Source organism: Arachis hypogaea, chromosome 5 (assembly GCF_003086295.3).
Source record: "Arachis hypogaea cultivar Tifrunner chromosome 5, arahy.Tifrunner.gnm2.J5K5, whole genome shotgun sequence".
Lineage (NCBI taxonomy): Eukaryota > Viridiplantae > Streptophyta > Magnoliopsida > Fabales > Fabaceae > Arachis > Arachis hypogaea.
This window is the reverse complement of record NC_092040.1, coordinates 7,894,038-7,966,126: the sequence shown is the minus strand read 5'-3', so window position 1 is coordinate 7,966,126 and position 72,089 is coordinate 7,894,038. Positions and strand designations below refer to the sequence as shown.

The following is a 72,089-nucleotide window of genomic DNA, read 5'->3' as shown; positions in this document are numbered from 1 at the left end:
GAAGCTTGAAGAGTTTTGAAGAACATTCAAGAGAATAGCACAATTATAACATTCTACAACATTGAAGAAATTCAAAATCAAATTGAATTGAAATTAGAAGATTATGAAAACTACATGAATACAAGTTGAAAGATAATTCATGAAACCAACTCATGAAATGGTGGTCATTACAAAATTGATTAGTGATTTATAAATTATTATTTTAGTAGGAAGCATTGCCTATATAAAGGTACATATGCCTTGTGTATTGTATGTTCCATGTAATGAAAAAAATATATGATTATGTGAAGTCCTTCTTTGTTCTATTATTTCATATGAGTGTTGGTGAGTTTGAGAGATTGAAAATATGATAGTGTAACTTAAGAAAGTGAGTGATCTTGGGGCCAATTGAAGTGTGGGTATTATACTAATATTTGGTATCAGATCCTGGTTAATCTTATCCATCACCTGGTGTTTGAGAGTTCTCACATATTTATTTATTCATAAAGTCGGTATGGCAAACACTTTCAATATTGTGTGGTCCGGTCCTAAGTTAAATGGGAAACTTGATTATAGTTATTGGAAGACTTTGATGTCTACCCATTTGAAGGCCCAGAACCTATGGAATTTCATTAAACCGAGTTTGCAAGAAGGAGCAGATGCTGCCCAACAAAGGAGAGATCAATTGGCGCTATTTCAAATTCATCAAGGAGTAGATTATACGGTGTTTAGCAAAATAGCAAATGCCAAAAGTGCAAAGGAAGCATGGAACACGTTGAAGCTGTCATACAAAGGCGTAGATAAAGCTCAGAAAGCAAAGCTACAGTCTTTAAGAAGAGAATATGAAAGGTACGAGATGTCAAGCTCAGAAACTGTTGAGTAATATTTTACTCGTGTTACAGATCTTATCAATAAGATGAGAATCTATGGAGAAGATATGCCCGATAGCAAAGTAGTGGAGAAAATTCTTCGCACCATACCAATAAAGTATGACCATGTGGTGACTACGATACTAGAGTCACACAATATGGATACCATGACGATTGCAGAGTTGCAAGGAACCATGGAAAGCCATATCAGTAGAATACTGGAGAAATCAGAAAAATCAACCGAGGAAGCCCTAAAAAGCCGAGTGAATTTTAACAATATTGCATAATCAAGCCGTACACAAGAAAGACAATGTCGTGGTTTCAATTTTCAAAGTAGAGGCAGAGGAAGTTTCAGAGGTAGAGGTCGTGGCAATTACAACCAAGGAAGTTATAACAATTTTACACCACCTAATCAAGGAAGAGGTGGAACGAATTTCAGGCCTGTCAACCGAGGAAGAGGTCGAGGTAATTTTTATCAAGAAAGAACTAATTTCAACTGTTTTCATTGTGGAAAGTATGGACACAAAGTAGCAGATTACAGATTCAAAGTGATGAATAATAATCAAGCACACGTTATAGAAAATCAGCATCAAAATACCGATGACAATCCGGGTACTCAGACTTTATTTTTTATAAGTAATTCATGTGCTGAAGATGAAAATATATGGTACTTGGATAATGCTTGCAGTAATTATATGTCTGGTAGAAAGGAGTTATTTTCTTCATTAGATGATTCAGTTAAACTATTATTGAAGTTTGGTAATAGTACAAAGATCCCTATTGAAGGAAAAGGGTACATACCAATTAGATTGAAAGATAGTTCTCTGAGTTATATTTCTGATGTTTTCTATGCTCCTGAACTTGATTACAATTTACTAAGTATGGGGCTATTATCTAAGAAGGGATATAAGATGATAACTTATTGTGGATATTGCACTGTATTTGACAACAATGAAAGGTTCATTGATAAAGCAAAGATGACTTCAAACAGAATGTTTCCGTTAAAAATTTGACATGTTAATCCCTCTTGCATGAGTTCTATGATACTTGATGATAACTGGTTGTGGCATATGCGGTTTGGGCACTTTCATTTTTCTAGCCTAAACTACCTGTCAAGAAAAGGACTTGTTTCTGGTCTACCACGGATTCATATTCCCAATTGTGTTTGTGAGATTTGTCAACTAGGAAAGAAGCACAGAGATTCATTCCCTACAGGAAAGTCTTGGAGAGCTAGAAGATTACTTGAAATTGTGCATTCAGATCTCTGTTCTGTAGAAGTTCCAAGTAATGGTGGTAGCAGGTACTTTATCACTTTTATTGATGATTTTAGTAGATATATATGGGTATACTTTCTGAAGCAAAAATCAGAAGAATGTGATGTCTTTAAGACATTCAAGGCGTTTGTCAAAAAATAAAGTGGCTGTAAAATCAAAATTCTCAGAACAGACAGAGGAACAGAATATCTTGCATATTCAGAATACTTTAAGCAACACGGAATTCAACACCAACTAACAACTAGATACACTCTTCAACAAAATGGAGTTGCTGAAAGAAAGAATAGAACTATCATGGATATGGTCAGATGCATGCTAAAGTTAAAACAAATGCCTAAAGAGTTTTGGGCAGAAGCAGTCGCAACAGCAGTTCATATTTTAAACAGGTGTCCAACAAAAAGTGTTCGTGATAAAACACCAGAGGAAGTTTGGAGTGGAAAGCGGCCTTCCATCCATCATTTCAGAGTCTTTGGGTGTATCGCTTATGCCCATATCCCAGATCAATTAAGGAAGAAGTTAGATGACAAATGCGAGAAGTGTATCTTTATTGGCTATAGCACAGACTCAAAAGCATACAAGTTATACAATCCAGAAATAAAGAAAATAATCATCAGTAGAGACGTGACGTTTGACGAGAAAGACATGTGGGACTGGAACACAAAGACAGAAAAGCAGCTGACTATAATTCCAAATAAATGTAATGAAGTAGAAGAAAGACAACCTGACACAACTGAACAACCAGAATCATCTAGAAGACCTCAAAGAGTGCGAAGACTACCTGCTAGATTAGCAGATTATGAAGTTGGCAATGACAACGATCCGTCCGATGAAGAAATCATAAATTTTGCTCTATTTTTAGATTGTGAGCCGTTGAACTTTAAAGAAGCCTTTAAAGACAACAATTGGAAGAAAGCAATGGATGAGGAGATTCATGCCATTGAGAAGAATGACACATGGGAGCTGACATATTTACCAGCAGATAAGAAGCCGATTGGAGTAAAGTGGTTTACAGGACTAAGTACAAACCCAGTGGTGAAGTTGATCGTTTCAAAGCAAGATTAGTTGCAAAAGGATACAAATAAAAGCCAGGTATATATCGACTACTTTGAAGTATTTGCTCCTGTTGCTAGATTAGATACTATTCGTATGATTATTTCACTCTCGGCTTAAAATAAGTGGAAGATACATCAAATGGATGTTAAGTCTGCATTACTAAATGGCACTTTAGAAGAAGAAGTGTATGTTGAGCAACCTGCAGGATATAAAGTTCTTGGAAAAGAAGATAAAGTTTACAAGTTGAAGAAAGCTTTGTATGGGTTAAAGCAAGCACCAAGAGCGTGGTACAAGAAGATTGATTCTTATTTCATTGAGAATGGTTTCAGAAGATGTCCATTTGAGCATACTCTTTATATCAAGTTCGTTAAACCTGGAAATATCTTGATCGTGTGTCTTTATGTTGATGGTTTAATCTTTACTAGCAACAATTTGAAGATAACTGCAGAATTTAGGGAGGCTATGATAAAGCACTTTGAAATGACAGATATGGGATTGATGTCTTAATTTCTTAGCATTGAAGTGGTTCAAAGAGATGATGGAATTTTCATTTCTCAGAAGAAATATGCAAATAATATTTTGAAGAAATTTCAAATGGAGCACTCAAAACCAGTTTCTACTCCAGTCGAAGAGAAGTTCAAATTGCTGAGAGAAGATAAAAGAGGAGCAGTAAATCCCACATACTACAAAAGCTTGATTGGAAGTCTAAGGTACTTGACTGCGACTAGACCAGATATTGTGTTTGGAGTTGGTTTACTTAGCAGATTCATGGAGAAACCTTGTACCAACCATTTGCAAGCGGCAAAAAGAATTCTTCGATATATCAAAGGTACTTTAAATGATGGTATTTATTATGAAAATACTATTGAAGTGAATCTTGTCGGTTACACTGATAGTGATTGGGCTGGAGATATAGAAACAAGAAAAAGTACTTCAGGGTTCGTATTTCATCTTGGTTCTGGTGCAATTTCTTGGTCTTCAAAGAAACAACCAGTAGTTGTTCTCTTTACAGCAGAAGCAGAATATATAGCAGCAGCAAGTTGTGCAACACAAGCAGTTTGGCTAAGAAGAATTCTTGAGGAATTGAACGAGAAACAAAGTACTCCAACAACAATATTTTGTGATAACAAGTCAGCTATTGCACTTTGCAAAAATCCAGTATTTCATGGAAGATCGAAGCATATTGATATTCGGGTTCACAAAATCAGAGAGTTAGTGAACGAAAAAGAAGTTGTGGTCGAGTACTGTGCAACTGAAGAACAAGTTGCAGATATATTTACAAAGCCATTAAAAACAGAGTTATTTTACAAATTAAAAAAGATGCTTGGAATGATAAACTCTACAGCTTGATTTAAGGGAGGCAATGTTAGAAAATTAAATCAAGAGGTATGCAAGTAACAAAAGTTTAGAAAAGTCAAAGGCAAAATTCAATTTGAATTCAAAGTGGTTACAAGTTCATGGTTCATCACTAAGATTCTACAAACTTCTTGTGTTATCTATCAACTTGCATGGATTAAAATTTTCATGAAACATGATTAAAGAATTGAAGAAGTAAAGTTTGAGTTGAATACAATAATCATCAATTGGCTAGATATTGCTAGAAGCTAACATATTGGAAGCTTGAAGAGTTTTGAAGAACATTCAAGAGAATAGCACAACTACAACATTCTACAACATTAAAGAAATTCAAAATCAAATTGAATTGAAATTAAAAGATTATGAAAACTACATGAATACAAGTTGAAAGATGATTCATGAAGCTAACTCATAAAATGGTGGTCATTATAAAATTGATTAGTGATTTATAAACTATTATTTTAGTAGGAAGCATTACCTATATAAAAGCACATATACCTTGTGTATTGTAGGTTCCATGTAATGAAAAACTATATGATTATGTGAAATCCTTCTTTGTTCTATTATTTTATATGAGCGTTGGTGAGTTTGAGAAATTGAAAATATGATAGTATTACTTAAGAAAGTAAGTGATCTTGGAACCAATTGAAGTGTGGATATTATACTAACAGTTTTGTAGTTTTTAGCATTATAAATCCAGGAGTTGCAAACAAAGTGGATTTTGAGATTTGCATGGTTTGGAATGTCTTCCAGAGTCAAAGCGAGGAGGAAGATCGAACTCAGTTTGCATGAAATTCTTGATGTAAAATCCTCCTGGAATTCCCATCTCACCATCATCCCATTCAAAATGAATGGTGAATGCGGATTGCCCTGCTCCCAATGTTGGCAAGGAAGATATTATGCCTTCCAAAAACGTGTTCTTTCCAACTTTGCCCTTCCCATTCCCTACAATAATAAAACAAAAATAATCAGAATAACTATTTTTTTTCTAAAATTCCAGCTGACAAAAAAAAAAGGTTATATTTCTTATACTTTTCTTCACGCAATAATTTATGATGATACTTTTAATATATCTTTTTACATAATAGTATTTTTTAAATTTTTATAAAGTTTGGTAGAAATTCAGGTACGATTCATTTTATATAAAATTGATAAATAAAAATAGTTAAATAAATTAATAAATTTGACTAAATTATCATTTAATAATAAAATTAATTGTACCTACCTGAGTTTTCAATACAAAATTTATATAAACTTTTATTTTTCTTTTGATCTCTTTTAAAATAAAAGAGGTATGACCTCTAAACCTTTGAGTAAAATAACATACCTCTATGAAAAGCTTATGCTAAATCTAAAAGAATCGACTATGTTAAGTGCGTATAGAATTAATTATTCGTATAAAATATATATTAAAATATAGATATATATTAAAAATAAATTAAATCATACATATATTTATATATAAATATATTTATTGTTTGTATTAAAAATAAATTAAAAATATATTTTTTTATTAATAATTAGTTAATAATAATAAAAATATGAGTTAAAAATATGTTTAGATTATTGTACTAGAATTAAATTAACTAAAAATACTGATTAAAAACAACAAATACTCTTAAATATTTGGTACAGAACCAAATTCCAAATGATATATATCACGCATTTTTAACAAATTGAATATTGGACCAATATATTTGGGCTGGGTCATAGAAGTGTAATTGGGGCAGAAAAAATAACAAAAAAAAGGGGAATTTCAAAAAGCAAAAGATGCTGATAGACGGTTACAGTTTCGATTAGTTATTGTTGAGTATAGCGCGCGTCTCTTGAGATTCAATCACTCACTTCCTCATACTCATTGTGTGTATATATAGTACTCAAAGACAATATTTCCTTCCTTCATCATTTTCGCGCTCTTTCTTTCAGTAACTTCCTCTTCAATCCTCTGTTATAGGTATGATAATACTTCCTTTTATCATTATATTTTATGCTAAGTTTTACTTGATTTTGTTTACTTGATTTTGTTTATTGTATGTGCTTATAGCTAGTTCTACTCATAGATACTGGAAATTCAAGAATCATCGCTGCGTACTATCCAAATTAGGGTTCTATTCATGATTCCATCTGCTATAATGCAATAATTAAACATGATGAGTTTCCTTTTGTTTTGATTCCTGTGTTCGAATAAAATTTATCCCGAGGCAAAGGGAAGGCACATGAATGTTTTTACTTAGTTCTTGTTTATTTCTTTAATTATATAATCTCTGCTGGTATTGTTCCATTAATTGATTTGGTTAGTGTTACTTGTTCTCACGTGATTTTTTCCGTAGAAGTATTATTATCATGCTTGACATACATGTAACGGAAATTTTTTGCCGCATTAACAATATGTATAGTATATACTGTATACTTTACTTTTTTAGCCTGCGTAACTTTAGAAGCTTGTTTTTCTTGATTATTCCATGTGAATTTCACTACTCTAATCTTTTACATCCCCTAGTTAGGTACAACATTGTTGTAACTTGCAACACAAGGATGGATCCAAATAAGAAACCAGAGGAAGCAGCAGCAACGTCAGAAATGGATAAGGGTAAGAGGCCAGCATCATCATCAGAAGAAGAATCATCAGAAGAAGAACCAACACCAAGACACAGTGATCTGGTGACGGATGCTGCGGAAACCGCGGCCAGATTAATTGTTGAAGCAGAGTTCAAAGAAAAGGTGGCCGAACTAGCAGCCATGCGTATGCACATAGCACGAAATCTTGCTGAAGAATCCCAAATACGCTTAAAAGTTCTCACAGAGTTGCGGGATAAAAGTTAGTTTCTCGAATAATTAACCAACTACTCGTTAATAAAAAAACAAAGTTTAATTTCCATAACCATAACACTTTTTCGAATAGTAATTAACCATTAATTGTTTTCGTCCTCTTTATCATGTTGCAGCTTTGCGTGGGGAAAAAGTCAAACTCAACTGGCTTCCTTTGAAGGATGATCAGGACGGCGACGATAAAGATAAAGATAAATAGATTTGTTTGTACTAATAAGGCTTCTACATACCTGATGAATTTTCTACAATTTTAATACAGTACTTGGTCTACGCAATTTTTCACGAAATATCTCTCAGAAGCCTGAAGGAAAATAACGTGTCACTGAATTACAGTGTTTACCTGTATCTGCTAGCTATGATGATCATGAGATGAACACGATACATAGTAGTTAAGAATAAATAGTTCCATATGCATATTGGATTTCAACATTTCGAGTGTAAATGAAACTTGATGGATGGAATAATGTTGTAATTGTACTCTTTTATAGTTTTAGTTGATAAAACCTACTACATATAGAAGTTTGGATAGTTAAAATACATACCCGAAAAGTTGAATAAAGTTTATGGACTTCATTAGTAAAAATTAAACATGAATGGCCAATGGTGCAAGTATTCAAAGTTGAGGAAAAAAATTGATTCTGTCACTCAGATAATCCGTCCACACCAAAATAAAAAGATGTAAAAAATAAAACGAAATACAAAGAGTAATTATTTCAAGCTCTAGTAATTTTATCCTCAAACTTATTTCGGCAATCTAACTAAAATAACAGTTGAAGCTTCTGATCACTGGTGCGGAATTTATAACCTACACTTACTAACCGGCAAGTGCACCGGCAAGTGTATTAGGTCGTATCAAGTAATACCTTACGTGAGTAAGGGTCGATCCCACGAGGATTGATGGATTAAGCAACAATGATTGATTGATTGGCTTAGTTAGGCAAGCAGAAATTGGTTTTGAGATGTTCAAAAGGTTTAAGTTGAAAATATCATAAGGTAGGTACGCAAGTAATTAAGTTAAAAATAAAATATGAAAAAACAGTTAAGCCTTCAGAGTTATCTATTTTTCTGGATTAACTTTTCTTACTAACTATTTTAATTATGTAGGATTTAATTTATGGCAAACTATATGTGACTAGACCCTAATTCCTTAGACCTTCCTAGTCTCCTCTAAAATTCATTAACGGCCAATTCCTTGGTCAATTAATTCCAATTAAAGGGTACATGATTAAATTCCAGTTTGCATGCCACAAAAACTCTAATTATCCAAAGAATAAAAGGATTATATGTCACGTATCCCGTTAAATCCAAATAATTAGAATTTAGGAGAATATGTTTTCAAACTGTTGGTCAAGTATAGAGCTTTTTCAAGTTATACAAGAACTCAAGTAGAAAGAGGGTCATACTTCCGTTGCACCCAAATTCATAAGATAAAGAACAAAAATAATTCTTAGATATAAATCCAAAATATAAATTAAAATAGAAAAAGTAATAAAATCAATCCATACAAATAGACAAAGCTCCTAACCTTAATAGTGGAGGATTAGTTGCTCATCGAATGTAGAATGTAAATTTGTATAGAATTCCTTAATGGAATTCCTCTCATGTAATGTAATATCCCTGATAGAAGAGAAGTCTCTCCTTTTTATAACTAATCCTAATTATTTAAAATCTAATTATCTAAAAATAAAAATAATATCTTTTCCTAAAAGATAAGATTTGAATTTAAATTCGAATTAATTAACAGATTTTCAATTGATGGGTGGAGACCACTTGCTTTGTCCATTCTGCAGCTTCTAATCTGTGTTTTCTGGGCTAGAAAGTGTGTCAAAACAACCCAGAAATCACCCCAGCATTTTCTGTATTATTGCAGATCATGTATGTGACGCGTCAACGTCGTCCACGCGTTCGTGTCATTTGTGCATATTCCAGTCCACGCGTTCGCATCAAGCACGCGATCGTGTCATTGCGATTTCTCCATTCTGCGCGGTTGCGTGAGCCATGCGTCCGCGTCAGTTTTTGCTGGTCATCTCTTTGGTTTCTTCTTTTTTTCTGCAGAAATTTCATCAAATCCCTCCGAATACTACCTAAAATAAATAAAATTGTACAAAACTCAAAATAGCATCCATAGTGGCTAAAATATAATTAATTCTAAATTAAACTCAACAATTTAGATGCAAATTCACTAAGAAAAGATAGATAAGATGCTCACGCATCAATCACCTGCTCCAGACTTGAGCTAATCGAAAAGTACGTTATTCATTTGAAATGTCCTGGTCCTACCCCCGCCCATGTTGATTTGAATGCATGTATAATAAATTGCAGTGAAACCTTTTAATGTCCTCCCTATTTTTAAGCCTTAAACTACTTTTCTGTGATAAGTTGCTAATTAAAATAAATTATTATTATTGAAATTTGTCCAAGGTAAAATCATAAGGCATTTAACTTTGTTCCCCTGTATTTTGTTCTGGTGAATAATTCTGACCTGCACTTTGTGCATTTAACTTGAACCTTTTATTTTCTTTTAGGGTTCAATTAGATTATAGCTTAGCTTCTATTATGCTATGTGTTGATCTTTTTCTTTCTTGTTATACTGGTTTAATTTGTTGCTTAATATTCTCTTATTTGAGGTTTTACAAAGAAAAATAATAGGTTGATAAACTACCTTATATATGACATTGCAGGTTCTGGAGTTTCTTTAAAAAAGTTGAGTATAGGGTTTAGCTTGTTCTTTAAGGAAGCTTTTGAAAGGGTAAAGTATAAGTACTGTTAATATGATTAATTCTTGCTGATGCTTTGGCTCAATATGCAGTATCTAATTGCATACCGCAATTGGAATGGAATAAATTTTAAAAAGATTTAACAGTGTTGTTGCAACAGGACGTACGTCCCTAGTCTTTAATGGGTTTTCTTTTTTTTTTTTTTCTTTATCGTTTGACATTAAAAAAAATTATATATCATTTCCTTTATTTATAGCTAGAATTGCTCGATCTACTCTTTTAGAAGCATGTTTTCTTAATTAGTCATTATTATTTGTTAGTTGTACTTTTCCTTCTTCATTCAGGACAACATAGGTTTAGTTTAGTAATCAATTTATTGTTATCCATTCTTATGTTGATTATTATAAAATTACTTAACAGATAGCTATATAACATTATTTTTCATATTCAATTTACAGGCTGCTATACATCCATATAACCATGTAACCAAGTTGGCCCAAGCCCAAATAGAATTAGGCGCATTAAATGACGCGTGAAAACATGCGCCAGAGACAAATGAAACCCCTCCTTTTTCATTCACGCTTCATTATGAAAAAGCGTTACATCTTCTTTAACACGAAACCAATACACGAAACGATTCATTCTTTTCGAATCTCTCTCAACATCACTCAAACTTCAATCACGTTCTCTGCGAAAATCACTACTGAAAAAGAATCGAGAGAAGATTTCGCAAGCAACAACTAGAAACAAACGAAAACTGCAACAGAGACTACTAAAGGTATGAGAAAACTACTGTTCATTTAAAATCTTGCAATGTCGCGCTTCTCCTACTTCCATTTTAGGTTTACTAGATTGATTTGCTTCATTTAGTAGATGGAACTATTGTGAATGCATTTTTATAGTATAACTAGGCCTTGGAATGAAATTTGTTGTTATTTTCATTCAATTCAGTGGATAGTATAACTAGGGCTTTGAGATTTGTTCGGTTCGGTAACTTTTGTAACTTTGGTTTACCAAGTGAATGATGTTCGGTTCGGTGGGTTCCTTTTGTGATAGCATACATCAAATCATTTCCTAGTTGTTTCATTATTTATAATGTTTGATTTTGTGCATGAATGAGTTTCGTTAAGGCTGTCCTATATAATGCTAGTAAGAATCTTCAGTTTGGATCCCTTTGAGAAGCAAATAGTGTATTGTCCAAATGTAAATTTTGTTTAGGACAATTGACATTAGAGACAACTCTTTCACTTTGATAAGCCATACTACTGTAAAATTGTCTCATTATATTGGATAGATTTTAGTAAGAGTTTTTAAAGAAGCCAATTTGAAAATGTCATTTTGAAAGAACACCTAATTCATGAAATTTGAAAAACTTTTCTTTTGGAAGATGTTGATTTGATTAAGATATACGTGCTTGTTCTTATCGGCGTGGATAGTTTAACTAGAGCTTTGAAATTGGTAGTTACTATCTTCAGTACTTCTTTTGCATGGAGGAATACTATTCTTGTTGATTGAAAGTTGATCACCATTTATTAACCACATGAACATTGTTCGGTTCGGTGACCTTTGTGATTTTGGTTCACCAAGTGAATGTTGTTCGGTTCGGTGGCCTGTGACATTTTAATTGACTTGATTCAGATATACATGCTTGTAAGACAATGGCAACAATGAAGGAGAAGCTGCACTATAACGTAAGCAGATTAAATATATTTATCCGCTTTCATTCGAATAATATCTATTTTGTATTATAAATATATCCTCACATTCTGTTTTAAAACTTACAGAAAACTCATTATTGCAGATGCCAAACAAAGTCAATAGCAACAGTGTACAGGAATATGAATCAAGAAAAGAAAGATATAGTGGAAGAAATGGGATTTGGTGCCCTGGAAAATGTCCCAGAAATGAATGTCTTTAATACCCTGTTGAAAGAATTGCTTGATTGCTTTGATGAAGAGAAATGATGCTTGAAAACTCTCCAGAGAAAAATATACATAACTCCTCAGAAAGTAGCAGCAGCCCTGGGCATAACCAACGAAGGTAATACACTTTCTACTTATTGCTTATTTTCGGTTCATTGGTGTCCAGAAAATTAAACTGAGCATTTTTTACTTATTTTTTCTATTAAAATATTGTAGGAATCATTTTTCTGATAAGGTTGATTACAACAACCTTAATCTAGCAGACAAGGAATGTCCTGGATATGAGCGTAGAAAGGGAGGAAAACTGAAAAAAAATACAAGAGGACTTTTGTTGTCTTCATACAAAAGTTCTTCTTGCTCCACACAACAGTAAGTGTGGCCTCCCCAATCCATAAGCCACTTATGTTTCATGTAGACAATATTCGGGAATGGGATTGGGCAAATCATGTGCTCAATTTCTTGATGAAAGGAGTTGAAAACAAGAGAAAGCGGAGGAAACAGTCTGTTGATGGTTGTGTTTTTGTGTTGATGTTGATATACTTCCACGAAACAAAGTTTCCTCGCCCGTTCGCACCTAATGCTCTCCCAGCACCGTGGGTGGCCCATTGGACAAAGCAAATGATGCTTGAACAGATTTCTAGCGAAGCAACAAAACCATTGGTAAATATTCTACTAAAATTTCTCATAAAATTTGGTTTTAAATGCTTTTAAAATACTCTATTAACTAAATAAACTTCTATTTTAGGTTATAATTAAGTTTTTTTTATCCTACTTGCAATTGTTAGTTTGTTCATTTGAATATTTCTGCATTAAGAAACATTTTTCTTGAGGATTAAATAGTTGTCATATACTATTCACCATATGAATATTTTTCGGTTCGGTGGGATTGCTTCATTTGGTTCACCGGATTGTTAATGTGTTTTCTTGATGATTAAATAATTGAGTCCTTATTTCTGTTTTAGGGACTTCTGTACAGAAAGGAAAAAAAGAAAGAAAAAACAAAGACAAGTAACTTGGACAAGAAATAAAAAGAAAAGAAAATAAAAAAGAAAATTGTCGAGATGGATTCTTCTTCGGAAGAGGAAATATTTTCTGAATCTGAATTTTCATTTAACTTGTATTTGCTTAAATTTGTTCTTATGCGCTTGTTCTTATGTATTGCAGAGAAGAAGAAATAAAAAAAATTGAAACAAAGAAATTCGGTGGTTAAAAAACAAACCAAAAAAACAAAGCATGTGCTGATAGATTCAGAGAGCACAAGCGAATCTGAAAGCCAGTAAGTATTGCGTAATTTCTGTGAGAAGTTTTGTTGATTGCATATGTATCACGTTTTTTTCAGCAAATGAATTAATTTCGGTTCGGTGAGCTCCTAATTTTCGTTTTAGCACTTTAATTTAGTTCAGTTCGTTGGTGTCTGTCAGTTTGGTTGATTTTATTGTTAGTGTCTTATCTCCGGTAGAAAATGAAATCGAGAAAACACTAGTAATAAAAAGAGAATAACCGCAAAGGGTGGCAAAAATACAAGCCCAATCTGACAAAGAGTAAGTTTCTCAAATCATATTTTCTTTTATTGATACTTACATTTTAGGTTCCTTGATACTCATTTTATGAACTCTCAGAACTGAACAAGCAAAGGACAATGTTGCGGAAAGAAGAAAACGAGCATTGGAGACGATAAGAGAAAAGAGATCAAAGAAAAGAAATGATGAAGCTCAGTCAGCAAACATTGCTCGGGATTAGTTTGACTCTCCAAAGGCACAAAATGAATTCTCTCAGACGTAAGATTCAGTTTATTATTCCCGAGTTCTTTTTCTTTCTTTGCTTACTTTTGCTACAACATTTTCTAATTCCTCTAGATTCAATTACTAATATTCATTTATCTTGCTTCGAGTGCCGACTGTAAATCTGGATAGCGAGAAACTCTTACAGACTCAAGGAAGCTCTACACCTTCTGTAAATACCGCAAGCAATACCAGGTAAATCGGTTCACAACATATTGTACTTTCGGTTCAATGGTTTTCCAAAAATGAATTTAATGTGTTTCTAGACCTCTACTTTTAATCTTGGTTACTAATTTTAATTTGTTATCTTTTTTAGGAAAAATACCCCGGAAAGTCCGGTAAAATATTTTAGAAAAAAGAAAATCTACCTAAGAAAGAGTTTTAAAACTCCACCAGTGTAAGTTAAAAATATTTATGTTACTCTTTTAGATTTAGGTAATAATTTTTGTTTAATTAATCATAATGAAAATGTGTTTAAATGTCACTAGAGCTACACCTGATTCTGAGCTACAAATCATTGAGTTTCGACAAGAAACTCGTTCTCAACCTTTGGAAGTGTGAGTTTTTCAATGTGCAAATTCCTATTTTTTAAAACAAATTCTAATTATTCAACATTAACTTTATCCTTGTTTACATTCCTTAGACCTCATATTGCATTGTCTCTTCCAAGTTCTGTTCAGGAAGAGTTGATCAGAGATGACTTCATCTATGTCCCTCCACAAAATGAAACACAACAAACTTCTAATAATGAGTAAGTTCTTCTTGTTCAATGTTTACTGCTTATACATGGTTTAATTATGGTTCAGTTAAAACCAGAAATTATTTAATGTGTTCTTGTCTTTAGACTCTCTTCAGTTTATTACAACTGCCCTCCAAAACCCGAAAAGCAGGGTGTTACGGTCTCTCTTACAAGTTTTGTAATTGAAGACTTACTAAAAGATGATTATGTCTATGAAGTTTCTGATGAAGAGTAAGTTTCACATAAAAATTATTTTTATTAATTTTAATGGTATAGGATAATAATTCTGGGTTGTTATTGAATTGTTTTCTGTTTAATGCAACAACCCTGCCAAATAACAATAGCAACAATCCCAAGAACCTCTGGTGGCACGACAATCAGAACAAGAAGTACCTGTTAATGTGTAAACATAAAATTCTTTAATATCATTTTTGTTTAATATCATTTTGGTTCACTATAAGTTTGAATTTAGGTTCACTATTAGTTTGGATTTAGGTTCACTATAATGATTAATATCATTTTTGTTAAATATCAATGCTAAATATGATAATAGTTTGGGATAATCATAGAAATGTATACTGTTTAATGCAGCAGACCTCTGGAATAGCAGCAACAGCCCTGCGAAGAACCAACAGCGCAACAATCCGAACAAGAAGCACCTGTTGATGTGTAAGTTTTACTGCTTATATAAATACTGATAATGTTTACTGCTTATACATGGTTTAATTATGGTTCAGTTGAAACCAGAAATGAATTCAATGTGTTCTTATCTTTGGACTCTCTTCTGTTTCTTATAGCTGCCCTCCAGAACCCGAAAAGCAGGGTGTTACGGTGTCTATTACGAGTTCTGTTATTGAAAATTTTTTCAAAGATGACTATGTCTATGAGGTTTCTGATGAAGAACAACAGCAACAATCTCAAGAACCTCTGGTGGCACAGCAATCAGAACAAGAAACTCTAATCTTGTCATCATTTGATAGGTATCTTACTTGCTTTTCTTTAATATCATTTTTGTTTAATATCATTTTGGTTCACTGTAAGTTTGGATTTAGGTTCACTGTTAGTTTGGATTTCGGTTCACTATAATGATTAATATCATTTTTGTTTAATATCTTTGTTAAATATCTATCATCTTGTAGTGCTGCTCAACCTAGACAAAAGGAAGATGAAAGGCCTTCCTTTAACCTTGGGATAAGTCCACCAGCATCTCAACCAAGTCAGCCCTCTCAACCGAGTGTTTCACAGCTTGAAATTCTGAAAGAGGTGGTGGTAGATGCTGGAGTGACGGTAGCATTAAAGTTTGCTGAAGCAACAACTTCAGAGCCAACCTTACCAGCTACTGAAGTTTACAAAATCCCGGAGAAAAAGATAAAAATCACGAACGAGTTGATTGAAAAGTGTTATCATTGGATGACACATGTGAAACAGACAAGAGATGGTAGCAATGATATGAAGCAATATTCGTCTTGGAACATGAGACACTTTACGAGGGGTTAATAGAATATTTTATGTCTCTAATGCCCAAAGAATACATGCATGCCTCGGTAAATTCTTTGCCAATTGCAATAACATTAATGATTTTTCTAAACACTCTTATATAGTATATCTCATAAATTTTCATTCTGTAGATGGTTAGTATACACATCATGATTCTCAACCAAATAAAAGTTCGTTGGTATCAGGAACAAATATACATTGTGCAGCTGGATATTGTGGTAAGCTAAATTTCTTATTCACTGCTAATTGCAGTTCGATTTAGTGGGAATATTAATAATGATTCACTTGATCGCTATGTATTTTGTTGAGTTCTTTTGCATGAAGAAAACTTTTCTCTTGATGATTGAATGTTTTTCAAGTATTATTCAGCACATGAATTGTGTTTGGTTCAGTGCATGAATTGTGTTCGGTTCAGTGCAAATGTGATTTAACTGATATTCTTTTTGCAGAATTTTATGTTAGGAACACATGGCAAGTCCTACACTGATAAAAATACAAATAAGGCCTACTGGTTTGATATTGAACAGTATGCCCACCACCACCAGTTTCTTGACAAAAGAAAACTTGCATCGCATCCATTTGTAAGTTGTAATTTCTAAAAATTCTTCGATAATTCTCTTGTTTGTTATTGTTTTGGCTGAAATATTTTATTATTTTTCCAAACTTCATTTATTTGTGCCAATTTGTAATGGAGCGCATTGGTGGTTGTGGATTGCCGATGTCAACAAAAAGAAATTCTATGTGCTTGACCTTATCAATAAGCTGCCAAAAGATATACCTAATTCGTGGAAGAAACTGAACAAATTTGTTGTAAGTTATTTTCTTCTAAATTATTCAAATTATTCAGTACATGAAATGAGTTCGGTTGAGTGTTGTTGATTTATTTTTTTCAATTTTGCATACCTTTCAGGGATTAATAATTTCTCAGATGAGGGTTTATGCTGGGGCGGAACCCTTAATAGAGGATGGACTGGGAGTAGAAGCAGAGTATATCCTACTAAATGGTCAACGTACAGAGTAAGAATCTTTCTCATTTATAGCTCTTTTTTTAAGATGTTTTATTTTGTATACTATTAATTGTATTATATTCAATTCTTACTTAGCTACGATTGTGGAATATACGTCATGAAATGGCTCGAAACAATTGATCCACAAAAGATCAAAAGCGGGAAGAGATATAAATATAGAGTTTGGACACAAGTTAGTACTTTCTAAATTTATAAACTTCTTTCTTTTCTAATTTCAGTTGGGTTCATTTCTTATGTAACTAATTCCTTTCGATTGAAATGTAGGGAGAGATTGATAGTTTCAGGTACCAATATGGTCCGCACATTCTGTTGCATAAAATGAACAAAATCAAAGACCAAGTGATTTGGGAATATGAAGCAATAAGACTCCCGAAGCCATCTGCTACCCTCTCCAGCCCTTATTGTAAATTCACATTTGGGGATTCAGATAGTAAATAGCATATACTATGATTGGCTTGTTGTAATTAACAATATTTTGTTTAACTTGTTTAAAAAGCAAAAAATGCTTACTTCAAATGTATATATGTTAATATTAATCTAAATGTTAATGTTAATATTTATATTTGATTCAAGATGGATTACTCATCTCAGATTTTAATTTATATATCTGTTGGAACTGTCTGGTTGCTGTTTTATTCTAGGTTCTCAGTGATTGCAGTCACTCTATTTACCAATACATTACGAACTCCAAAAGAACACAGTGAACCAAAATTAATACACTGGGTGAACCGAAAGTTGGAAATACACTGAACCCCTAAACCCTGAACCCTAAACCCTAAACTCTAAACCCTGAACCCTCAACCACTAAATCCTAAACCCTAAACACTAAACCCAGAACCCTGAACCCAAAAATCCTAAACCCCTAAAATCCTAAAATCCTAAAACCCTAAACCCTAAACCCTGAACCCTGAACCCTAAACCCCTAAACCCCTAAAACCCTAAACCCTAACCCCTAAAATCCTAAACCCTAAACCCTGAACACTCAACCCTAAAACCCTAACCCCTAAAACCCTAAACCTTGAACCCCTAAACCCTAAACCCATAACCCTAAACTCTAAATCCTAAACCCTGAATCCTAAACCCTGAACTCTGAACACAGTGAACCAAAATTAATACACTGGGCGAACCAAAAGTTGGAAACACACTGAACCCCTAAACCCTAAACTCTAAACCCTGAACCTGGAACCACTAAATCCTAAACCTTAAACACTAAACCCAGAACAATGAACCCTGAACCCATAAACCCTAAACCCCTAAAACCCTAACCCTAAAATCCTAAACCCTAAACCCTGAACCCTGAACCCCTAAACCCCTAAAACCCTAAATGCTAACCCCTAAAACCCTAAACCATAAACCTTAAACCCTGAACCCTTAAATACCTAAACCCTTAAAACCCTAAAACCCTAACACCTAAAACCCTAAACCCTGAACCCTAAATCCCTAAACCCTAAACCCTCAACCCTCAACCCTCAACCCTTGAACCCTGAACCCTTAATCCTTAACCCTGAACACTGAACCTTAAACCTCTGAAACCCTAAACCCAAAATCCTAAACCCTGAAAATCCATCCAAGAAAGAGTTTTAAAACTCCACCAATGCAAGTTAAAAATAATTATGTTATTCTTTTAGATTTTTTTAATAATTTTTATTTAGTTAATCACATGGAAAATGTAACTAGCATTACACCTGATTCCCGTTTCTCTAAACAAATTCTAATTATTCAACTTAGAGATTAATACACTAGACGAATAGAAAAACTACATATATCAATATAGACTTTCACAAAAAAAAGTGACTATTCATTAAAGACTAACAACAGTCAGAAATTAACCCTACTATAACCATGGTGAACCGAAATTTGCTCATGGGTGAACAAAAATTTACATTAATAAAAACTAAAACTTGTACAATCTTCTCTTGGATAATTCATATCTGGTGCATTGTAAAGAGTGGAGTTTGACTGAATCGATGATCCAGAGTCTAAAAGGTTCAACTACAAAAGACATAATTAATTGTATATTAGCAAAATGAACAATTGAATTTTTAACTAATCAAAAGCAAGTCAATTTTACCTCGCTTGGAGCTGTCTTTTTCTTTTTCTTCATGGCATTTGAGATCTTTTTTTCAAATTTGATCCAAGTCTATTCTTGGGCCGACCTATTGTTTTGACACGTGGTGGGCTTTGAAGGTCATTCACATTGCTTAATGTTGCTTCTTCGTGCGTTAACAAACTTTTTCCTTTGCTTCTCTCTTGATATTCTTCCATCTCTGCCATGACCTTGTCAAATGCTCGGTGTAGAATTACGATCAACTCTTCAGATTCGGGTGTAAATTCACATATATTGGGCGACCAAAACACCAATTCATCAAATCTCTTACTTCTCGGCTCCAGTAGAGATTCATCTTGGCTGCTCTTGATGTGTGTATACCTTCTCTTTATGTTCTTACTCCAGCATTCCAATATGTATTTCGGTGCCACATTATCCACTCGCTCAAAGCTTAGGACGCTTAAGGAATGGCGGCACAATATGCTCCTAGACTCAAACAACAAGCAATGACACTTTACATCTCGTGATACTGTGTCGTAGGTGACGACAAACTTGTTGAATGTGGAGTTGAAAACCTGCTCTATGACTTCATATGTTGTGAAATCTAGGGTGGAATGCATTGATCTTGTGATACAGTTCAGTTTACCTCTGAATTGAGCTTGAACTTCCCTGAATTTCTCATGGGTATATACATGCTAAAACTGTTCCTCTATTGCTGATTTTGTTGTGCACGGTATCACGGTGTGAAATCTGCAACATCAAATTCTCTCTCTGCTTGTTCTCTGCTTGCTAGGCAATTGTCGTCTTGCTTCACGAATTGTCTCAAGGAGCTATTCCGTATGATGAACTTGTTGAAAAATGAATGCATGCTCTCGCTCCTTTGTGTGCTTCTCATCCCGGCTCAGAAGTGGTGATCCAAGTAAACTAGAATCCATATATGCCGATCCTTGTACAGCTCTACAAAACAAACCAAACCCATAAGGTGTGGTGAACCGAAAATAGTGCATGCTTTGGGAAAAAAGGATTTGTGCATGAAAATAATTTGAATTGAAACCTCAATTACCTGAAAGCCACTTGTTGCCTCCGAGGCCATACTTTGTGAGGAAATCGTTCCAGTTTCTGTCAAATGCATCTTTTGTGTACGAGTTCCAAACAATATGGTACATCTCTTGTTCAATATTGATGTGTCCTTTGTATCCTTTTAGTTTGCTTGGGATCTTCTTCATGATATACCAGATACACCAGCGGTGAATTGTTATTGGCATGCATAGCTTAATTTCCCTTTGAATCGATGCGCATTGATCGGTAAGAATGCCTTTTGGTGCCTTCTCTCCCATGCAACGTAGCCAACACTCAAATAGCCATTTGAATTATTGGATGTCCTCATTTTTCATCAGCGCGCATCCGAGAAGTGTCGACTGGCCGTGGTAATTCACGCCCACAAAATAACCTAAAACCAAATTGTACCTGCATCAATAACAAGAAGACCGTGGTGAACCAAAATATATACATGCACTGAACATTAAAATATATTTGAATGAACCGAATACCTATTTGTGTTATAGGTGGTGTCAAATGAAACCACGTCTTCGAAATACTCAAATGCAGCCATGCTTCTTGCATCGGCCCAGAATGCATGTTTAATGCAGTGATCGCCTTCAAGATGGAGCTCAAAGAAGAAATTTTGGTTCTTCTCTTTCATTCTTATTAGGTAGTTCCCAAATTCTTCGGCATCGTCTTCTTTGGAAATATTCTGTACTTCCCTTGTGATATAATTCCTGACGTCTTTTTCTATAAAACCTAGTTCACAATGGTTGCCAGCTGCTACCACAAATGATTGGTAAGTTTTGCTCGTTCTGATTTCGGCTTTCTCGTGGGTTTCGATGGTGCGACGCACGAACATGCTAAGCTCCCTGTGTTGTTTGAGCATCTCAGCCTGGCCTGGACAACAAGGATGTGAGTGATTCAAAACAACTTTGAAAATTTTCCAAAGACCAACATCCTTCATTATGTGTACGTAAATTCTGGCCGGACAATTTAACCCAGCTGAAGGGTTTGTCTTCAAAGTTGGAGATATCTTGGATTTTCACCTCCCCTCTCTGGTGCATACAATTAGTTGATTCTTAATCTTGTCTCCATCCCGAGTCGTGTTCCTTATTTTTGTAGAAAAACTGGCAAGTTTGGAATAATATTTGTAGAACTTTCTAGCTTCTTCTAGTGTCTTGAAAATCATTCCCACCTTTGGAATAAATTTTTCATCCATAACATAGTTGGTCTGCATGATGATTTGAAATCTTAAATACGGTGAACCAAAATCTTAATTACGGTGAAACAATTATATAGTGCTTAGGAAATAAAACATAATATATTTGTCTAATTTTTTTAGACTCCTTTCTGCACACTGAACCGAATACATGGACATGGTGAAACAACTCTATAGTACTTACCAAACCGAAAAGTTACTCACAATAAATGAAACCATTATATATATATTATCAATTTAACTCAATTCAATTCAATTCAGATACATATCGCCTCAGTCCATTCAATTCAATTCAAATAAAATTAGCAATTGCATTCTATTGAATTTGATTCAAAATTCAATAATCCAAACCTCATCAAATTAATGCGTTTCGGAAGAATTATCCAAATTGCACTCATTCAACTGATTTAAAGTTGATTCATTCATTGTTTCAATTCAGAAGTGCAAATCGACAAAGAAAACGAAGAAGAATAAGAAGAACGAAGCTATTATATTGAAGTCAATCCAAATCCATAATACAGAGAAGAAAAATGCGAAGAGAGGAGAACAACGAATTTAATTAGGTTAAAGAAGAAGAAGAAGAAGAAGAAGAAGAAGAAGAAGAAGAAGAAGAAGAAGAAAGAAAACACGAGAATAGAACAAGGTTTAAGTTGAGAAAGGTTGATCACGCAAAAGAAGAATTACGTTATATACGTTATATGAGGCGCGTGTAAAACAAACAAATGTAAAACGCGTATAATAGAAGGTACTTGGATAATATCCATGTAATTTTTACATAGATGTAGAGTTTTTTCGTAAAAAAAATACACACTTAATGATACTTTCACTCGTAACATAGAGTAATTATTAACAATATATTTTAAGTAAGGAATAATAATTAATACCAACATCTCGGTCATTTATTTTTAAGGATATCATTTTAATGTTTTAGAATTTATATATTAAAAGTTAAAAATAATATATTTTGACAGTTTTTTATTAATTTTTTTATTATTAAATATTTTCGTTGAAATATTTAGTAACTAATAGTCTAATACAATTCAGTTCCAATCTTTCCTTCTTGATTCTCCACATTTATTTAGTTGGATAAGTAACATTAGTTTACATCTATATGGTAATGATATTGTTAATTATTTTTAATATGGGTAAAAGTTTTTATTATTTAATGCGAGAAATTTTTCATTTTATATAACTTAATAAAGATATATCTCATAACAATAATTTGTATAGGTCGAGTGAGTGACTAGTTCATTTGGATATGTCTAAAATGAGTATAATAATGATGTGTTTATTAAATGCACCATATTTATATAAATCATTAGATTTGATTAGATGAAAATTAAATATTAATATGAAAAAAGAGTATTAATGAATTCTAATAAATATAGAATATCCTAGTATATAAATAAATACTTTAAATGACAATATTTTAATACGCAATACTTTAAATGGCAACAGAATTTTTTATTTTTAAATAATTAAATATAAAATATATAAATACAAAAATATGAATACTTTTTATTCAATAAGATTAATTATTATACAATAAATTTTTATAATATCAAAAAATTATATTAAAATGAAATTTTAAACTATAACATAAAAATATAAAATATTTAAAATTTTATTTTATATTACTTGATAAATAATTAGATTATTATATTCAAAAATTTATTAATTAACTAATTTTGTTAAAGATATTATTATATAAAATAATTTTTCATCAAAATATTTCAAAAATATAATTTATTTAAAATATTATATATAATACATGAAAATATTAACCTTTTTTATTTTTTTCAATTTTTTAAAATAATAAAATAAAAATAATATAATTCTAAATACATACCTATCACATTATATATTTATTTATATTAGTAAAACCTAAACTAATCAAACTTACGTAATTAAAAATATAAAACATATAAATACAAAAAATAAATATTTTTTATTTATTAAATTAATATTTAAAGTTTCATATATATAATATTTAAAATTATATATTTATAATAAGATCATTTTTTATTTTTATTATTTTCAAGTACTTTTTATTGTTTTATTTAAATTTTTTATTCTCTAACTCGACCAAATATATATATATATGAAAAATTAGTGTAGATGTCATAATATTTTCAAAATATTTTTATTTTATTTTTGTATTTATATGTTTTATAATTTTAATTACGTAAGCTTGATTAGTTTAGGTCTTACTAATATATAAGTAAATATATAATATGGTAGGCATGTTTTTAGAATTATATTATTTATTCTATTTTTTTTAAAAATTGAAAAAAATAAAAAGGTTAATATTTTTATGTATTATATATAATATTTTAAATAAATTATATTTTTAAAATATTTTGATGAAAAATTATATTATATAATAATATCTTTAATACAATTAGTTAGTTAATAAATTTTGAATATAATAATCTAATTATTTGTCAAATAATATAAAATAAAATTTTAATTATTTTATATTTTTATCTTACAGTTTAAAATTTTATTTTAATATAAGTTTTTAATATCATAAAAATTTATTGCGTAATAATTAATCTTATTAAATAAGAAATATTCATATTTTTATATTTATATATTTTATATTTAATTATTTAAAAATAAAAGATTCTGTTATCCTTTAAAGTATTGTGTATTAAAGTAGTGTCAGCATTGATTTATATACTAGGATATTTTGTATTTATTAGAGTCTTTCATATTAGCCTTTGATTTTTATCTAATCAAATCTAATGGTCTATATAAATGGTATGTTTAAAATGAGCACAACAATTATATGCTTATTGAATGTGCCACATTTATATATACAATTAGATTTTATTAGATGAAAATCAAAGGCTAATATAAAAGAAGAACATTGATGGACTCTAATAAATACAGAATATCTTAGTACATAAATAATACTTTAAATGACAACAGAATTTTTTATTCTTAAATAATTAAATATAAAATATATAAATACAAAAATATGAGTGTTCTTTATTCAATAAAATTAATTGTTATGTAAGAAATGTTTATAATATTAAAAAATTATATTAAAATAAAATTTTAAATTATAACATAAAAATATAAAATAATTAAAATTTTATTTTATATTACTTGACAAATAATTAGATTATTATATTCAAAATTTATTAACTAACTTTTATTAAAGATATTATTATATAAAATAATGTTTCATCAAAATATTTCAAAAATATAATTTATTTAAAATATTATATATAATACATGAAAACATTAACCTTTTTATTTTTTCAACTTTTTTTTAGAAAAATAAAATAAATAATATAATTCTAAGTACATGCCTATCACATTATATATTTACTTATATTAGTAAGACTTAAACTAATTAAACTTATGTAATTAAAAATGTAAAATATATAAATACAAAAATAAATATTTTTTATTTATTAAAATTAATTATTATGCAAATTTTTTTATAATATTAAAAATTATATTAAAATAATATTTCAAATTCCAACATAAAAATATAAAATTAATTATATTTTATTTTATATTACTTGATTAATAATTAGATTATTATATTTAATACTTATTAATTAACTACTTTTGTTAAAAATATTATTATATAATATAATTTTTTTATCAAATATTAGTCAAAATATAGTTTATTTAAAATATTATATATAATACATGAAAATATTTTTTATTTTTTTAAGAAAAACTGAATAAATAATATATATCAACTACGTATATGTATCATATGTGTATATAATAATGGCTGATATAGAATTGATATATATTCGTTTATTCTTTAGACTCTTTAATATATATGCCACCTTATGGTTCTTTCTTCTAATATTTTTTATTCATATTTATTTTATAGTAATATTAAATAGATAATAATTTAAAATTATTTTTTAAATTTAACATTTATAATTTCATATATATAATATTTAAAATTACATATTTATAATAAGATCATTTTTATTTTTATTATTTTCAAGTATTTTTTTATTGTTTTAGTTATATATATGAGAAATTAGTGTACAAATGTCATAATATTTCCAAAATAATTTTATCTTTTTGTATTTATATGTTTTATATTTTTAGTTACACGTAATTTTGATTAATTTAGGTCTTACTAATATAAGTAAATATATAATATGATAGATATATTTTTAGAATTATATTATTTATTCTGTTTTTTAAAAAAAATTAAAAAAATAAAAAAGTTAATATTTTTATATATTATATATAATATTTTAAATAAATTATATTTTTAAAATATTTTGATGAAAAATTATATTATATAATAACATCTTTAATAAAATTAATTAGTTAATAAATTTTAAATATAATAATCTAATTATTTGTCAAATAATATAAAATAAAATTTTAGTTATTTTATATTTTTATGTTATAATTTAAAATTTTATTTTAATATAATTTTTTAATATCATAAATTTTTTTTGCATAATAATTAATTTTATTGAATAAAGAATACTTATATTTTTGTATTTATATGTTTTATATTTAATTATTAAAAATAAAAAATTTTGTTGCCATTTAAAATATTGTGTATTAAAATATTACTATTTAAAATATTTATTTATGTATTAGGATATTTTGTATTTATTAAAATCAATCAATACCTTTTTTTATATTAGCCTTTAATTTTTATCTAATAAAATTTAATAATCTATATAAATATAATGCATTTAATAAACATATAATTGTTGTGCTCATTTTAAACATATTCATAATTTAAAATTGATAGTTTTAAAAAATAAGGAACAAAAAAGAGAGAGAAGACATTGGAACCTGTCGGTCATTATGATTTAACTTTCCAGCTAGGAATATAATTTTATTTTTCTTTTAAAAAAATATAATTTTTCCTATATATACAATTAGTCTGTGACGAAACTTTAATTATAAATATATTTAATTTTTGTGACAAATAGCAATTGATCATTGTTGATCACTGCTACCTAGCAGTGCATTATACATTAAGATATGACAAGTGTTAAAGTGATTTCAACAAGCACAATCCATGTAGCAAACAAGGATTCAACGGTGGAGGAGGAGATTCAGTTAACTCCATGGGATCTCCAATTCCTCCTATTTGATCCCATTCAAAAAGGTCTTCTCTTCTGGAACAACCCCATCACTACTCCACCAATCATAATCCAACGCCTCAAACATTCCCTTTCGTCCACCCTTTCTTTCTTCCCACTCCTCGCGGGCCGCCTTTCCGTTACGGAACACGATGACAACACTTCCTCCGTTTCCGTTATTTGCAACAACTCCGGAGCGCTGTTTGTCCATGCCGTTGCGGATAAATACTCCGTTAATGATATCGTTAGTTCCGTTTACACTCCACGCTTTGTGCACTCTTTGTTCCCGCTCAACCGGGTTAGAAACCACGAAGGAATAACCAAGCCGTTGTTGGCGGTTCAAGTCACCGAGCTCAACGACGGTTTCTTCGTTGGGTGCGCCATGAACCACGTTGTTGGAGACGGATCTTCCTTTTGGCATTTCATGAACTCTTGGGCCGAGATCTCACGTGGTTCGGAAGAATTGTCCAAGCCTCCCGTGCTTGAACGCTGGTTCCTTGACAGCTCCGCCTCTGCCATACGCGTTCCTTTGACGAAGGAGAAGATGATCCAAAGTGGTTACGACGGTTTCGTCCCAGAACCTCAATGCGAGAGGGTTTTCCATTTCAGCAAAGACAAGATCGCTGAACTCAAGGCAAAAGCCAACGCAGAAATTGAAGGCGAAAGCAAAAACAAAATATCTTCGCTGCAAGCGCTTTTGACTCACCTGTGGAGATCCGTGGTTGGGAGCCAGGGTCTTGAGCCCGAAGAAGAAGTGAATTACAGCTTGACGATGGGTGGCAGGGGGAGAATGAAGAGTCCGGGAGTGGCGGAAAACTATTTTGGGAATGCGGTGCAGGTTGGAATAGTGGGCATGAAGGTTAAAGAGCTTCTAGAAGGAGGGCTTGGAAAGGGTGCGTTGGAGTTGAACAAGATAGTTGGTTTGCACACGGAGGAGAAGATGAAGAGCTACTATAGGGGTTGGGCGGAGAACCCTAGGCTTCTGACGATGCGAGGTTTGGGGGGAAACAATACTTTAGTGACAAGCAGTTCGCCGAGGTTTGATGTTTATGGGAATGATTTTGGGTGGGGGAAACCGGTGGCAGTGAGGAGCGGAGCCGGGAACAAGATCCATGGCACCATAACGGTTTATGCTGGGGCGGAAGATGGTGTTGACTTTGAAGTTTGTCTTTCATATGAGACATTGGAGGCTATGGGTAATAACCCTGGCTTCATGGACGCCTTCTCCGCCGCCTACTAATAACAAACTTTTTCTATCAAATTAGAGTCCTTGTGTTATGTTTAAGTGTTTAACTTATTAGCTTGTCACTCATCCACCACCTCATTGTTGATGAATAAAGTATAAGGTCGTGAGTAATATCTAGATGTAATTAGTAACAAAATAAGTGTTTTCCTATTCCTTATTGAATATGGTGAATTTTATAGGACGTTTGTAGTGTTTAAATTGTCTAATTTACTTTTATAAATAAAAAATAAAATAAAAATAAAATATTTAAAATTTATTAAATATTTTTGTTTTTTTATTTTTTTAGTAAATTAGACAATATGTCTTAAGTATCATAGTATTTACTATTGAATATTGATCACTGGTGAGTGATGAGACTACATCGGATTGGATTAAAGTAATTGAATTACTTATATATTTTTCATCACTACTCATTACCGATTTCGTTTCTCTCCGTCTAATGATATATTATCCTCTAATATTGTTCCTATGATACAAAGAGATTATTTAAAAAAGTATTTTTTATTTGTAATTACAAAGTTCTTACTAATATATAGATCAAGAGTATGTTTGTTATGGAATAATATTTTAATAAATTATATTGATTTTTTTAATTTTTTTTGATTTTTTTTTATTTTACTTTTTAATTATGATATTTTAATACTTCCCTTTAAGGTAAGTAGTGGGATCACCAATACTTAGCTTGATTAGAACTTTAGTAAAGACTTGTCTTAAAACTGTTTTAGTAAGAATATCAGCCAATTGATCTTCTGATTTCACAAATAGAAGTTAAATAATGTTATTTTCAATTTTTTCTTTGATAAAATGTTCATCTACCTCAACATATTTTGTTCTATCATGTTGTACCAGATTTTCTGAAATACTGATTGCGGCTTTGTTGTCACATTTCAACTGGCTTGGCAATTGTGGTGGAAACCCAATCTCAGTCATCAATTGTCTTATCCACAATACTTCAGTTATGCCTTTAACGATCCCTCGAAATTCTGCCTGCGCTTGAAAGAGCTACAACTTTCTGCTTCTTGCTTTTTCAAGTTACCAGGTTGCCTCCAACAAGTGTAAAGTAACCAGCTTGTTGATCTTCTACCATTTGGGTTGCCCGCCCAATCTGCATCAGTGTATGCCTTCTTGTCGCTTATGCATAAACTGACTTACTATTCCCACAGCATAAGCTATGTCAGGCCGAGTATGTGATAAGTAAATTAGTTTTCCAATTCCTTATCTGCTAGGGTGACACCTTCTACTATCTTCAACTTGTGATTAACTTGCATGGGCGTATCTATTAGTTTCCAATCCACTATTCCTGTTTCTGCCAGAAGGTCCAAAATGTACTTTTTTTGGGAGATAAAGATTCCTTTGCTGGATCGTAGAACCTCTATTCCTAAGAAATATTTTAGTCCTCCCAAATCCTTTATTTCGAAGTCTGTAAATAGATTCCTTCTCAATTGTGCAATTTCTTCAGCATCACTTCCCGTTATGATCATATCATCCACGTAGATTATTAGGCAAGTGATTAAATCTCTCTGTTTTTTTAAAAAAGGGTACGATCAGAGTTGCTTTGCTTGTACACATACCTTTTTATGGCAATTGTAAATCTTCCAAACCATGCACGTGGAGATTGTTTAAACCCATAAAGAGCCTTCTTTAACCGGCAAACTTTATGTTTTCTAAATCCCGCTAAGAAACATGGAGGAGCTTCCATGCACACTTCTTTCAACTCTCCATGCAAAAAAGCATTCTTGATGTCAAATTGATGGAGTGGCCAATCTTCATTTGCTGCTATTGAAAACAACACCCTGATATTATTAATCATTGCAACCGGTGAAAAAGTATCAGTGTAGTCGATACCATAGGTTTGTGTATAAACTTTGGCCACCAACCTTGCCTTGTACCATTTAATAGTGCTATCTGCCTTGTGTTTAATGGTGAAAATCTATTTGCACCCGACTGGCTTTTTTCCTGTCGGTAGGATACACTTCTCCCAAGTTTCGTTCTTCCCTAAAGCTTCTATTTCTGTATTCATGGCTTTTCACCATTCAACTTTTTCATTGACTTCTCGGACAGTTCTTGGAATGTCTTCTGTTAAGAATCTGGTGGAAAAAGCCTTTGCAACATTTTCTATTCCTTCTCTAGCCACTCGTATCGGATATCTTGAGTTACGGAAAACATGTTCTGGTGAGTACCAATTAGGAGGCATCCCTATGTTTCTTTTTGGAGGAAGAATAAAGGTATTGGGCTTTGGTTCTTCATGTTCCAATGCTATACTGTTATTGTTAGTGGCCTCATTAAAAACAGAAAGTAAATTATCAGATTGACAATTACTTACCTCTTGTCTGACATTCTTAAAAGGGCTCTCACTAGTTGTATGTACCGAATTATTTTCTACGTTGAGTGAAGTATGCTCGATGGCTCCATCTACTTGCTCTGTTTGAACAGTTTCTGGGCAACAAAGGTTATATAGCCAACTTGGTGGTTCATTATTGTTCTCTCCCTGAATGTCATGTTGGCGGCTGAAGTAAAATTCGAATTCTAAAAAATCACAATTCATGGTCATATGAATACGACAAGTGATTGGATTGTAGCACCTATACCCCTTTTGGTGTGTAGCATATCCAACGAAAACACATTTTTATGCACAAGGTCAAGTTTGGTTCTATTGACTTTGGGGATGTGGACAAAGACGGAACATCCAAATACTCGAGGTGGTAAGGTTAGAATAGGCAGGATTGCAGTCTAAGTAGCCAAGACTTGTAAGGGTGTTTTGTGGTGGAGAACTTGGGTAGGTAGGTGATTTAGTAAGTAGGCAGAGGTCGCTATAGCTTCAGGCCAAAAAAATTTTGGAACTTGTGCATCAAAAAGCATGGCTCAGGACATCTCAAGTAACTTTCGATTTTGTCGCTCAGCCACACCATTTGTTGGGGGTGTATTTGAGTAGGAAGTCTGATGGATAAGACCATTTTTCATAAAAAAAATCGTGCATTGATTGTTTATAAATTCCTCTTATTGAATTGAGTTTGAATAATTTGGTAGAAAGCAAAGAATTTATCAGGTACTTCAGATTTGTGTTTTAAAAAATATACCCAAGTCATGCGAGAGAAATCGTCCACAAATAACACAAAATATTGAAAATTATTATGGAAAATAGGAGCTGGACCCACACATCAGAGTGTATTAGAGAAAAATTAGAATTGACTCTAATGTTAGTTGGAGGAAAAGAAACTCTATGATTTTTTGCACGAATATAAGTTTCACATTTGAGAGGTTCAATACTACTTATAAAAAGATTAAGAAATAAAAACTTGAGGTACCCAAATGAAGGATGTCCGAGACGCTTGTGCCATAACCAAAGTTGCCTAGTAACCGTTCCGTGAGCAAGCATGGCATGACTCTGGTATCCTACTTCATCAACGTAGTAAATGTCTTCTTGCTCAGTACCACGCCCAATGATCTCCTTCGTAAGAATGTCCGACAAAAGGTAGAGTACATGAGTACAACACAATTTAGTTCCTTTGTTACTTGGCTAACAGACAATAATTTTGATGATAGTGCAGGGCATAGAGGTAATTTTTTAATTTCAATTTTTTTTGAAAAAGTAATGGAACCTCCTCTTTTAACATCAATTAATTCTCCATTAGCTGTTTCAATATGGGCTTTTGAAGGTTAAAATCATGGAGGTCATGAGTTATACTATCGATAGCCCCACAATCGAAAATTCATTCATTTATCTTTTTAATTGGATTCTGATTTTGGGTCTCCCCTTTATATTGAGTCGCGGTCCAAGGAGTTCAGTAGTCCTTACCCTTACCGTCGCTGCTGCCTTGCCATCGACTTGCTTCTTTTGGCCTTGCCACCACTGTTGGTGACCTCTGGGATGCTCACAGTGGTGGCTACCTTACTCTGATTTCTCGATGACTTAGGATTATTTTTCCACCAATTTGGGTAACCCAAAATTTTAAAGCAGTTTTTTTTAGTGTGTTTTTTCTTTTTTCTTCCACCAATAGTTTTTTTCATCAGAGTTGTCCATAATGGATTATCATATTTATTTAGTTTGAAACCAATTGACAAATTGTTAGAATTAGTTTGTGATGATCGCATTCCAAAATTATTGCGTACCATATTTGTAATTTGTAACATCAATTCGTCAGAAATGATTGATTTTGAGTCCCTAGAACCTAACTCTACTTTCCATGGTACAAAGAGTTTAGGAAAGAAACGAAAAATTATTTAAAAAAATATTATTTTTATTATTCATATTTTTCATCTGTGATTACAAGATTTTTACCAATATATAGACCAAGAATACGTTAAGAGTACGTTTATTATGGAATAATATCTTAATAAATTATATTAATTTTTTTTAATCCTCTTTAATATTTTTTTGATTTTGTCCCTAATTATGATATTTTAATATATATATATATATATGGACGAAAATCCACCAAACAAAGAAGAACCCATTATGGACACTACTAGATATGGACGTTTTTTTTCTTTTTCTTCTGTATCTTCCTCTCTTTTCTTCTTAAACCAAAACTTCCAATCTCTAAACCACTTTTTAATGGATTTTAAGCTTAGGTTGTTTTCATATCCCAAAGTGTTTTTAATTTCACATGTCGTATCTCTTACAAGATATTATTGTGTTTATTTGTCTTAGAGAAAAATTCTAAACGTCCTTGGTAATTATTGTAAAAGATAACAAAATTCTCAATATTTTTTTTTTTCGGTTTGTAATTTTTGCTTTTGTGAAATTATATTAGTTAGCCTCACTATTAATAAATTTTTTAGATTAATAAAACATACTTATATAATATGTTAAATTACTAATTTATTTATTAAGTGTCAACTAGAATTAATAGAAATTTTTAGTTAAGAGTCTCGTTTGTCTGCTTTCTTTCGTTTTTCTCATTCCCAAAGTTCATTTCATACAATGCGGACAAAATAATGTTTAATGCTAGCTAGCGAAGCAAAGCCTAACATTAGGTGATAAAACGCACCAAACTTAATAAATAAATAAAAAAAAAGATATGGGACGTGCTGATCTGTCGATCCAATTTAATTTTCTTTTAAAACAATGAGTAATTCTACAGATTATATATACAAGTTAAAAATTAAAATTTTTATCATAAAAAAAGATTTTCAAGCATATTTTCTGCTTTATTTTTGTTATTTTCGTCATTTATTTTCTGTTGCCATCTCATATATATGATTCAAATTGTATAACTTAATTTATTTTTTAAAATTATTTTTTATTTTATCGCAAAATTCTATTTATATTTTTTTATTGTATTTTACTGTAGATATTATTGTTTTAAAATTATTTGGTAACAAAAAATAAAGTTAAAATTGTTATATTTTTTATTTATTGTAGTAGTTTGAGAATAAATATTGTGATGGACATAATAATAACAAGTTCAAAGATGTTACAAAAGATAATATCAAATCCTTATTAATGGACATAATACATGTTCCAAGGTATTACTTTAAATCAAGGGAGAGAAATTCGACATGTTTGCCACAACAGTGGCTTATTCGACGTCGTCGGCTGAACGGTAGTAAGAGGTACTAATTAAAAACTTTAATGCCTAAATCAACAAAAAATTAAATAGATTTTAATATAAGTAAAATTGAATTAAAAAAATACGTAAGTGTTAGTTAAAATATTTATAGAATAATGGGAGAATCTCTTAGGTTCCTCTGCAATGTGGGTCGGATGCGTTAAGGGATTTGCTTTACAGTGGATTCGTGGGTTAGCCCGTTTGTTTTTTTTTTTTAAATAAAATTTATTAAAATTAATTAAAAAATAATAATTAAAAAATTAAATACAAATAAAAAATAATTAAATTATAATATAATTTTTTAATTTTAATTTTAATAAAATTGTTTAAAATAATATGTGTTAATAGAATTATTTTTATTTTAAAAAATAAGTCACATAATTTAAACATATATACGAAATTGTAAAATAAAATAAATAAAGTTAATAACTAAAAGATGAATAAAAACAAAAGATGAAAAAAAGTATTTAAAAATTTTATAATTATTAATTTTATAATAGTAATTATTTTTTATTTAATAAAAAAAGAAAAATAAAAATTTTCGACCCGTTGGACCGGTCCGCCCTATCCTGCAAAAATTCACTATTTTAGCGGTGTGGATTTGGCAAATTTTTTAATTTGGCGGATTCCAAATCCTAATTCAACCTACTTTTTTTAACAAGTTTAGCAGATCGACCCGACAAACTCGACCCATTTTACCACCCATGTGATTGGTTTTGACATTATTTGACTAACCTTGTGTGACCCAATTTAAACAAAGACCTAATAACTTGTTTTTATGAATTTAAATGGCTACAATATAACTACTATTTCTTACTTAAAAGAGTAGGTTATAATATTGATTATGTATACATTGAATATACAAAATCACGATAAAGTATTAAATAATTCATGAGACGAATAATTTATTTTTTATATTAATTAAATCTAAAAAGTAATTTATAGATCTAAAATGATAAAAAAACAACTCATAAAATTGCACAATATATGTACAACTTTAAATTTGTATAATTAAGTGTAATCTTTAATTTGAGTGTATATTAGAATTCTTATATATATACTTTGAAACACCCTACTATACAGAGTTTTACGCTTAAGTCGTAGAATAGAGATAGTGTGGTGTTACGGGCCTCTATGAAGTAAATATGTACATATAATAGTGAAAAGAGATAATATACTAGGAGCTTTGAAAAATAGGTAAAGCAAATTTGTAAAATAAAAAGCACAGCACTCAGAGAACGGAGTTACCTGCGTGCTAAGAAACCTAAAATTCAAGATATAATTAAGTGAGAGTGAGAAAAGAGAGCCAAGGATACAACATAACAAGCTCCTGACTTAACCTGTGAAGACAAGGCTGGCCGGAGAATATATATACATACATATACAAGTATCCCAAATACCAAAGTACAGAAATGAAACCCTAACTCTCCTGTATCCTCTGTGAGGAACAAAATAATCGAGTTTCTTGGAGAGAAAGCTAAGTAACTAAGTATATATATACATAAGTAGATAAGCCAAAAATATCCCAGGGACTACTCCGCTTCAGGAATCCAGACGCTTAGAGGGGAGCCTCTCGACTTGCATCTGAAAACAACAACACAGTATGAGATGAGAACCGGAGGTTCTTAGCATGGTAAAGGTACCATGCGTATAATAATAAGGTCCTGGGAATGCCAGAGGCAATCCTAGAACTCCGTCATAAAATACTTAATTTCTAAACAAAAGCCATAATTAAGGGTAGGTACTCTAAGCTATTCCTAAACTTACTCAAATTCAAACCTAACATAACCACCAACCCTTTTCACCCTTCCTCTGTTCCTCCGCCATCCATAAATCATGCAGAGACAAGCAACCAGACAAGTTCACGCACAAGTAAGAAGCAGATACTGCAAATAGCAAGAATAGCAGGTAGCAAGATATATAGATTCAATTAGGCAATCTCAGATAATGGATAGCAATCAAAACAAACAAATGCACATGATGCATGCCTGTCCTATGGATGATGAGGCTCACCTGTTGGTTATCCAGCCAACCCGACAAGTCCGAAAACCTTAGACTGTCCCCCGTCGCGCATCCCCAAGAGTCTATGCATAGATTTCACATTCAAACATCAAGTAATCACTCAATGGGGGGCTATCCATACCCGAAAATTTATACGTGCCCGGTCACCCTTACGACGTAGGGTCAACAGAGTATCGAGATTCAACCTGGAACACGTGGTGGCAAGTCACGGTTCTTACCCAGAGAAATTCGTATCTCAGTTATCATCATTCATAAGCCATTTCATTTTCATAATCAATATATAATCATTTAGCAAGTCGTGGCATCAAACTTCATTTAACTTTCTCATCTCCTTCACATAACTCATCATTTTATCTCTTACTTCATCCCCAAGTTATCTTACTATCCTAGCTTCAATTAGCTACTAGACTTAGTACCATACCTTAAGTCTAAAAGGAAGGAAAATGGAGGTTTAAAAGTGAAAATATGGTTTAAAACAGCCAAAATCCAATTTTGCAGCAAGCAGTGGTCACGCGTGTGCGTGGGCCACACGCACGCGCGGTGCGAACAGCACATCACGCGTACGCGTGAGTCATGCGTACGCGTGATCATGCGCTCACGCGCACGCATGGCTACTCACGCATGCGTCTTTAAAATGCCACGCCACGCGTACGCGGGGGCCACGCGTATGCGTGGATGGACGTTTTTCCAAATTTGGCAGAATTCCTAAAAAGCTGCTACAAACCAGTTTTTGGTATCCTGCAACATAGTTTTATACACCAAACTTTTGTCGTCTATAACTTTCTCTACAAGATTCTATTTTTCACAAAATTGATATCATTCAAAAGTTGGTAAAACCATCTTTCATTTGAAACAAACCACAGTTCCATCCAAAATTTAAGGAGCAAGTTATGGACTTCCAAAGTTCATCAAAATTCACTTTTATCAAATCACACTCAAACCTCATTTTCCTTTCAAACCTCATCTCCACCCAATTTAGCATACCACAACCATCAACATAATCAATCCTTAATCATAAAACAACAATTCTAACAACCTAGCTCAATAACATCATATTCCTTCTACTTTACCATTTTAGCCACAAACCACATAGTACTACACATACTAATTCTTACCATTTTCATACAATCATTCAATCCTCATTACAACACTAATTTATCAAGTCAATCCAACAAGTCCAAATTAAACCATTTACTATCTCAACCACACCATTGCCTTGCCATAATCTTCATCATCATACAAGCATATACACATACATACATTTAATTTCCATTATTAATTACTCAACACCATATCATATCAATTTATTCATCAACATCACAAACACTAACCATTTAACATAACAAAGCTTTTCAACCTATCCTATAATACTCTAGCCTAAGTTTTCACACAACCTTATATATTAAACGCGCAAAACCTAAACCATACCTTAGCCGATCACTTTATTTAATCCAAGGCAGCCTCACAAGCTACAAAACAGCCCTCAAGCTTAGAGTAACCAGCTACAAGTTTAGCCTCAATCATCACCAAGCCTCCAAATGTTCACTTTTCAATTCCAAAGCATGCATATGAACTTAATTCACACCTAATACACATCTATACTCCAAATTCAGATTTTACCTAATGAAATTAAAATTGAGTTACGGTTTGGGGCATTCTTACCTCACCTATATGCGTAGCAACTCAAACCCTACAACCCCCGCAAGCTAAATCGAACCTAGAACACCAAATTGGGAAGAATCTCACTATAGGGTTTCAAATTCAAGAATAAAAAAGGAATAGAGATTCTGAAACGAAAATGGATCTTACCGGTAAAATTGATTCGACAGGAATGTAGAACTCGATGCGCTGGACGCGTGGCTGCGAACAGTGCGACGATTGGAGCTCGGAGCGGAAAGTTATATGAGATTGAAGTAAATTCAAGGGTTTTGAAACCCTTCCTCATCTTCCCTGGTGTTCTTCATCATGGAGCAGCTGGAATGATGAAGATTGTGATTCATCTCATTTTATTTAATGAGTTAGTTGGGCTTACGGCCCGGTTCGGGTTCGATTCGGTCTGTTCGGTCTAATTTTAGACCAAATTTTTTGAAATTAGTATCAAAATTCTTGTTTCGAATAGTCAAAAAGACTTTATTTAAAAAAAAAGACTTTAGTAAAAATTTTTTTGGTTAAATTATAAATAATTTATTATCTCAATTAATTTTATTTTTTATTTTTATATATTTAATTAATAAAAAAGTGAATGAATAGGCATTGATATACTAATATATATCGTTAACTATGGGATAGACAAATATTATTTATTTCTTTTTAGCCACTTTATTTAGAACTTTTTAATTTTAATATGGAGGGAAGGTTGGTGTATAGCAGAATTTTAAAGGTATATGGTGTTTTATCAGGGTATGAGGACTGTGCAAGACAAATCGGACCGTCCAATTGAAAATACTGAAAATTCTGGGTCCGATTTGTGTACTGGCAGAAAATTCTAGATCCGATTTGTGTACTGGCAGAAAACTCTGGGTTCGATTTCAATATCTACGAAATTCTACTCCACACAAATCGGACCATCCGATTTGTGTCTCTCTCTCTCCAATAAAATCGGATGGTCCGATTTCTTCCCACTAAAACAAAAAATTAAAAACCGTCACGATCGTAGATATCTCTCCAATACTCTCTAACTCAACATAACTCACATATCAATCTCATATAAAAAAAATAACCATTTATTTATTCTATGAACAGATGATGACAAATCTTATGGTAAGTAAGCCATAAAAAATATCGAACTTATTTCTTTGTAGCCACTTTATATATGTAACTGTTCCATAGACAAATAATGACAAATCTAATAGCAAACCATAAAAAATATCGAATTTATTTTTTTATAATCATTATATATAGGTATTTATTATAGTGTCTAAAGAGATTGTTTAATTGTTAAAATAGATTAAATAATTAATTTTAAATTTAAAAGTATAAAAATTAAATTTTTTTAAATATTTTAAAATTATTATAAAAAATAATTTAAAAAATTAGACATCAAATAAAAGATATCATAAAATTGATCCTATATATATTATTAAGTGTGCTATAGACAAATGATGACAAATCTAATAGTAAGCCATCAAAAATATCGAATTTATTTCTTTATAGCCACTATATATATGATGTAAAATATATTTTAAAATATTTTTCTTATTTTTGTCAGTTTTTTAATAACTTGATTTTTTTTTATTTAGTCCAAATTTAAACAAGTGATTATGGCAGGCATGCAGCCGTTTCATGGTAAGACCGTAACATGGACGATGTAGGTCACTCAGCTGCTTATCGTTTCACATTAATTAGATTTTCAATTATTTTCTAGGTATAAGTTATTTTTCGATACAAGTCTATACAAATTATTTATATTTACATGTATATATTTTTTTTGTGTCGTTAATGCATATTTTTTTTTTCTTCTTTTACTTATTTTTCTCTTTTATTATCATCGTCACCAACACTACAATCACATCCTCCTCCTCTTCTTTCTCCTTCTTTTTTTATTAGAATTTCTTTTCTTTTTTTTTCTTTCTCCTCCATCATCAATTATTTTGTTGTTAAAAATAATAAATAATTCAAATTCAGATTATCAATTGAACTAGAATGAAATTGATTATTATTTTGAATCCAATCAGGTGGTTGAGGTGTGGTTCAATTCTAGTTAATATTTTCGTTAGTAGTTTATGATTCTGTAAGTGAATAATGTTGTTGTTGTTTGTGAAAATTGTTGTTCATCGTTGATAGTTTGAGTTGAATGTAATGTAAAAATTCTGCATTAGAAGAAATATTTTTCTGTATTTACAGTAAATTTGGGTGTAACACGAAGATATTTGAGCATAACACGAAAAAATTTTCGGTGTATGTGTGCTGATAAGTTCTGCATAATTCAAAACTCTTTAACTTCCTCCTCTTCATCTTCTGCTTCTTCTTCTTCTTCTTCTTCTTTTTCATCATCATAACCATCATCATCATCATCATTATCATCATCATCTTCTTCTTCTTTTTTTTCTTATTTATTTTTTTTGTTTTATCTTCTCAAATTTCTTCTTGTTTTATTCTCTTAACAAGAATAAAATCAAAAGAAATCAAACAAAGCAAAAGAAGAAACACATAATGGTACAAAATTACTTGGAAGAGGATGAACTTACATTCATTCAACTAAAAGAAAGAAGAAGAAAAAATGCTGCATTAGAGGAAATATTTTTTTTTGTATTTGCAGCAAATTTTGGTGTAATATAAAGATATTTGAGTGTATTGTTTAAGAATTTTTGGTGTATATGTGCTGATAAGTTCTGCATAATTCAAAACTCTTTCTCTTCCCCTCCTTATCTTCTACTGCTTCTTCTTCTTTTGTTCATCATTATCACCATCATCTTTTTCTTATTATTATTTTCTTATTCATCTTTTTCTTTTTGTTTTACCTTATCAAATTTCTTCTTATTTTACTTTCTTAACAAGAATAAAAACAAAAAAAATCAAACAAAGAAGAAGAAGAAGAAATACATAATGCTGTAGAATTACTTGAAAGATGATAAACTTACATTTATTCAACTAAAAAAAAGAAAGAAATAAGAAAAAAAAGAAGAGGTAAAAAATGCAGTATTAGAGGAAATATTTTTCTGTATTTGCAGCAAATTTTGGTGTAACACGAAGATATTTGAGTGTATTGTTTAAGAATTTTCGGTGATGTGTGCTGATAAGTTCTACATATCAAAATTCTTCCTCTTCCTCCTTCTTATCTTCTGCTACTTCTTCTTCATTTTTTTGTTTCATATTCTCATAATTCTTTTTGGGAGGAAAAAATCAAATAAAGAATAAAAAAATACATAATGTTACAAAATCAATAGAAAGATGATGAATGAAAAAAATGTAGCAACAACAACAGTAATAAAAAAAGACAATGAAGATGAAATACGCGAAGAAGAAGGAGGAGAAACGCAAAGAAGAAGGAGAAGAAGGAGGAGGAGGAGGAGGAGGAGGAGGAGGAGGAGGAGGAGGAGGAATGCGGGATACAAAGAGGAATAACGTGTTTTTACGCGTGCGTTATGTAAGTGGATTTTGTTGGGTTAGAATTAACTTGCATGCCAAAAAGACTTATATGTATAGCAGTACTCTTAGATTTTAAAAGTGTATAGTTGTTCAAAATAACATTTTACAATAATAATCTTCAGCCATCTTACTTGTATACTAAAAATCAACTATAAAATTAATTATTAGTATAAAAGTTATGTTGAAATACAAAATACATATTAAAAATACTAAATGACTGATTTAAGTTAATTTGTAGTGTGTACATATTTGTTTCAAGAGTTACCTAAAACTAAAACTGAGTTGTATTTGAGCTTAGATGTAAGATTCAGACTCCTTTTGAGACAGCGTCCGACTTGTTTCATAGCCGATGTGCTGCCGTCCGAGTTTCTCATGAGAAATCCGACTTGTTTCGTAATCGATGTGCTGCCATCCGAGTTTTTCGTGAGGATGTAGGAGGTAGTACCTACAAGGGACTCCGATGTTTAAGTTAGCATGAGTTTTAGACAGGTTTTTAGTAGATTGAGATATAAATATATCCGAGGGATATTAGTATATTTATAGTAGAATAGATAACCACCTTTTAAAGTAATTCTACCTTTATTAGTGGATAACCGTTTCCTTTTGTTAGAGAAATTGTTGAGATCTTTCTTCTAGATTAATAGGAGATATCTTTAGAGTTAATTATTTATTTAGATAAGTAAAATTAAACTCATGTCGCCGTGTCTGACCTCTATAAAATCGGATAAGAATAAATTAAACGATATCTGTAAATTGGACTTTATTCATTTTTTGTTTGACTAAATTCTGAGCCAATGTATAAACAATAACATTTTTGAATCATCTTTAGTGTATTGTTTAGATATCCAACTTTTTAATTTCTCATTTCATAGAAGTAAGCTCTTGTTCTTATAGAAATAAGGAAATAACATTTTACACCTGTTTTACTTAAGGTGAAAAAAAGAATAATTTCATCATTTGTTAATACACACTCTGATCAAATCTAAATAAATTTAAATTGTTAGACAGCAGGGAAAAGCTTTAAATTGTTACTTATAATAATAAAATGAGAATAAAACCTAGGGGCATCTAGTGTACAGATGTAATTGTGAAGATTTTTGTTTTTTATGGTTATTTGTTGATTTTGAAAGCGTATCACTAAAAGTGTTACTTAAAGAGAAAGTGTTACCCTTAATCGTTAACTTGGCTCTGATACCAATTTTTAGTTGTAATTTCTTTTTCAAAATTTCCATTAACTCTTCATATTTTGCTTCGAGTAAGTTTATAATTTGTATATATTTGGTTGGTGGTACTTTATAGTTTACAATTTTATAATCAAAAGTATTGACCATTTCTATTATTACTAATTCTGATTTCATTTTTATAGTTTTTCAATATTGTTTTAGTTTATAATATTCTTTTTTGCATGGATTATTGTATATAAAATCTTTTATCTGTTTGTCTTTTTCTTTAATATAATTTTTCAAATCCTCAAAAACTTCTTTTATTTCTACACTTTCTGTTGTTTCTAAATATCTTTTTAATTTTTCAACTTCATTCTCCATTTTTTCTTTCAACAGCTTTAATTCTTTAAGTCATAATATGGTTTTCCAGGCATTTATAAAAAATTTTAAGTTTAGCTCCAACTTGTTTATATTTGTTCTTATTTCTATCCTTTTTATTATAAGGTCATTAATTTCGAACTGAAGATTGTTTAATTCCCTTTTATACTCCTTTATTTTACTTTTTAAATTTTTCGCCCTTTTTCTTTTTATTTTGTTTTCTGGTCTTTCAATCTTTGTATACTTCATTATTTATCTTAAAATTTCTGCAAATTCTATCATCGATTCATCACTATTTTCTAGAGATTCTATTAATTTTTCTAACTCTTCAACTTCTCCTTTCAATTTGTCATAGATTATTTTTAGAACTTTAAATGCTCTTTGATTTATTTTAGAAAACTGTAAATAATTCAACCGATTTTCTCTTTCAAAGAGCTCTTGTTTCTTGTCTTGATAGGTTACATATATTTTTTCTTTATTTATTGTCATAACTTAGTGTTTAGGGTTTCATTTAATTTTTCGACCTTTTTTATTAATTCTTTTATTTCAGAATTTTCTTCTTTAATCTTTAACTTAGATAAGCTTAACGGGCTATTAATTTTGGATTGAAAATTCGATGAAACTAATTTTCCTGATGGTTCTTTTAGTAAAAGAACTGGATTTTCAATGGCTATATATTTTGGTATTTCTGTCTTTACAATTTTCTGAAATAATTCATCGACATAAATTCTTTCTCTGTTTTTAAATATTATACTATGATGGCTATTTGTTAAAGCATAGTTTATTGCATATGTAATTGAAAAGGGTTCATCGTCTTGTTCCATTAGATTCTTTCTGTGAAATTTATAAGCCAAACTTATAGATCTTTCAAGATTTTCAGTTGATAAAGGTATAGCATATCCAAGATGGGCATTGAATTTAACATTTACGTTTGCCAAGTTTCCATGAACAATTCCAATTATCTGATCTATTGGGTCATCAGTAATTCTTTTGTCACAGATTGCTAAGCTTATTGGTGAATTAATTCCTTTCATATATGTAGATTTGATTAAGACTTGTATAGTACTAATATGAATCCATCCAATTTTAGATCTTTTTTGTTGATCCTTAATTTTCTCAATCTGTTTACTCAATTCTTCATCATTTATCAAAGCTATTTCAAGTTCTCCATTGGCGGATTTTATCTTTATAGGGGCTTCAAGTTGAATTTTTCCATAGTATATTATATTTTTTCTATTAAAAACTTCTTTTAAAAGATTTTGTTTATTAAAATTTTCATTTGATTTGAGATTTAATTCTGTTTTTAGAACAGCCTGTTTTTCATTATCTAATAAGGCAGATAATCTATAATAATCAGATTCTTCCGTTAATTCTAAACTTTCTAAATAATTCATAACTATGAGATTAGGATAAAGGCGTACCTTTCTGGAGAAAAACTTCCTTTATTTAGAGTATTTACATAAGATGTTTTTATCTCCAGAGGGGAGATTGTAGATACTAACTCCAGAGGGGAGTTTAGAATTGGTTTTTCCTAAGGGAATTCTTCTTCAGACTATAGAATCGCCTCGGCAGCTTCCTCCTTGCTCTCCTAGCATATGAGTACTCTTAGCCTCCTGTTTTCTATTGTCTGATGCCTTCTACAATTGCCTAAGCAATCTATTTATAATGGTTGGGTCTGATGGACAATTCCCATCCTTACCCTTCTTATGACGTCATTGCTTACGTTATTGTTTATTATCTTGCACCAGCTATATTGTTGGTGCTCTATGACCTAAGCGCTTACGTCATTATGCAATAATGTCGAGGGATGCTTCAGATGTGCTGTCCTCTTCTTTTATGTGGGTGGATGCGCTGTCTTCTTCTTTTATCATGTGGGTGGATCCCATTTCATTATTACTTTCTTCAGATATTTCTGAGACACACAGCTGGCACTTGTGGTCTTCTCTGTCTTTTATTAAATAGCAGAGATTCCTCTTTATCCCTTCGGGGAGCTTTTCTAAGAGTCCAGATAAGTTGTAGAATGCTGATTCAAATTCCACTAAGAGTCTCATCTCTCTTTCTTCAATTTCATTTCTCTTACTGGACACAAGCAGAGTATTTCTACTTTTATAATTGATTCTTGTGTGAGATTCCATTGTTATCTTCTGAGTTCTTTCGAAGACCCTTGCTAGTGTGCTGGCTAGTCTACCTTCATGACTGTAGATTGTTAAATCTTGAACTTGATCAATTGGTTGAAAATTTCCTGGGAAGACGGACATGAATATTACTTGGTGTGCTGGAACCAAGCATTCTTCTTCTTCATTAAAAATAGGTTGACTGTTTGTAAATTTTAGGGATATATCCCTTGGATTTACGTTGTCAATCATATTTTTAAATCTCTTTACTGCATCAACGAAGCCTGCAGGAAACTCACTAATAATTTTCAAATCATTAAAAATTAAAATTGTATCAATTAATCCATACTGGAAAAACTGATAGGTGTCAGATGGGGAAGCCTCTGGAAATATAACCAGCTTCGTTAGCTGTTCTTTGGCAATAGGATAATATCCCAAGATTGCCCTCTTTTCTTCAGTCCAATTCAGGACTATGTTAAGGGTTTCTCTGAGATTTGATCTACAGACCCTTTTCTTTTCCTTGATTTCAGCCCTTGTAGGAATGTTTCTTATTATCCCTGTTCTCTGCATTTGAATTGGAGCTTTATCTGCTCTTTTTAGAGTTTGCTCTGGATGAAGAGCTTCATATTCCCTGAAGGATTCCTTTGCTTCTTCCAGTGTTAAAAACCCTCCTTTATGAATTATCCTTGATTGATGTGTAAATGGTGCTGCTTTTTCCCAGGCATCATATACTCCTTTCATGGGGCCGTTATAAATTACATAATATTTTTTATCTTGGGTGGATTTTTTGATAATTTCAGCAATTGTTTTATTTTCTGGAATTTTTTCCTTACCTGATTTGTCCACCACGCTTAGCTGGCTGAACTCTGATGGTTTTGGTTGTTGTGTTGATTTCATTGCTTCGATGGCCTTCTTGAGGGATTGGATCTGTGTCCTTATTTGCTGACAATGCTTGCATTTTTCGAGTTCTTGTTCGTATTTTTGAATTTCTTGATCTAATGCGTTGTAGACGAACTCCATTCTCTTGTTAATGTATCTGCAATAACATTTTTGTCACCCTTAATATATTCAATTTTTATTGGATATTGTAACAAAAATAATTGCTATCTTACCAATCGTCCATGATTATAATCAACTTTTAAATTATATCGTATGAAACCTGTTAAATAACTTGAATCTGTCCTTAATGTAAATTCTTTGGGTAGTAAATCAATTTTCCATTTCTTAAGAGATTTAATTGCTGCTAGAGTTTCCCTTTCATGAGTAGTATATCTCTGTTCTGTTGGAGTAAAAGTCCCTGAAATATACCTGCAAAGTAATTCTTTTGGGGGATATTTAGAATCTAGTGATTCTTTTTCTTGTTCCAAACTTTTTATAGCTTTCTTAGCTTTTAGACATCCTGACCAGGTTATGTCTGAAGCATCTGTTTCTACTATTAAGTAGTCATTTTCTTCTGGAATATAAAGTTCTGGAAGTTTTTCACATAGTTCTTTAATTCTTTGAATTTGTATACTATCTTTTTCATCCCATTTCCATACTTTTTTAGTACTTATTTTTGGAAATAAGCTTTTAGTGTATTCTGTTATATTCTTTAAAAATCCCTGATCAGAAATATAATTTATACACCCTAAAAATCTTTGTAATTGTTTTCTATCTTCTATTTTATTAGGAAATAAATTTACCTTTTCTAGAACATTTGGTTGAAGTTTTAGCTTTCCTTGAGTGGATAGAATTAATCCAAGGAACTCTATTTCTTGTTTTGCTATTCTTGCTTTCTTTTTACTAATAACTAATCCTTTTTCCTTGCATCTTTCTAAAACTATTAATAATTTTTGAAGATGATCTTCTTTATCCTGTTTTGTAAAGATTAGTATATCATCAATGTATACTAAAACAAATTCATTTAACTCTTTTAGATTTTCTTCCATAAATCTTTGATAAATACCTGGGACTTGCTTTAATCCGAATGGTAATACATTCCATTCATAAAGCAACACACTTGTTGATTCTTTTGTTGGGCAAGTAAAAGTAGTTAATTTCTTTGTTTCTTCGTCTAAACGAAGTTGCCAATATCCTGATTTTGCATCAAGAGATGAAAACCAAGTTGCTCCTTTGATTTTTTCTAGAATAGAATCTTTTCTTGGAAGTTTATGAGCATCATCAATAGTTGCTTCATTCATTTTCTTATAGTTTATTACCATTCTTCGTTTTTCCCTTTTAATTTCATTATTGTTTTCAACGTAAAAAGCTGGAGCCGTATGAGGACTTTTACTTAATCTTATAATTCCTTTTTCCAAAAGATCTTTACATTCTAATGAGAACTCTTCTCTATCTCTTGCGGAATAAGGAATTTTATTTGGAACATTTATCTCTTTTATGGGATCTTTTAGTTTAATGCTTACTAATTCGTTATTTGTATTTTTAATATCTAAAGGATTTTCAGCACAAATTTCATCCAAGAGTTCTTCTATCTTTATTTCAAGATTATTTTTTGGAATATTTATCTGAAAGTATAGATCCAAATAACATGTTTCTAATATAGAAAATATTTTAAATTTTAAGATCTTATCTATAGTAGTAGTTGGTATTTTTATACGTTTTGATTTTTGATTTATTGAAGAATCGTGTGGAGCTTTTAAAACTATATATGTTAATTCTTGAATGAATGGATGATATAGCTTTAAAAAGTTATTTCCTATGATAAAATCCATTCCAGAATCTAACATATATATAGATGAAACAATGAACCTATAATTTTGAATAAAAATTTCAACCATCTCTGCTTTTTGGTCAATTTTATGTATTGATTTGTCAGCTATTCTAACTCTTAATGGTTTCTTTAATTTTTTCCAATCAAGTTTTATATTTGAACTAGCAAAGCATTGTGTTGCCCCAGAATCTATGAAAGCATTTATAAACTTTTCTGTTATTTTTATAGTAATAAATGTAGCATTATTACTCAGTCTCTGAGTCTGTTTCCGAGACATATTCAAAAATATAGTCTAAGTTATCATCAGATTCTTCTAATGGTTCCATGAAACAAGACTTAGCAATTTCTATTTGTTTAGTAAGATCCTTTTTATCCTTCTTTTTCGGGCATTCATTTGCGTAGTATCCTTCTTCTTGGCAATACCAACATTTACAATTTTCTTTTTTATTCGGACAATAGTTATTTCTTTGTCTTTTGTTTTTATTGTTATTTTCTTTTCTAAAATATCTCTTTTTTCTCCAGTTTGGATAGTATTTTCTTTTTCTAAATTGATATTTTTTTTCTTTGAAAATTTTTATTAAGACCATATTTTTTAGGTGTCTCCTCATTATCCTGACAGCAAATTCTGATTATATTTGCAAATCTTTTTTGAGTTGCTTCTTGCATACAACGTTCTTTTATTTCCTCTCTTATTGCAGAGGTTGCTCCACCAAAATTATTTTCAATTGTTCCTCTATTTATTTCTCTTATAAATCTTCCCATTATAAATTCATTAGCAGAATATGGAAGTTTTGTTATGTACATACTAAGATAATGATTTTTATCTTCTTCTTTTATTTGTAATAATGTATTCTATATTCACATATATAAGATTCCACATTACATAAATCATATATCTGAATATTAGTTAAATGGTTTTTTGCTTCTTGATATTCTTTATTATAGACTTCTTGTCTATGATCTATAATATTTTTTCCAAAAAATTCTTTATATAGAATCATCATTATATATAATATCTTATCATAAGCTGTTGTTTTTGTTTCTAATTCTTCTATTATTTGGTTTTCTATTGATGTCATATAATCTCTTATAGTTCCTTTAGTATGAAACCCTATGTAATTCCAAATGTCCCTTCCAGACAATTCACTAAGTTTTGGATTAGTAAAGGCTTCTAATAAGAAGGAATTCAACCAGTTTTCGAAAATTTCTTTTTCGTTCTTTTTGCAGTCTAAATCGAGCATTCTTTCTCCTTCCATTTCCTGGATTTTAGGAACGTATTTTGATGGTATTTTTGTATATTTTGAATCTTTATTTATAAACCCTTTTTTAAAAGCATAATTATCAAAACCTGTTTCCCATTTAAATTGAGATTGATTATCCTTAGATGTTCCAGCTTCATTTTTTACTTGTATTGGAATAGCTGGTTCTTCGTCACTTGAATAATCTAGAATGTGTTCTTCATTTTCTATATTTTCAGAATTTACTAATTTTTCTTCTATTTGAAAACCATGTTCCATAATATTATTTTCTTGAGCCATTTTTAATTGTTTAAAAAGCATTGTAACTTCTTCTAATTTTTCTTCAATATTCATAATTTCAATGGTGGTTTTACTCTTAAGTCTGTTATGTTGATTATATTTTGAAATTTTTCTTCTTTGGGATTCTCTTTTTCCTTATTTCTTTGAAATTTATAGATACTAATATTTCTTCAAGCATATCTACTATAGAATTTAATTGTGGGTTAAAAGTATGATAAAGATGTGGGAAATCATTTCCATGGTAGCATTTTTTAGAAATCCCGTGTGAAAAATAAGTTTTTTCAGGTTTTTGAAGTCCTTCAATAAAACTTATAGTAAAATAAAGATTTTGAGAAAAATTATTTTGTATTGATTTTAAGAATTCAGTGTCATTACAATTAACATTGGTTAAAATCATTAGTTTTTGATCTATTAATTTTGATAACTTAATTATTTCTTCTCTTAAATCTTCTAATTTACTTTTTTCATTAGGTGACGCTTTTCTTTGTGAAGAGTTACGGTTTTAAGTGAAAAGTGTGGTTTTAGAATGTGTGGTTTAAGTTTTGCCACGTAAGGACATCTTTAAAACAATATCTGTACCCTATATTTCACTTAAAACCTATTATCGATTCAAAACAAAAAATCTATTCATATATAGTTTTTACTTTTTACATAATTTAAAAAAAACATGAGATGTGATAATAAAAATGGGACACAATACACAAATGTTTAATATGTAAAAAATATTCGATGGATTATAAAAGACCCAAACTAGATTTACTGGGCCGAATATGTGGATAAAATGGGCCGAACCCAAAAGCTTTCAACTATCAATTGGAGTTTTCGTTTCCTTTTGGGCCAATCCCACGCTATTGGTGACCAGTGACCACTGAGTGTTCTGTGTGGTAGTTGTTTTTTTGGCCCCAAAAATGAAAGGGAGGTAAAAACGGCAAACGGGAGGGAAGAAAAGATGAGGCAACGAACCAAAACCAAAAGAAAAAGGTAACAGAAATGAAGATTGGTGGCGGTGTGTTGTACGGAGGACCTCCACATGGCAGCGTCCTGCCACTCCTTTTCAGTAACCGCCCATCCTCCCTCCGGTTCACCACCGCTGTTGCTGCTTCTTCTTCTTCTACTTCCCATGTGGTCGCAGAGCACTCGTCTTTTGTTAAGGACGTAGCTGCAACTCACCCTCCTCAGCATCTCTCACAACTCTTATCTATCCTGAAAACCAGAGGTAACGTATGAATCATCATAACACATTCTGTAGAATCTCAAGTACTGAAATCGAACTAGTTAGTGTGCTCTATCTGAAGTTTCTTACCGATTGCTATGTATAATAGGTGAATCTATTATCTCTCCCGGTGCTAAGAAAGGATTAATCCCCCTTGCTATACCACTCTCAAAGAACAGCTCAGGTGTGCGTACACTGTATTAAGGACTTTGTTATCTCTTCAATTTCTCTGTTCTGTGTTCTGTTCATGTGATTTTTTTTTTATAGGTACTGTGACTGCGCTGTTGCGATGGCCCACGGCTCCACCCGAGTATGGCTCGGTGTTTGTGTTTTTCGTGTGTGTGTGGTTAATTTCATTATTGTTTGAATGATATTGCAATATTTAAACACATGCAGGATGGAAATGCCGGTGGTGGAAGTCAATAAGTATGGAGTGTGGCTGTTAGCTAAGAGTGTAAGTGGAATTTTCAATGACATTGTTATGTTTGTGTTGATTTATCTAGCCTTAATTGAGATGGTATTATGCCTAATCTTTATGTGCTGTATTTATAGGTAGACCAATTTATACACAGAATATTGGTTGAAGAAGATGCAAAGAACAGTCAGGACAGAAATGATGAACTGTTTCATGCCTCGGCGGATGCTGGGGAGAAACTTTACAGAAAGGGTGATTTTGCAGAGTCCAAAGCTTCTAGCCTAGATGTCTATCTGTTGAAAAAGGTATTGGTAAATTTCTAAAATGTCTTTTTTGTTAAAATTCCATGTGCCATGACACATCATTGCAGGAATCTAATTTGTTATCAGGTTGGTCTATTTCCAGATATCTTAGAGCGCAAAGTGATGCGACATTTTGAGGAAGGGGATCATGTAAGGTTCTCTTGTATTTGATTAGTTCCTCAAGCATTAGCTATCAGTAAATTGATTACATGTCAGTTACGTCTTTGTGTGGAAGGTTTCAGCTTTGGTAACGGGGGAATTTTATACGAAGAAGGAGCATTTTCCAGGATTTGCTCGGCCATTTGTGTTCAATGCTGAGGTTTTGTTGAGGTTGGTAGTAAGTAGTAACATTTTCCATTATTTTCTGAAGGCTGTTCAAGATGGAAGCCTGACTCTTACCCTTCATCTCCTAAGGAGTATTATGTTTTTTTCACAGGGTTGGGCGTAATGCAGAAGCTAAAGATGCTGCCAGGGGAGCTCTGAAGTCGCCGTGGTGGACTCTGGGCTGCAAATATCGGGTATACTGTATATTCCTTTATTTTGGGACTTAATTTCTTCCTTTCCTGCTATTTCTTTTGTGATGTTTGTTTTATTTAGGATGTTGCTAATATAGCACAATGGGAAGATGAACAAATTGAGTATGTCAAAGAGAAGGTCACAGAGGAGGGAAGGCAAGGAGATATTAAGAAGGGCAAGGCACCTGCACAGGTTTTATATTAGTGTCAACTATTTATTCATTTTATATCATGGCTGCAGAATTATATGATGTTCATCCTAATATAGTTTTCATTTTCAAATCGATTGCAGGTTGTACTGGATGAAGCTGCTTTCCTGTTGGATCTGGCTTCTGTGGATGGAACTTGGGATGACTATTTGGAGCGGATTGCCCAATGTTACGACGAAGCAGGACTCAATGATGTCGCAAAGTTTATACTCTACAGAGATTAATATTCCTACAGATTTGCTCCCACGCGCTGGCTGCAGTTGCTTGCCATTTCAGCAATTCCAACACTTCATTTGAAGATTTTGATTGTATAGTACTGGAAAATTTACAAGATATTCTACATGCTTTGACAATTTTTGTTGAGTTTTCATTTCATTGAAATAAAGTTAAGCTGACCTACTTGCATGCCTGTAATTTTTCTATATGATCTACATCTAAGAATCACCATACTCTTGCATTTTTCAGCCCTTTAATAAAATTGACAAGTTATTGAATACAACAGGATTAAATAGACAAAAATATGTTTAGAAACTATTATATATTGGTAAAGTGTTTGTAACATTGCAGTAGTATGTTCAAAAAGCCGTGAAAAGATGGCCTCAATTAGATATTCTTAGTAAAACATATCAACATTGATATAAGCTAGCGAAACCTGGAACCCTCTTTTAAATGTGCTTCTCAGTGCTGCACAATCGGTAAGTATGTATAGCATAACACTACTTGACTAGTGGTGCATGTATTCCATAACATGAATTTAATGTTACCAGTTTTCAGGCGTTCGAAGAGCCAAGAAATAAACAGAAAGACAGCACATAACTCCTTCCTTTATTAATAATACAACATAGATATATAATTGCTTCCTCTCCTACAGGAAGTACTGAAAAAAAAACATTAGAATTGCATTTTATGTGTTAAACAGAAAATGTGCCTTCTTTTTGGCTTTCTTCTTCCTCCCTAATAGCTTCTTCCATAAGCTTCGACCTCCTGATTTCTTAGCACGAACAATGGCCAAAGAGTTAACACTGGAGCTCTCATCCTGACCTTTAAGTCCATTCAGAACCAAAATCTTTTCTAGGGGCTGTACAAAATCTGTCATGCTAGAGCTTCTGTCACTTGCTTTGTCAACCTTTAGTTTGGTGTCATTGTCAGCCAGCATCTGATCGAGTAGAGAAGATCGACTTTTCACTTTTATGCCTTTTGGGGGGACAGTAATTATGCTTGTGGTTGTGTTATGCTCGACGGCGGTGACATTGTCAAAAAAGGATGCATCATTTGGTGAAGCTAATGCCTTCAACTGCTTCCCAAGGTTAAGGATGGTTTCTTGACACTCTGCTAACTTTTCTGTTGCAGCTGTTATCTCCCAGTCCTGCAGGAAATATCAACACCTTTCAACAACACAATACATATTTCAACATAGATCCACAGGTAAAGCAATGCCATAATTTAGTTACTATAATGATGGAGTTAAATTTTACACTGAAAGGCTTTAATCATGAAACAGAATTGCCTTTCTTCTGTTTTGTTTGTTTTTCGTAATCATTAACATATAAACATGAAACTCATAATCGAACCTTCTTTTCATTTATTTTTAATCGATAGTGTATATGTTGCTGCACAGTGTGAAGCTTAGAAACAAGTAAAAACACAATGTTGAATGGATGAAGTAACTTGCTCATCATGCTCTAGTCTTGGATCTCCCTCCTTTTTACCATAGAGAACAAGTCAACCTCATGTACAACTAAATACTATTTAGATTTTAGTTTGTGTCTCGAAAAATAATACTTTAACTTGATGAAATTTTTCCAGAATTTTTCATGTGAGAAAACGTATTCTGATTATGACAAGAAGTAAAGAGAATAAATTGAAAAGAGCTTACACTTTGTAGTGGTTTATCTTTCTGAAGAATGTCATCTTTTGAGCACTCCTTTGTCATGCTGTGAAGATGAATTTCAGTAAGTGTGGAAATCTTCAAATACCAAATTAAAGCCAAATGTTCAAAAATTATATTGGAAAGTAAATAGTATTTAAAAATTATTGATACCTTTCAAGCTGGAGCTGAAGTTCAATACATCTGGCCTCTAATTCTTCACAATGATGGTTCTTGTTCTCTAGTTCCACTTCTAATGCCAAAACCTTGTGATGAGCCTCTTTTAATTCAGCTTCTGTAAACTGAAAACTAACATCCGCACTTATCGATGTTTCATTTTGAATTTGACCTTCAAGTGCTTTATTGGATTCTTTCAGGTTTTGTAGCTCCAATCTCAAACTAGCAATAGTTTTCTCTGATTCCTGAAGTTGATTCATTATGGGTTCTGTTCTCCTAGCAGCAGTTTGAAGGCTACTTTCCAAGACTTCCTTTTCGGCTTCACAATTGACCTCATTAACACTTTTAAACTCTTCCTTATGATCATTTTTCATCGCTTTGGTCTGATAATCATGGCCATCGGAATTAGTTAGCAGTGGCACACATGACAACTGTTGTTTGGGAAGATGCAACTTATCTACTTCAGGAAAATGACTTGTCATCCTAATTTCAGCTTCATTTTCACTTCGTGTCTCATCCCAGTCAAATTGTTTCTTAACAGCATCCCTAATACTAGAAACATCCTGAAGAGAAAAGCAATGATTCATAATCCAATCCAAAGTTGTGGTCAGTTCTGCAACAAAATTTTCAGTATCAGCCTTGCCGTTCAGTAGTTCATAACACAGATGGAGAAATCGCTGCAAGACATTATTAAGTTCAGATGTTTTCCACTGGAGAACACGGACCATGTAGTCTGTCGTCGTTTCTAGATTATTGTCTGAACTTCCATCTCTTCTACAAAGGGGATTTGAATCATCATAAGCCTCAGCAGGCATGCTGATCCCTTCAATAAGTTCAACTATCTTGCTAATGGATTTACTCAGATCAGTCCCAGTTTCTTGTTTTCTACTCTTTATTGATGAGATCTCAGCAACATTTACTTCACCAGATTGGGGTACAAGAGAACTTTGAGGTTTATCTGTTGTTTCAAAATGACCACGGGTTTTGCTTGAATGAAACTCACATTGGTCTGAATTGTTTAGACACCCCAAAGCAACTTTGATGTCCTCAGTTATATCATCAACGGTCTTATGAGTGACGAAGTTTCGCTCCAAGATCATTTTTACAACATGATGAAGCCAACCAGGAATGTTACCCTCGAAAATGTCACCGGAACAGGTTTCATGGTTTGATGTTGCAAAGTCAGCCGTATGATCAGACACCGGAATGATCTCCTTACCAACTACTTCAGAGATATTTTCATCTGGTCCAATCTCTGAGAGATCCTTTATTCCATTATCTGCTTCTAAAGAAGCATGAGAACGTTCAGAGGCTTTTTCAACAGAGATAACTGCTAATTTTTCCATTTCAATGAAGTCATCCATAAGGTTTATGTCTGAGCTTCCAACACTTCTGCATGACAATAGTTCCTTCTGTTTTGCACATCTGAGGATCTCCAACTCTGAGACCAATGCAGAAGGCCAAGACTCAGCACAGCTAACCTTATCATCACTGCTAACGTCAGACATTGATGCCAAAGAGAACTCGTGTGATGCAAGAATACTTCTAGGCTGCTCCAATGCTACTTGACCTTTGGAGAATTCTTCGATCTGTGACTCAAGTTGCAATAGTTTTGAGGCGGTGCGGGCAAGCATTGATCTTGAGAATTGGAGTTCACTGGCTTTCCTATTAAGGGACTCTTTCAAAGTCTTGTTTTCTTCTTGCACAGCATGTAGTTGCTCAGTTAAGGTAGTGATTCTTCTATTGGTACTCTCAAGGGGATTGTCCGTTGAAGATTCAATTACATAGGATGAGTTCACCATTTTCTTCTTCATATCAAGTGATTCCCATCCCAACATTTCAACTTCATTCTTCATTTTCGCCAAGGCTGCCGGACCTGGTAACCGTTTTCGAACCAAAAGACGCAATCTCTGACATTCTGATTCTAACTTGGCAATTTTTCTGGCACTCTCTAGGTGCTGCTTATGAGAAGCATCAGCTGTTCTGCGATTAAATTCAATCTCCTCATTTCGGATCTCAAGTTCCTTGCCAAGCACTCGAACCTCATACTTTAGAGATGTGTTGTCTTTCTCGGCAAACTCCAACTTAATCATCAGTCCATTATGATCTGCCTCTGCCTGAGTCAATTGTCTTTTCAGATCTTCAATCAAATTTTCTTTTGCAAGAATAGATTTATTAAGATGAGCATTTTCAACGGCTGATCTAGCAAGCTCTTCAGTGGTCTCTGATAGCTGCTCCTCCAAAATTAAGCGTGCTTGTTCAAATTCTTTTGAAACCTTCATGACAGCATCTTGAATTCGTTGCTCTTGTTCTTCTCTAACAAATCGCAACTGTTGCATACATTCCTTGAGAGCACCATCCAGATGGCTCACTCTTTCTTCATAAACTATTTGCTGCTGCATTGATTCTTCAAGATATTGCTTCATAGACACCATTTCGGCTTCTGCCTTCTCCCATCCTACACCAACATTTTACGAGATCCTGAATTATTAACAGGAAGGCAAATGATAAACCAGTATACAGAAACTGTGCAAATTTTACCTGTCACTGCTTCTTGTGCAATTTTTGTTTGTTTCTTCACCTGCTCATCTCTCAACTTGTTGTCGGAAATTGTAGAAGCAAGCTTATCATTCAATCTTTTCAAATCTTTTTCCAATTCTTCTTTTTCTGCTAGAAGTGCCTGTACCTACAACAGAAAGGCAGAGCATGAAACAAAAACCATTTTTATCAAATGATAAAGCACATATTACACTTAACAAACTTATGATCCCTAACGAATACCACTGTTATGTATGAAAATAAAAAAAGATATTTGTTATCAGAATAAAACCACTGATTTTAGACATAATCAAATTACCTTTTTATTCTCAACCAAACAAATTACCTCCTCGTTTTCTTTTGAAGTGTTATTTGCTTTGTCAGTTGCTGCCTTTTCCGAGGACTTTTTCCTCCAAAGCCAAGACTTGTGATCCATACTGATTAGAATGCTTCAAATGATGAAAAATCTGCATGGATCTTTCAGTAAGAGAAATAGGAATTGCAGTACAAATATAGAATAATGAATTCATCATAGGAATAAACCAAGCTAACAAGAATAATGACTTCACTTCTTTCAATACTAATAGTTGGATGAGCACCATTGAGAAGCACTACATCATTAATTTATCAAATTTCATTGAATAATATGGTCCTCAACAAGTAGCTAGATCATATATGAAGAATTTTAAGCACACGTGATCGATTGTTCTGTCATAGTACGATAGCTGTAGCCAAAGGAAAATATGTGCGCGTGCATATAAAAATAAAATATTTAAACTCTCTTATTTACATAGGCATGTACATTGTCGGCACATGACATAACATTTCATAAAGAATTGTAATTAACACAACATCAACCTGAAAAACAAAAGAACTTCAACAGAGAAATCATTGACATGCATTGTATGGTTTGGTTTCTGAGTTTCTGACCTATTAAGAATGAAGGTGGTTGTGCATTGATCGTCCATCAAAGACAACAAAAAGGAACAGTGAAATGCTGTAGTTGAGCTGAGAAGGAAAGACAAGGTTAGTGAAACAGAGACATATGATTAATAATGTGTGAATTGTGAGTGTCTGAATCAGTTACCGAAGCTAAGGGCACAGAATTGCAGGAAAATGACTCAGCCTCTGAGTAGTCTCAGCAGCACCACAACTCACAACCACCTCACCTCCTTTTAAAAGAGAAACAACATGTGTGTGTGTGTATGTGTGTGTTTGGTTCGCCAGAAATAAATAAATAAGACGGGAAAGTGAAAGTTAAGTGTACTGAGTCCAATAGAAAAAGACAGAATAATAGATATTTGCTCGCTTATTAAAATAATATGATCTTTAAGAAATTGAAAATTTGATATTATTAGTAAGAGAGTTAATGGTAGTATAAAATAGTATAGTATATGTATGATGGGTACTATATCATGAATGTAATGATCTCCCTGACTTATACAATAATTTGCATATACTATACCAGTATTTTGTGAGAATCGAGAAGAAAGAAAGAAAGAGGAGAAAGTGTCGGTTTGGTGGGTTAAAAATCTGAGTGTTTTGACCACTAAAGGAAGGACGAGAAAGAGAGAGAGAGTAGGGTAGGGGCACATACTTCCCTTCTTCATTTCCTTCACGCGCCTAACAACAATTTTATTCACTTGTTAGTTGTTACTTGTAGTGAATAGCTTAAAATAAGTTAGACAAGTTAGATATCAGCCAAGAGCCAACCAAGATCATGATATATCTTAGGCAAGTTTTATAAAAATATTTTTAAATTATCTACCAAAATATATTTTTTGGTGATTCAGGTTTGGGTTTTAAACTTTTAATTACCATCAGCGTCCTCTGTTTTTTTTAACCCTTTCTTTGTGGTCCCTAAACCCTAATCTGCTCCTTATATTCGGCATTTAGGAACCAAACGCAAAGCAGAAAAAAGGTACCTTGCCAATATGCCATGTTTGTCTCCATTCTAATTAGCTTATGATGCAATACTGTGTTACTCTTTTATAGCAGAGCTTCTTAATTACAAATGTAAAATATTTAACATTAAAAGGAGAGCATAATTCTAGTTAGAGTCTCTTTCTTATGATAATATTATCCCTCATAAATAACGGCATATCGATAATTACATCATTGAATATCGTTTACTTAAGTTTTTACATTTGATTGATTTATTTCGAAAGGATTATATTAGGTAATTAATGATTTGAACCACATGAAGAATTGGCTCTAAAATTAGTTCATTTCAAAAACATAAACGGTCAGAGTTAATGCCGAAATCGTAATTTAATGCATATATTCTGACACGTGTGTGTTCACATTGATAATGAGTCAATACTTGGTTAGTGTGATATTTGGGTTCTTTTCTGTCAAGCCGAATTAAATCTGTGACATGTTACCACATCGATAACAATAATGTTTAGAAGATAATAAACCGTCAGTTTAAATAATATAAAATTATTTTATTTAATATTTATTATTGATTGTTAGAATAATCATATGATTTTAGATATAATGAATATGTGATGGCGAATATTATATAAATAAAATTATAAATATTATATTATATAAAATAATTTTAATGTTGTCCCCTAACATTATCAATTGAAAATTAGAGAATATAAAAACTGAAAAAAGGCGCATATTTTTTGTGGTTGCATCGGATGCCATAGCAATAGCGTTGGAGCATTAGTATCTGAAATAGAGGATGTTACTATAAAAACACGTAAAATATCTTTTTGTAAAGATATTTATGTGTTATATTATTATTGGACGTATTAATAAATCGGTTATTTTTTAATTTTTTTAACAAATTATACTAAAACCAACTTTTTTATAACAATAATAATAAACTCAATTGTTATCAGAATCAACCAATTAATATAACCCACTAGATTATGTTTTATTTTAAATAAAAATCAAGAATATATTTATTTTCTTATCAAAAAATTTATACATAATTCGGTTTAAATTGTGTAAATCGATCGGATCAAATCAGATCTAATAATTATAATACAAACAATTAAATTTATTATTATTGTTATAATAAATTAATTTTGTTATAATTTATTAAAAAATAAATTATTAACCGATTTAATAAAGATATCCAATAATATTATGATATATGTAAATTTTTTAGTATCTTTATAGAAGTGGTTTCATCTCCAAATGTACCAAGTAGTAGCAAATAACAACTAAATTTTTATGCATAGCGTGGTTGGAACATTAAATGAAATGGTTAAGTTGTTGCATGTCTCTCTCAGGATAGCTCTTTATTTCAGTGTCAGGGAAATTAGATTCTAGAGGCCCACAAATTTTTTCCCAATTAACCATTGTTAGATATGTCATAAAATCCCTAAATCCCACAATTTTTTGCCCTTTGCTTTGCCTCATTATTACACCGTGTTGACATTTAGTCATTTACCCCTTCAGATTTTCAGTTTTGACAATGGGAGATCACATTTAGCTGTGACGATTAAGAAATAAAATTGAGAAACTACATGAAAAAATGAGCTTGATGCTCTGTGTTCATTCGTTTTTTTTTAAATGTTTTTTTTGGTATTTTTTGTCTGGACTGGGTAGACAAAAAATAACATTTTAAAAAAACTGAGTATTGTTAAAAAAAAAACACTTTTGGAATTGTTTTAAAAAACTATATTGTATGTGACTTGTATTTTTGGTCGGTGTTGTATGTGTATTTTATAGAGCCCAAATAGGTTTTGGTAATAAAAGATATGGGCTCAGCTAGATCTTTTAGGCCTACAAGTTGTCCAATATAGTTAACCCAAATTTCAATCTTAATCTTTAAATCTGTGGAAAAATTGAATTCATACACCTTTTTGGTTATATTTTTTAAAAAAACTATTTTTGTTACAAATTATGTAAGTTTTTTTTGTCTCCCAACTAAATACTGTTCAAAAGACTAAGATAAAAAAAACTGTTAAAAAAAACAAAAAAAAAAAAACAAAGGGTTATAGTTTACCATAACCATAAAAAAATGTGAATTACGGATTTATTAGATAACTAATTTTTCTTTAACCAACAACTAATAAAATAATGAATGATCAAAGATTAAGGAAAAAAAAAAGAGAAACATTGTCTTAATCGCATTTTAATATTATTTTATATCGATGAGTGATTTTGGCGTGTATTTTTTAAGATTATTTGAAATACGAGTAATTGAGTGTAACACAAGGTGTGTGTATGAGATTAGGAGTGTTCAAATTCAAACCGATTTAAATTAAACTGCTCATCTAATTCAATTTAAACCAAAAATCGATTAAAATTGCACTAATTCGAATTTGATTGGATTTTATTTTTTGCAAATTGTTGGATCGTATCGGATTTAAGATCTACTTTTCATAATCGATCCAATCCAATCCAAATCGTACAATATACTATAATATTATTATTTTTTTATTATTATATTTATAATTATACTTATAACATGTTCAATTTGTTATAATTTTTATATTATTCATGTATTATTATTATTTAATAAATATTTTATGTTCAAAATGTTATTTATTTATTTATTTTAATTAACCTATAATTTTATTTCTATTTTTATATTATCGTTGGCTTTTTAAAATATTGTTAAGACTTAATATATCATTGTTGATTATTTAAAATTTGTTGATTTCCAAATCGCTTGAAATTAGATCGGATCGAATTTTTAAAAAAAAAACCACTCAACCTAAACTGCAGCGCAAATAAAATTAGTGTTCGAATCGAATGAGTTTTTTACTCAAAACTGATCCAAACCTCACTGAAAACACTCCTACATGAGATGAATGATACTTATTGTGCTCATCAAGATTTTCAAAGCCCTAAAGGGAAATTAAACAAAATTAAATTTGACCTTAAATATATAATAAGCATTATGCTTAGCTTTGCAAAAAGAATAAGGTAGTGACAACTTGACAGTTGGAAATGATAATTTCACACAAGTTGGTGAAAAGTTTGTATTGAGCACCAAACGTTGTTCCTATTAACAGAAAGAAAAATAGTGCACCCTCCAAAGTCCATGTCCATCACATTCAATACACAAATAAATTCAGCCAAAACAAGAAATCAGCAAGTGATGAATAATCTCCAAACGATCCCAAAAACTTTACTTTTGCATCTTTTGGAGAAAAAAGTAGGTTCCCCACCCTCCTCCACTTTTATTCATTTTGGGTGTTCACAAAAGATTATTGTTAGTTCATGACCACCCACCTACCTCTTTATTTTGGCCACAACAATTGGTTATAAAAACGACTGACCAAAAGTCTTCCATTTCCCTTATTAGAAACTCGTAATCCTCTCTGCTTCGAATTTCTCCCAGATGAAATTACCCTATGATACGTTTCTTCTCTTCCAATAATAACGTCACAATACATGCATGTTTCTATGTTTTTTTCCCCTACAATTTAGATAATTACATTTCACTAAAATGAAATACAATGTTCAAAGCGAGACAAATCAAAGAAAAAGGGAATTGTGCTTGTATGTATAAAATCACTTTTCATTTATAATAATGGTTAAACATATAAAGAAAATTTATCATAAAATGTTTTGGTATTTACCTAAAGTTCAACCATGATATAGCTAGCATGGAAAAATTATCACGTATTCGTGTGTACGGTTGTGGAACTTCATGTTCTTATATATTATCAAATTTTCGGTAATATTTTTGTCTTCTAGTAAATTTTCGAATTACTATATTAACTCTTGAAGTAGATATAAAATTATGTAATTGGCCAGTTAAAAATAATTCACATAGAAATAGAATGGCTCATGGTTTCAAATATTTGCGACTTAATTAGTGTCCTAATTTTAAATTTTAACTCATTTAAAGTGTATAAGAGTAATTGATACAACAGCTCAACATTTTTATTTGTAATGTAGAGTGTTTGAAAATATTTTTATTTTTATGTAAATTTAAAAACAATTATTTTATATATTAATATTATTATAGAGCAACAATTAAATATGTTAAAAAAATTAATGCTGATAAAATTAAACAATTTGTTAATAAAGAGGAAATTAAGTATAATTAGGATAGATATTTATGTAATATACAGAAGATTTTTATTCAACTCGTATTTATAAAAATTTTTAAGTTTATTCCTTATTCATTTATTTAATTTGTATTAAGTTTATTTTTTGCAAAAATATTCTTGAATAATTATTGGGAGTAGAAGATAAAAAAGATATAATTATAAGAAAATTGTGTTATGAATTTAAATATGATAGTCATTTCTCATATATATCTATATATATATATATATTGTACTCTTTTTTCTTTTAGTTGTCTTGTCAATTTACTATTATTTTGTTGTTTTAAAATATAATATGAAATTAAGTGCTGTCATTTTTGAAGTAATATTTTAACTATATTCTTTTATTACGTTGTTTTAGTTCATTTGTATTTTTAAATTTGTTAATTTTTCTTTATATATTCCTTATTGCTTATCAGTATATCCATATATATGTTTTGATAAAGAACATATAGATAGCTTCTTCAATATTTGTTCTTAACCTTATTCAATTATTTTATTATAATTACGCAATCTAATAAAAGAATAATATATATATATATATATATATATATATATATATATATATATATATGTGTGTGTGTGTGTGTGTGTGTGTGTGTGTGTGTGTTTATCTTGTTCAATTCAAAATACTCTAATTTTAGTTATTTTTATTTGTAACTATGCTATTGTATATTGTAACATGATGATTTTATTAATTATATATAAAGTTTTAATATAAATTTATATCTTTTTAATAATTACTAAAAAATATTTATAAAAAAAATAATATATATCTTTAAGAATTATTTCAGAATATCTATACAACAAACATCATATACATATATGAGAAATGATAATACCATTCTCAAATACACAATACCACTTCCTATTAATTATACTTTTTTTATTTTATCTTCTTTCAAATCTATCCTCAATAATTATTCAATAATATCTATATAATAAAATAAATTCAATACAAATTAAATAAATTAATAAATAATAAACTTAAAAAATTTTAAAAATATAAATTAAACAAAAATTTTTTATACATAGCATAAATATCTATTCTAATTATATTTAATTTTGTCATTATTAAAAATTATTTAACTTTATCACTATTAATTTCTTAATATATTTAATTACTTTCCCATAATAATATTAAGATGTAAAATAATTTTTTTAAATTTACATGAAAATTAAAATACTTTTAAAAACTCTACATTATAATAAAAATGTTGAGTTATTCCATCACTTATTTATATATCCAATATTTTTTCACCAAAATTTTTTGTTTTATGGCATCACACAAAATTTGAAATCAATTTTCAGTGAATGAGTGAAAGCAACAAAAATGTAACTAAAAGTACCAATACCATATCATCTAGGCTCACATATATATAAGTCAGTAAAGCATCTTTAGTAAATATCGATATTTAGTTGTGAGAGGTATATTTAATGTAAATTAAAAATTTTAAAGATAAAATTGAAATAAAATAAAATTTAGAGATATTTTTAAAATATTTGATAAATTTTAAAGACAAAAAATATACTTTATTCAAAAAAAATATCTGTTAAAAACATTATGGCACTCAAATTCAAATAGTGCTAAAAACTTATTTAAAAAATTGGATTCATTTTATCCATTTTTTCTTTTTTGTTTATATGATTTATAGTTAGGGGTGGCAACACTATCCGAACCCATAGGTATCCATTTCATTCTTATCCATTTAGGACGAGTAATTATCCACCTCGGTATGGGTCGCGGTCTTGGTCGGGTCAGTCTCCTAATATATATAATATATATAATATATGTAAAATAATTAGTAAAATGATTAATGATATTGATCATATTTAAATTTTTATGTTATATATATAATGATGATTATATAAATTTTAAAATTTAATTTTATTTGTTAAATTTTAAAAATTATAGAGATAAATTAGATAGAGACGAATTAGAATTCAACTTTTTACTATCCACAAATAATAATAAAATAAATTCTACGCTGATTATTATAAAGTGGAACGGAATTGAAAGTAGGACAAAAATTCGTCCTTATCCATTCCATTACCACCCTTATTTATAGCTACTCGAGTCCTGCTCATTTTAATTGTGTAATTATTATATCACACTCGGCTCAAACACACATGTAATATTATGTCTTATAATCGACTTTAAAGAAAATAATCATATTATACGAGTAATTCTCGTGTTCGTTCTAACTATAAGGGAAGATACAAATTATTGTTACCAAAATAGATAGTTTAGGTTTTTCTTTGTCTGTCCAATCGTATTTACTGGTGGGTTCCATGGCTCACAAGTGTCAACCATATATCAAAGATTGATTATAAAACTACGTCCAAATTAGGACACAACTTCATTTTCCTTGATGACATTCAATTTTCTCCTTTCCATTAATGGAAAGACATTTGCGTAAATCACTTTAAGCTCAATTGAATTGAAATACGGTGTGAAATCATAATCATGGAAACGTGGTCAAGTGACCAATCGAACCTTAACGTCAAACAAAATGGATGAATTGACTTTTGAAGTAGAAATAAAGCCTTGGACGCTAGCAACATTTGATTATGATTAATTCACATTATTAGTATGTAATACCCATCATCTAGAACACTAGTTAAGATTATGATTTCCTTTCTTTATTAATTAAATTTTCTCTTTACGTATAATAAACAAGAGCTACTGCTAACAAGAAAGATTCCTCTGCTAAGTGTGAACTTGTTAATCCTTGGAAGATAAATTATCGTTCTCGCCAAATGCGGCTAAAATTAATTCACATCGGCAACATTCATATTAATACCCTAATTTAGACGCAATGTTGCTATGTGTGCCCCATAAAATAATCACCCTATCCATCTATTCAATTCACAGAGGAAATTAAAGATGAAGTCTCATCTCTTTTTTCTTTCTTTTTCTTTTTCCAAAAAACAATAAACAGACAAATGAGAGATAAACACAAATATAGTAAATATGATAAACAACACAATTATTATAAAACTCTCAAATTATAATACGAATTTGAATAAACTCTCAAGATTGATTACTTGGATTTTTTATTAACAATCTTTAAATTCATATAAAGCCTAATTAGTGAGAGGTAAAAGTAGTATAAGGTTCCGGAAAGTAAACCAAACTAAAACCCTAAACTAAGGGCATAAAAAACCCTAAACTCCAGATCTGTATTAATTTATTTAATATTTAAACATAAGTATATAAAATACATATGATTACTCAAACCAACAGCATTTGAGCTCCAATGCATGCATGTATCTAGAATCAAAATATAGTCTCGTGAAATTATTAACTCCAAAAATTTAAATTAATAAAAAAAATATAAATAGTTATATATATCTCTCACATATAGAATAGTGAGACAGAGCAACACATGATAGAAGCCTGCAATGTAATTGCTGCTTCATTCATTCGTTTCATTCTTTTCGTAGAACTTCTTTCCTCCCCTCTCTTGACCCTTCCCTTTGTCGTATGAATCATTCAACTCATCATATTTTCTATTTGAATATAATGTATGTAATAATCTGATTAGTCTTAATATTCATTATTCTGGTTATAGTCTAATTTAAAACAAGTAAAAATTCAATTGAGGTGTAGTTATTTTTATATAAATTTAATAATTTAAAATTATTAGATGATAATTTAGTTAAATATACCAAATTATCTAATAATTCTTAGAATTTCAGTTATTAACTTCACATAACACAATTATAACACAATTGTATGCGAGATTTTTTTTTTAAAATTACAAGTTAATACTCAAAATGACTCTTGAAATTTCATCTTCAACTTAATTTAGCCTTTCAATTTTTAATTGATCAAAATTGTATCCTGAAATTTTAAGACATAACTAAAGTTGACTCCTCCATCTATTTCTGTCGTCGAAGAGATGACATGGTATAATTAAACGATGTTGTTTTGCTGTTTATGCTTAAACAACATCATTTTACTCCTTCCCTCTTTTTCTTCCTCCTCCTCAATGTCTGAACCTCCTACCACCACATTGTTACCACCCTCAATCATATCTTTCCAACACCACCATCATCACCACCACCACCAACACTCTCCTCATCTTCACCTCCCTCTCACGTAAGATTCGAATAACTAATAAATAAATAGTTAAATTGGTGTAATTATATGCAAAAATCTAGTTTGAAATTGTGTAAAATTGGTATAATTAGATTGAGTAGAGTGACTTGATTGAATTGGTGCATAATTGGGTGCGCTATTTGATCGGAGAAGGACTGGGTGAGGCTTAGTGGCGTTGGTTAAAACTTGGGTGTGATCGAAGAGAAGATTCAAATGATTTGAAAATTGCTGTCAATAAAAGTACGGATTTTCGTTTCGAGTAAACATTATATAACGTTATGTGAAAACGTAGGTTAGACGATCCTAGAATCGGTTGAAGTGGTATGATTGGTGTTGTGATGATATTGGATTAGTGTATGTGGTTTTGTAATTGGATAATTGTGAATTGTGAGTGAAATTGTGGTCGGAGACCATAATTGAATGAATTATATGTTATGGTATGTTTTGAGGTTGAATTATTGTCAATGAAGTAGGAAGTTAAATTGTTGATTAAATGTGATGTTGAATGATGGTGAAATGTGTGATTTGGGTTGGTTAATGAATATTGAATGAGAATTAGATTGGAGACCGTAATTAGGTAAGATTTGATAAGTTATTGGTGTTGATATGCTGAATTGGGTTGTGGTATGATGGTTGAGTTATATGCATTGATTTTTGTTGTAGTTTGATTTGATTAATGGTTTTGGAAGGAATTGTTGTTAATTGGGAATAGTTAATTGATTGAAATCGGTTGATTGTGCCTTAAATGGCTAGGATGTGATTTGGGATTGGTGATTGAATATAGAGAAAGCCTAGAAATTGGTCTATGATTGGTTTTAAAAGAGATAAATTTGAGAATATGTAAAAAAATTGGCAAAAAGTTATTTTTATCCAACTTTGACATGTCATAACTTGGAGCTCGGAGTTTGGAATTGAGTGAAATTTATCTTGAATTAAAATTGGGGATGATTACTTTAAGACGGTCAAGAACGAAGGAAAAATGATTTTTGTAGAAAAAATTATGAGTGTTTAAAAATTGGTGTTTAAAACTGAATTATACAGAGTTTGTAGAATTGGTGACCAAATTAAGTTATGCGCGTATGCACGACATTAAATTTTGTGATAGTTAGATTCAAGTTCTGCGCGTACGCATAAGGCATGCGTATGCACGAGGCATACGTACGTACGACTATCCTGTTTTGGCTAAAATGATGATTTTGAATTATCTAGCTTTCCCAATCTATTTATAACCTCTTATAATCTCCGTATGAAGTTGAATAACTAATTAATAAGCGTTGAATATGCTAGAGAAAAATATAATGAATTGAAGTGAATTATTACCCGATAAACTCTTAGTTAACTAAAAGAAAATGTTATGAGGATGGAGGTTTGTCCTGTCTACGGTAAAGATGTAGATGTCCTGCTCACAAGATAATGAAATTGATGAATTGATAAGGAATTGAGGTTAATGAATATCATAACTTATGAAATCGATTTGAGTCAATAATTTTGACTGGATGTGGTATGAAAAACTGAATTGGTAAGGTCGTAGGTTTGTCCAGCTTGCGTGGCAAGGTCATGGGTTTCGCTCTACTTGCGTATTGATTTGAAACCTGCACCGGATAAGGATGGTAGTTCCATCCTACTTGTTTGTGGTTTCAGTGTGATGTTGTGGGATGGTAGTTTTGTCTCGTCCACAGTAAAGACAGTGGTTTGATCCCGCTCACAAATTAGAGAGTTTAAAATTCCCTCTAGTTATGCATATATATGTAGGTGAATAGGATTATGATGAATTATACTTTATGAGGTTTGTTAAGATTATGACTAGAATGGAATTGAATTGATTAGAGGCTTAGATCAAAAATGAGGATTCATATGAGGCTTCAGATGAAATCTATGATTGAGATATATAATAGCGACTATGATTAATGATAAATTTAATGATGATAATAAGGTTTGATTGATAATGATTATTGATTGGCAAGGACGTGGGTTTTGTCCCGCTTGCGTTATTGATATTGTAGGGATGGTGATTTACCCCGTTTACAGTGAGGACGGTGGTTTAATTTAATCCCACTTACGGACAAACAAGTTGAGGTTGAGGATTCTCTCTCTTATTGCGATTGACAAGCGGGATTGAGAATTTTCTCTCTTGTTACATCGTAAAAATGAGTAGGAGATTGAGGATTCTTTTTCTATTACATCACAATCTCTCTCTAGTTAGAAGGTGACATGGCACTCTCCCTGCGAGGTGTACATAGCACTCTCCCTGCAAGACATGTACAGGGCACTCTTCCTGCGAAGTGTGCATGGCATTCTCCCTGCGAGACCGACTTGTGATAATTAAGCCTAGATATATTTTTCTCTTGGGGATGCGTAATAGAGCGACAATGTCCCGGTTAGTATTGGATGTATCGGGTTCTGGCATTCTAACCGACAAGTGAGCTCACAGCTAGTAGGACAAGCATGCATCATGTGCATTTGTTTACTATTGTTTGAGTGTGCATATTTGTTTTGGATTACCTAATTATATATTTATGTTTAATTGCTAATTGAAATACTTGCCATACTTGCTCTACTTGTGTTTGCTTTGTATTGCTTATTATTTGTATATGATTTCACTATTGAGACTTGAGACTTGAGATTATTGATGATTATGACTATGGGAATAAATGAGATAGGTGGTAGTTTAGAGTATACTAAACTTAGCAAATTAACCCCGTATTGATTATTATTTGTGACTGATATTACCGAACTGAATCATGAATTGAGCAATTAAATATTAGGAGTAATGATGACAATGTATTGAGAATAATTGAGGTTAGAGTTAATTGATAGAGTTTAGACTTTTAGCAAATTGACCCTGTTGGGAGTATTTAAGATCCTAGACTTGAACTTTTGTGAAGTTGGAGATTTAAGATTGACTAGTTGACTCATGTCTCTTTATATAGTCTTTATTTGGAACTATTACCCTACTGAGAACCTTAGATTCTCATCCATCATGGATTTTCTATTTTTCATATGCAAGGCGTGATGCACCTTGCTGAGTGTGTAAGATTGCATTTGGTGAAGCAAAGAAGACTTTTGTTTATGCTTATTTTATATTTAGCATTTCTCCACTTTTAAAAATATTATTGTATATCCCTCTGAAAGGTTTTTATCTTAGAGAAACAGGATCTTATTTTGTACACTTTTTGATTTATAATATTCTAGCCAGTTTTTTTTTGCGGGTCGAGAATAGTAATAATTATGTATCTTATTCCGAACTTGTGTGTGTGTGTATATATTGTTGAGTTAAGAAATTAACTAAATTAATTAGTGATGACAAATATTATTTTTGGGCAAAATAAATAATTAGTGTTGATCAAACTTTAATGGCATATTACTAATTATTTATTTCATGGTGCATGCCAAATTCATCCAAGCAGCCCAAAATGGAATAAAGACAATATAGCAAGGCTGATGGGTAAAGCCCAAACAAAAGCAAAAATTAGAAGCCAAAGAAATCAGATGGGCCAAACGGGTTACATGAACCAAACCGATCCAAGCCCGATTTGATTTTCAATTCCCACCATATTGCTCCAACCAAAGCAATGTTCTCCTCTCTAATCAAGTCACATCAAGACTTCAGAAAAGTAAGAAAGAGAAAGAGAAGAAAAGCTTCCTCCATAAGCCAATAACCAAAGAAGCAAGAAAGAGAAAATCTAAGCCTGAAGCACAGAAGCTAAAGCAGAAAATCTAATACAAATCAAGCTTAAGAAAGGTAATCCATCTCATCTTGCATGCATCAGATCTTCATCCTTTCTTCCCTACTCTCTGTTCTATCCGAAAATGGCATTCAAAGAAAAAAGTTGATCTATGTTCTTCACTGCTACAAATCCACGGTCACAAGAGATTCTTGGGGACCAAGTTGCATATCTATGGTTCAGATTTGGTTGACAATTTCGGTTACTCCTTCATGGCTTTCGGTCAAGTTGGAAAAGTCAGAAGGAAAGGTTCTACTTTGATGATTAAGAAGAAAAAGTGAGCTTGTGGGTTGGTGAAGCTCAAAGATCAAGGTGTTGACCTTGGAAGCAGAACCGAGCAACATGCAGGGAGATAAAAGAAGCTTGCTGCTCATTCGAAAAAACAAGGAGAGATAACCAGTGAACTTGAGGTGTTTTGTTCTGAGAGAACTCTTTGAAGAAGTTCAACTAACTGGACAGTGTAACCTAATCAAAGGTGCATTCCGCCAGTATGAAGAACTGAATCAGAGGCTTGCTAATCTGGTTTTTCGCATAGCACGGAGGCTGTTGATGAAGTCAATCTCCTTCATGTTTTACTGATTGTGATATATTTTTCTAAGCTTATCTTTCTGTAATTTCTTGAGAGAAAAGGCATTGTGAGAAAGTTTGAGAAAAAGCCAAGAATTGAAAAAGGTTGAGAGATACACTTTAGAGAAAAGCCTAGAGTTATTTTCAGATTTCTTTAGGTTAGCTAAGTGTATTGTATCTTGTACCTGTTTGGTATCCCTTTCTTAGTTGGGTTAGCACTAAGAGTGAATAGTTGAGTGTTAGCATAGCCAATGTCAAGTTAGGTTAGAACTTGAGTGTGAAATTGGTGTATGTAATACTGTTAACTATAGTGAAATTCTTCCATAGTTGTGGAGGAGACTGGATGTAGGTTGCATAGCACAAAGCAACCGAACCAGGATATATGCTGGTGTTAGCTTTTTCTTCTCTGTCATGTTCTGTTTTCTGATATTCATGACACACAAATAATTTGTCTCATAAATTTCCGCTGCTGAGTTCAAACAGAATCAGATTTGTAACTTTGCTTTAAAAAGGGTGAAAACAGCAAACCAAAGGAAGGCATAGATTCAACCCCCCTTCTCTAAGCCTACCACAACCTTCATATATATATATATATATATATATATATATATATATATCTTTTGCTCTGTAAGCGACATTCTCTACGTTATCGTTTTGTGTGTGATGGAGCTTGTTGTTTTTGTTTATATTTTTTTTACAGGCTCTTAGTTACATTTTTATTCTTCAAGTATTATGTATGTATCTTTTTTTAGGTGTCGTAATCCCTCACCACCTTTGGTTTATGACTTAAGCGTAAAGTTCTGTGTAATAGGGTGATACACCTCATCTACCACTCCACCACTCCACCTCCACCCCACCACCCCCTTTTCCATCTTCCTCTTCCTCTGCCTCCTTAGCCAGAGAATACCGCACCTCCCTTTCATCCACCACTCCACCGTCACTCCACCACCCCATCTCCATCTCCCTCTTCTTCCATTTTTTTAGTCAGAAAATACCATAAAGAAAACTAGACCATCCAAAAAAATTTTATCCTCATCACAGCAAAAAAAACTCAATGACGAGTGAAGACTTGAAACGACATCATCGTTGTCATCATCATCAGCCTTACCTATATGCTTTACCACCCCCAACAAGTAGAAGCAGCGGGAAGTTAAGGTGAAAGTGGGTTGAGAACTATTGCTGGAGCCATGGCTGCTTGAGGTTACAGAATCAAATTGTCTCATTTGTCATTGTATTGATTTTATGAGATGAAGGGAAGGAAGGAAGAGAGAAGGGAGATTTACTTATCAAATCGAAAAGGAGGAAGAGAAGGAGGAAGAGGAAGATGGTGGTGGTGGTGGGGTTAGGAAGGTATGATTGAGAGTGGTGGCAATGGGATAGTAGGAGTTTTAAATATTGATAAGGAGAAAGAAAAAGAGGAAGAGGAATAAAACAACGTCGTTTAAGCCTAAACATGATGTCGTTTAATCGTGCTACATCATCTCTTCGGTGACAAAAATAGAAAAGAAGACCAACTTGAGTCACACCTTAAAATTTTAGGATACATTTTGGGTCAATTAAAAATTAAAAAATTAAATTAAATTAGGAGTCAAATTTCAAAGACCATTTTAAATATTAACCCTCAAACTATTTTTAAGTTTGAAGCACTAGTCTTAGTTTTAGAAAATTAAAGAAGAAAATAGTAAAACTTTACACCAACTTTTTTTTCTAATATAAGAATTTAATTTTCATATATTATTATTATAAACAAATTTTAAATAATATAATTAATTGTATATCGTCATATCAATAAAAATAATTAATTTTTAAATTTATTATTTAAAAAATTATTTAAGTGCATAGATATAACTGAGTAATTGTATAAATTTTTAAAAAAATATGAGGAGTCAATGTAATATTTGTACAATGTGTACAATAGAGGTTTATGGAGTATTAGAGATATAACTATTAGTGTTACTTTTTTCCATCAGCTGAAGCTTTTGGGATAAGTGGTATCATGACATGGTATTAGAGTTTTAGATTCGAAAGGTTAAGAGTTTAAATTTTAGTAAATTCCAAAATTAGTATGAAAATGTTCATTTTGTAACTCAATAGCCCAATCCTAATTTTTTTTATATACTAACAACATATTTAAATTAAATTACTAAAATAAAGTATTTTCGTGCGAGAAAC

The 72,089-nt window shown here is 31.4% G+C and overlaps 5 protein-coding genes across 11 annotated transcripts; 4 read left to right on the top strand and 1 right to left on the bottom strand.

Annotated features, from left to right (window-relative positions):
• The first annotated feature begins 3,769 nt into the window (after positions 1-3,769).
• Positions 3,770-4,525, top strand: LOC140184798 (secreted RxLR effector protein 161-like). Its single transcript, XM_072237973.1, has one exon. It carries the CDS (start codon positions 3,770-3,772, stop codon positions 4,523-4,525), a length of 756 nt encoding a protein of 251 aa, XP_072094074.1.
• Positions 4,526-5,041: 516 nt separating this feature from the next.
• LOC140184550 (uncharacterized) lies at positions 5,042-8,100 on the top strand. Its single transcript, XM_072236511.1, has 3 exons — positions 5,042-6,485; positions 7,036-7,349; positions 7,477-8,100. The coding sequence occupies exons 2-3, from the start codon at positions 7,067-7,069 to the stop codon at positions 7,557-7,559; spliced, it is 366 nt and encodes a 121-aa protein (XP_072092612.1). The 5' UTR covers positions 5,042-6,485; positions 7,036-7,066; the 3' UTR covers positions 7,560-8,100.
• An 18,153-nt stretch (positions 8,101-26,253) lies between these two features.
• On the top strand, positions 26,254-27,874 carry LOC112800562 (protein ENHANCED PSEUDOMONAS SUSCEPTIBILITY 1-like). Its single transcript, XM_025842892.2, has one exon. The coding sequence runs from the start codon at positions 26,347-26,349 to the stop codon at positions 27,685-27,687; it is 1,341 nt and encodes a 446-aa protein (XP_025698677.1). The 5' UTR covers positions 26,254-26,346; the 3' UTR covers positions 27,688-27,874.
• A 21,223-nt stretch (positions 27,875-49,097) lies between these two features.
• Positions 49,098-51,321, top strand: LOC112800561 (protein IN CHLOROPLAST ATPASE BIOGENESIS, chloroplastic). Of its 4 annotated transcripts, none has more exons than XM_025842891.2 (10): positions 49,098-49,474; positions 49,581-49,655; positions 49,739-49,781; positions 49,868-49,925; positions 50,024-50,191; positions 50,276-50,338; positions 50,424-50,518; positions 50,625-50,706; positions 50,786-50,896; positions 50,996-51,321. In XM_025842891.2, the coding sequence occupies exons 1-10, from the start codon at positions 49,249-49,251 to the stop codon at positions 51,134-51,136; spliced, it is 1,062 nt and encodes a 353-aa protein (XP_025698676.1). In that variant the 5' UTR covers positions 49,098-49,248; the 3' UTR covers positions 51,137-51,321. The 4 variants fall into 4 exon arrangements, with proteins under 4 accessions (XP_025698676.1, XP_072092760.1, XP_072092761.1 ...); XM_072236659.1 differs by having other exon boundaries at positions 49,127-49,474; positions 50,802-50,896; XM_072236660.1 differs by having other exon boundaries at positions 49,143-49,474; positions 49,868-49,929; positions 50,028-50,191; positions 50,802-50,896.
• Positions 51,322-51,618: 297 nt separating this feature from the next.
• On the bottom strand, positions 51,619-57,139 carry LOC112800560 (filament-like plant protein 7). 4 transcript variants are annotated; one of them, XM_025842889.3, is made up of 7 exons: positions 56,582-57,139; positions 56,425-56,502; positions 55,814-55,961; positions 55,498-55,642; positions 52,954-55,414; positions 52,789-52,846; positions 51,619-52,278 (listed from the first exon to the last, which is right to left on the bottom strand). In XM_025842889.3, exons 3-7 carry the CDS (start codon positions 55,928-55,930, stop codon positions 51,817-51,819), a joined length of 3,243 nt encoding a protein of 1,080 aa, XP_025698674.1. In that variant the 5' UTR covers positions 55,931-55,961; positions 56,425-56,502; positions 56,582-57,139; the 3' UTR covers positions 51,619-51,816. The 4 variants fall into 4 exon arrangements, with proteins under 4 accessions (XP_025698674.1, XP_025698675.1, XP_072092759.1 ...); XM_025842890.3 differs by having other exon boundaries at positions 55,841-55,961; positions 56,582-57,038; XM_072236658.1 differs by lacking the exons at positions 56,425-56,502; positions 56,582-57,139 and adding an exon at positions 56,064-56,247 and having other exon boundaries at positions 55,841-55,961.
• Between the last annotated feature and the right edge of the window lie 14,950 nt (positions 57,140-72,089).

Excerpts from the sequence above, each read along its gene's own strand:
- LOC112800561 (XM_072236659.1), top strand. The coding sequence starts at position 49,249 with ATGAAGATTGGTGGCGGTGTGTTGTACGGAGGACCTCCACATGGCAGC. Across the intron at positions 49,656-49,738 it reads ACTCTCAAAGAACAGCTCAG|GTACTGTGACTGCGCTGTTG; the intron begins GTGTGCGTACAC and ends TTTTTTTTATAG. Across the intron at positions 50,339-50,423 it reads ATTTTGAGGAAGGGGATCAT|GTTTCAGCTTTGGTAACGGG; the intron begins GTAAGGTTCTCT and ends TTTGTGTGGAAG.
- LOC112800562 (XM_025842892.2), top strand. The coding sequence starts at position 26,347 with ATGACAAGTGTTAAAGTGATTTCAACAAGCACAATCCATGTAGCAAAC.
- LOC112800560 (XM_025842889.3), bottom strand. The coding sequence starts at position 55,930 with ATGGATCACAAGTCTTGGCTTTGGAGGAAAAAGTCCTCGGAAAAGGCA. Across the intron at positions 55,643-55,813 it reads GTTTGGTTGAGAATAAAAAG|GTACAGGCACTTCTAGCAGA; the intron begins GTAATTTGATTA and ends TTTCTGTTGTAG. Across the intron at positions 55,415-55,497 it reads TGCACAAGAAGCAGTGACAG|GATGGGAGAAGGCAGAAGCC; the intron begins GTAAAATTTGCA and ends ATGTTGGTGTAG.
- LOC140184550 (XM_072236511.1), top strand. The coding sequence starts at position 7,067 with ATGGATCCAAATAAGAAACCAGAGGAAGCAGCAGCAACGTCAGAAATG. Across the intron at positions 7,350-7,476 it reads CACAGAGTTGCGGGATAAAA|CTTTGCGTGGGGAAAAAGTC; the intron begins GTTAGTTTCTCG and ends ATCATGTTGCAG.
- LOC140184798 (XM_072237973.1), top strand. The coding sequence starts at position 3,770 with ATGGAGCACTCAAAACCAGTTTCTACTCCAGTCGAAGAGAAGTTCAAA.